The sequence below is a fragment of the Pristiophorus japonicus genome, chromosome 12 (genome assembly GCF_044704955.1).
Source record: "Pristiophorus japonicus isolate sPriJap1 chromosome 12, sPriJap1.hap1, whole genome shotgun sequence".
NCBI classification, from domain to species: domain Eukaryota; kingdom Metazoa; phylum Chordata; class Chondrichthyes; family Pristiophoridae; genus Pristiophorus; species Pristiophorus japonicus.
Window position 1 is genome coordinate 195754070 of NC_091988.1, and position 72089 is coordinate 195826158.

Here is a 72089-nt window from a genome sequence, read left to right on the forward strand (position 1 = left end):
AGGGTGATCCTCCTCACCGTTTGTGGGGCACCAACGTATGGGCTCATGAAGAATCTGCTCACTCCAGCGAAACCCACGGAGACACTGGTCCAAGAGCATTTGAACCCGAAGGAAAGCATTCTGATGGTGAGGTACCAGTTCTACACCTACAAAAGGTCTGAAGGCCAGGAAGTGGCGAAGTATGTCGCCGAGCTAAGATGCCTTGCAGGACATTGAGAATTTGAAGGACATTTGGAGCACATGCTCAGAGACTTTTTCGTACTTGGCATTGGCCACGAAACCATACTTAGCAAACTTTTGACTGTAGAGACCCCAACCTTGAGTAAGGCCATAGCGATAGTCCAGGCGTTCAGTGACAATACGAAGCAAATCTCTTAGCACACAAGTGCTACTACAAGTACTGTGAACAAAGTGATGTTATTTTTGATTCAAAACGTACAGGGCAGGTCACACATACCTGCAGCTGCACATCCGCAGATGTCTCAAAGTACACCATCAAGGGTGATGAATGCAAGGCCATTAACACCTTGTTGGCGCTGCGGGGGTGATCATCGTTTCCATTCCTGCCGATTCAAAGGGTATGTCTGCAAAGGCTGTGGAACAATGGGACTCCTCCAACGAGTGTGCAGGCGAGTAGCAAATCCTGTTAAACCTGCAAACCACCATGTTGCAGAGGAGGACAGATCAACGAAGGATCACGACGAACCAGAGTCTCAGACCGAGGAAGCAGAGGTACATGGGGTGCACATATTCACCATGAATTGTCCCCCGATAATGCTGAATGTTGAACTAAATGGACACCCAGTGTCAAAGGAGCTGGACATGGTTGCGAGCCAGTCCACCATGGGAAAAAAGATTTTCGAAAGGTTGTGGTGCAACAAGGCCTCAAGGCCAATCTTAACTCCAATTCGCACGAAACTAAGAAGTTACACAAAAGAACTGATTCCTGTAATCTGCAGTGCTACCGTAAAGGTCCCCTACAATGGAGCGGTGCACAAGCTACCTCTCTGGGTGGAACCGGGCGATGGTCCCACGCTGCTCGGCAGGAGCTGGCTGGGAAAGATACGCTGGAACTGGGACAACATCCGAGCGCTATCGCCCGCTGATGACACTTCGTGTGCCCGGGTCTTCAACAAATTTCCTTCGCTGTTCGAACCAGGCATCGGGAAATTCCAAGGAACAAAAGTGCAGATCCATTAATTCCGGGGACGCGACCCATCCATCACAAGGCGAGAGCAATACCGTACATGATGAGAGAAAGGGTAGAGATCGAGCCAGACTGGCTGCAAAGAGAGGTCATCATTTCACAGATCGAGTTCAATGAGTGGGCCAGCCCGATCGTCCCAGTCCTCAAGGGAGACGGCACCATCAGAATCTGTGGCGATTACAAAGTAACTATCAATTGTTTCTCCCTGCAAGACCAATACCCACTACCAAAGGCTGACGACCCCTTTGCAACGCTGGCAGGAGGAAAAATGTTCACGAAGCTGGATCTGACTTTAGCCTACATGACGCAGGAACTGGAGGAATCATCTTAGGCCCTCACCTGCATCAACATGCACAAAAACCTTTTTGTTTATAACAGATGCCCGTTTGGAATCCGATCAGCTGCGGCGATATTCTAGAGAAACATGGAAAGCTTACTGAAGTCGGCCCCGCACACTGTGGTCTTTCAGGACGACATCTTGGTCACAGGTCAGAACGCAGTCGAGCATCTGCAGAACCTGGAGGAGGTTCTTAGGTGACTCAACCACGTGGGGCTCAGGTTAAAACGTTCAAAGTGCGTTTTCCTGGCACCTGAAGTGGAGTTCTTGGGAAGGAAGATTGTGGTGGACGGCATCAGGCCCACCAACGCGAAGATGCAGGCTATCAAGAATGCACCGAGGCCACAGAACGTGACGGAGCTGCGGTCGTTTCTGGGACTCCTGAACTACTTTGGTAACTTCTTACCGGGTCTCAGCACACTGTTAGAACCACTGCATGCCTTAATACGTAAACGTGATGAATGGATTTGGGGTAAAAGCCAAGAAAATGCCTTTGTAAAAGCAAGAAAATTGTTATGCTCAAACAAATTGCTTGTGTTGTATGATCCATGTAAGCATTTGGTACTAGCATGTGATGCGTCGCCATATGGCGTCGGGTGTGTATTGCAACAAGCTAATGATTTTGGGAAACTGTAACCGGTTGCTTATGCATCCAGGAGTCTGTCTAAGGCTGAGAGAGCCTACAGCATGATTGAGAAAGAAGCGTTAGCGTGTGTCTATGGAGTAAAGAAAATGCATCAATACCTGTTTGGGCTAACATTCGAATTGGAAACTGACCATAAGCCACTAATATCACTGTTTTCCAAGAGTAAAGGGATAAATACCAATGCATCGGCCCACATCCAGAGATGGCGCTCACGTTGTCCGCATACACCTACGCCATCCGCCACAGGCCAGGCACAGAAAATTGCGCTGATGCTCTCAGTAGGCTGCCATTGCCCACCACGGGGGTGAAAATGGCGCAGCCCGCAGGTCTAGCCATGGTTGTGGAAGCATTTGAGAGTGAGCAATCACCCGTCACTGCCTGGCAGATCAAAACCCGGACAAGCTAGGACCCCTTATTATCTTTAGTCAAAAGCTGTGTGCTTCACGGGAGCTGGTCCACTGTCCCAGTGGAAATGCAGGAAGAGATAAAGCCATTCCAGCGGCGCAAAGATGAAATGTCTATACAAGCAGACTGCCTTCTGTGGGGCAATCGAGTAGTGGTCCCCAAGAAGGGCAGAGACACCTTCATCAATGACCTCCACAGTACCCACCCAAGCATCGTAATGATGAAAGCGATAGCCAGATCCCACGTGTGGTGACCCGGTATCTATGCGGACTTAGAGTCCTGTGTTCACAGATGTAATACATGCTCGCAGTTAAGCAATGTACTCAGGGAGGCACCGCTAAGTTTATGGGTCTTGGCCCTCCAAACCGTGGTTTAGAGTACACGTCGACTATGCAGGCCCGTTCTTGGGTAAAATGTTTCTTGTGGTTGTAGACGCGTACTCCAAGTGGATTGAGTGTGAAATAATGTCAGCTAGCACGTCCGCTGCCACTACTGAAAGCCTGCAGGCCATGTTTGCCACACACGGTTTTCCCGATGTCCTGGCGAGTGACAACAGGCTATGTTTTACCAGTGCTGAGTTCAAAGAATTCATGACCCGAAACAGGATCAAACATGTCACATCTGCCCCGTTTAAACCAGCATCCAATGGTCAGGCAGAGAGAGCAGTGCAAACCATCAAGCAAGGCTTGAAGAGGGTAACTGAAGGCTCACTACAGACTCGCCTATCCCGAGTCCTGCTTAGCTACCGCACGAGACCCCACTCGCTCACTGGGATCCCAACTGCTGAACTGCTCATGAAAAGAACACTTAAGACAAGGCTCTCGTCAGTTCACCCTGATCTACATGAACAGGTAGAGACAGGCGGCTTCAACAAAATGCATACCATGATTGCGCAAATGTGTCACGCGAGATTGAAGTCAATGATCCTGTATTTGTATTAAATTATGGACAAGGTCCCAAGTGGCTTCCCGGCACTGTCGTGGCCAAAGAGGGGAGCAGGGGGTTTCGAATCAAACTTTCAAATGGGCTCATTCACCCGGAAACACTTGGACCAAATCAAACTCAGGTTCACGGACTATCCTGAGCAACCCAACTTGGACCCTACCTTTTTTGATCCCCCAACATACACATCAGTGGCAACCGGCACCACGGTTGACCACGAAGCAGAACCCATCCTCCACAGCAGCCCAGCAGGGCCCAACACACCTGGCAGCCCAGCAAGGCCAGCTGCACAGCAGCCCAGCGAGACCCCAACAAATGATTCAACAATAGTAGCTTTCACACCGAGACGATCAACAGGGCAAGAAGGGCCCCAGATCGACTCACATTGTAAATAGTTACACTATTGACTTTTGGGGGGGTGGTGAGGGAGGGTATTGTTATATATGTAAACTTGTATTTACTCTGTACAGCCACCAGAGGGCGCGTCCCCTGGAGTCCCAAGGGATCTCATAATCCTTTGGGAGCACAGGTATTTAAGGAGGCCTCACAGATTGGAGAGGCACTCTGGAGACCTGCAATAAAAGACTACGGTCACACTTTACTTTGAGCTCACAGTGTTCAGTCTGACTCTTTCTCCATACATAACACATACAAAATTCTTACAGAGCTTGACAGGGTAGATGCAGAGAGGATGTTTCCTCTGGCTGGGGAATCTAGAACCAGGGATCACAGTCTCAGAATAAGGGGTCGGCCATTTAGGACTATGTGGAGAAATTTCTTCAGAGGGTGGTGAATCTTTGGAATTCTCTACCTCTGAGACCTGTGGAGCCTATATTCAAGACAGACATCGATGGTTTTTTGAATATTAAGGGAATCAATGGATACGGGGAAAGGGCAAGGAAATGGAGTTGAGGTAGAAGATCAGCATGATCTTATTGAATGGCGGAGCAGGCTCGAGGCCAACTCATGCTCCTATTTCTTATGTTCTTATGTTCTTATATACCTTCACATTCTTACCTAACTTTTATCTCTTATCATCCTGTGACCAATTATCATTGACAAGCACCATTCCCCATTGGTTGAACAATATATGAAAGAAGCTAGCAACATTAAATAACAGAAATCAGATTTAATAACAAACATGGCATTTCCTCTGGTGGTTCAATGAGTAAATGCCTCATCGATGTCTTTCATTTATTCATTCCAGGATGTGGGCGTCGCTGGCAAGGCCAGCATTTATTGCCCATCCCTAATTGCCCTCGAGAAGGTGGTGGTGAGCCACCTTCTTGAACCGCTGCAGTCCGTGTGGTGAAGGTGCTCCCACAGTGCTGTTAGGGAGGGAGTTCCAGGATTTTGACCCAGCGACAATGAAGGAACGGCCGATATATTTCCAAGTCAGGGTGGTGTGTGACTTGGAGAGGAACTTGCAGGTAATGGTGTTGCCATGTGCCTGCTGCCCTTGTCCTTCTAGATGGTCGAGGTCGCGGGTTTGGGAGGTGCTGCCGAAGAAGCCTTGGGAGTTGCTGCAGTGCATCTTGTAGATGGTACACACTGCAGCCACGATGCGCTGTTGTGAAGAGAGTGAATGTTGAAGGTGGTGGATGGGGTGCCAATCAAACGGGCTGCTTTGTCCTGGATGGTGTCGAGCTTGAGAGTTGTCGGAGCTGCTCACATCCAGGCAAGTGGAGAGTATTCCATCACACTCCTGACTCCTGTCTGTTCCGCCATTGATTTAGAGCATGGCTGATCTGTATCTTAACTCCATTCAGTGTGTCTCACCTCCTGACTCCCCAAAGCCCTTCTAACATGCAGAATACCCAGCCTCTGACCCGCTCTTGATGTGAAATCATGAAGTTCCCAACTTTTGAGCTAGTCTCTGCTGCCCTTGTCCTAACTCTCACCTGGTCCCGGTTACCCCTGACCTACATTGGTTACCAGTCTGGCAACGTCCCAATTTTAAAATTCCCATCCTCATTTTCAAATCAAATTACCTTTCCCTCTTCCCTATCTCTGCAATCTCCTGCAGTGCTACAACCCTCCGAAATTGCTGCGCTCCTCCAATTCTGGCCTCTTACTCATCCCTGATTTTCATTGGCGGCCATACCTTAAGCTGCCTGGGCCTAAAGTCCCTCGCTAAACCTCTCCACCTCTCTCTTCTCCTTTAAGATACTCTTTAAAAACTATCTCTTGACAAAGCTGTTGGCCACCTAATATCTCCTTATGGAACAGAAGGAGACTATTCGGCCCCTCGAGCCTGTTCTGCCATTGATTTAGATCATGGCTGATCTGTATCTTAACTCCATTTACCTGCCTTTGTCCTGTAATCCTTAACATCAGGAGCTAGTGAGGGCAAGCTTGGGTTTTGAAAGGCAAATAGTTGTTGTAGTGTATGGAGTAAGAGTCAGACTGAACACTGTGAACTCAAAGTAAAGTGTGACCTTAGTCTTTTATTGCAGGTCTCCAGAGTGCCTCTCCAACCTGTGAAGCCTCCTTAAATACCTGTGCTCCCAAGGAATTGTGGGATCCCTTGGGACTCCAGGGGATGAGCCCTCTGGTGGTTGTACAGAGTAAATACAAGTTTACATATATAACACACCCCACTCCCCCAAAGTCAATAGTGTAACTATTTACAATGTGAGTCGATCTGGGGCCCTTCTTGCCCTGGTTGATCGTCTCGGTGTGAAAGCTGGTGTTGTTGAATCATTTGTTGGGATCTCGCTGGGCTGCTGTGCAGCTGGCCTTGCTGAGCTGCCTGGTGTGTTGGGCCCTGCTGGGCTGCTGTGGATGATGGGTTCTGCTTCGTGGTCAACCGTGGTGCTGGTTGCCACTGGTGTGTATGTTGGGGCATCAAAAAAGATAGGGTCCAAGGTGGGTTGTTCAGGGTAGTCCGTGAACCTGAGTTTGATTTGGTCCAAGTGTTTCCGGTGAATGAGCCCATTTGAAAGTTTGATTCGAAACCCCCTGCTCCCCTCTTTGTCCACGATAGTGCCGAGAAGCCACTTGGGACCTTGTCCATAATTTAATAGAAATACAGGATCATTGATTTCAATCTCGCCTGACACATTTGTGCTATCATGGTATGCACTTTGTTGAAGCCGCCTTCTCTCTATCTGTTCATGTAGATCAGGGTGAACTGACGAGAGCCTTGTCTTAAGTGCTCTTTTCATGAGCAGTTCAGCAGGTGAGATCCCAGTGAGTGAGTGTGGTCTCATGCGGTAGCTAAGCAGGACTCGGGACAGGCAAGTCTGCAGTGAGCCTTCAGTTACCCTCTTCAAGCCTTGCTTGATGGTTTGCACAGCTCTCTCTGCCTGACCATTGGATGCTGGTTTAAACGGGGCAGATGTGACATGTTTGATCCCGTTACGGGTCATGAATTCTTTGAACTCAGCACTGGTAAAACATGGCCCGTTGTCGCTCACCAGGACATCGGGTAGGCCGTGTGTGGCAAACATGGCCCGTAGCCTTTCAGTAGTGGCAGCAGACGTGCTAGTCGACATTATCTCACACTCAATCCACTTGGAGTACGCGTCTACAACCACAAGAAACATTTTACCCAAGAACGGGCCTGCATAGTCTACGTGTACTCTAAACCAGGGCCAAGACCATAAACTTAGCGGCGCCTCCCTGGGTACATTGCTTAACTGCGAGCATGTATTACATCAGTGAACGCAGGACTCTAAGTCACCACACGTGGGATCTGGCTATCGCTTTCATCATTACGATGCCTGGGTGGGTACTGTGCAGGTTATTGATGAAGGTGTCTCTGCCCTTCTTGGGGACCACTACTCGATTGCCCCACAGAAGGCAGTCTGCCTGTATAGACATTTCATCTTTGCGCTGCTGGAATGGCTTTATCTCTTCCTGCATTTCCACTGGGACACTGGACCAGCTCCTGTGAAGCACACAGCTTTAGACTAGAGATAATAAGGAGTCCTGCCTTGTCCAGGTTTTGATCTGCTGGGCAGTGACGGGTGATTACTCACTCTCAAATGCTACCATAACCATGGCTAGACCTGCGGGCTGCGCCATTTTCAACCCCGTGGTGGGCAATGGCAGCCTACTGAGAGCATCGGCGCAGTTTTCTGTGCCTGGCCTGTGGCGGATGGCGTAGTTGTATGCGGACAACGTGAGTGCCATCTCTGGATGTGGGCCGATGCATTGGTATTTATCCCTTTACTCTTGGAGAACAAGTGGCTTATGGTCAGTTTCCAATTCGAATGTTAGCCCAAACAGGTATTGATGCATTTTCTTTACCCCATGGATACACGCTAACGCTTCTATCTCAATCATGCTGTGGGCTCTCTCAGCCTTAGACAGACTCCTGGACGCATAAGCAACCGGTTGCAGTTTCCCGAAATCATTAGCTTGTTGCAATACACACCCGACACCATATGACGACGCATCACATGCTGGTACCAAACGCTTACATGGATCATACAACACAAGCAATTTATTTGAGCATAACAATTTTCTCGCTTTTACAAAGGCATTTTCTTGGCTTTTGCCCCAAACCCATTCATCCCCTTTTCATAGTAAGACATGCAGTGGTTCTAACAGTGTGCTGAGACCCGGTAAGAAGTTACCAAAGTAGTTCAGGAGTCCCGGAAACGACCGCAGCTCCAACATGTTCTGTGGCCTCGGTGCGTTCTTGATTGCCTCCGTCTTCGCTTTGGTGGGCCTGATGCTGTCCACCACAATCTTCCTTCCCAAGAACTCCACTTCAAGCGCCAGGAAAATGCACTTCGAACGTTTTAACCTGAGCCCCACACAGTTGAATCGCCTAAGAACCTCCTCCAGGTTCTGCAGATGCTCGACTGTGTTCTGACCTGTGACCAAGATGTCGTCCTGAAAGACCACGGTGTGCGGGACCGACTTCAGTAAGCTTTCCATGTTTCTCTAGAATATCGCCGCCGCTAATCGGATTCTAAACGGGCATCTGTTATAAACAAAAAGATCTTTGTGCGTGTTGATGCAGGTGAGGGCCTTCAATGATTCCTCCAGTTCCTGTGTCATGTAGGCTGAAGCCAGATCCAGCTTCATGAACGTTTTTCCTCCTGCCAGCGTTGCAAAGGGGTTGTCGGCCTTTGGTAGTGGGTATTGGTCCTGCAGGGAGAAACGATTGATAGTTACTTTGTAATCGCCATAGATTCTGACGGTGCCGTCTCCCTTGAGGACTGGGACGATCGGGCTGGCCCACTCGTTGAACTCGATCAGGGAAATGATGCCCTCTCTTTGCAGCCGGTCTAGCTCAATCTCTACCCTTTCTCTCATCATATACGGTACTGCTCTTGCCTTGTGATGGATGGATTGTGCCCCCGGAATTATGTGGATCTGCACTTTTGCTCCTTGGAATTTCCCGATGCCTGGTTCAAACAGTGAAGGAAATTTGTTTAAGATCTGGGCACACGAAGTGTTGACAGCTGGCGACAGCACTCGGATGTCGTCCCAGTTCCAGCGTATCTTTCCCAGCCAGCTCCTGCCGAACCGTGTGGGACCATCGTCCGGTACCACCCAGAGTGGCAGCTTGTGCACCGCTCCATCATAGGAGACCTTTACGGTAGCACTGCAGATTACAGGAATCAGTTCTTTTGTGTAACTTCTTAGTTTCGTGCGAACTGGAGTTAAGACTGGCCTTGAGGCCTTGTTGCACCACAACCTTTCGAAAGTCTTTTTGCCCATGATGAACTGGCTCGTGCCTGGTCCAGCTCCATTGACACCGGGAGTCCATTTAGTTCAACATTCAGCATTATTGGGGGACAATTTGTGGTGAATGTGTGCACCCCATGTACCTCTGCCTCCTCGATCTGAGGCTCTGGTTTGTCGTGATCCTCTGTGGATTTGTCCTCCTCTGCAACATGGTCATTTGCAGGTTTAACAGGCTTTGCAGCTCGCCTGCACACTCGTTGGAGGTGTCCCATTATTCCACAGCCCTTGCAAACGTACTCTTTCAATCGGCGTGAATGGAAATGATGATCACCCCTGCAGCGCCAACAAGGTGTTAATGGCCTTGCATTTATTATCCTTGATGTTGGACGTGTAGCTGCAGACATGTGTGACTTGCCCTGTACGTTACGATTAGAAAACAACATTACTTTGTTCACAGTACTTGTAGCAGCACTTGTGTGCTGAGAGATTTGCTTCATATTGTCACTGGGCTATTGCTATGGCCTTACTCAAGTTTGGAGTCTGTACAGTCAAAAGTTTGCGAAGTATGGTTTTGTGGCCAATGCCAAGTATGAAAAATCTCTGAGCATGTGCTCCAAATGTCCTTCAAATTCGCAATATCCTGCAAGGTGCCTTAGCTCGATGACATAACTCGCCACTTCCTGACCTTCAGACGTTTTGTAGGTGTAGAACCGGTACTTCGCCATCAGAACGCTTTCCTTCGGGTTCAAATGCTCTCGGGCCAGTGTGCACAAATCGTCGTATGATTTCACTGTGGGTTTCGCTGGAGTGAGCAGATTCTTCATGAGGCCATACGTTGGTGCCCCACAGACGGTGAGGAGGATTGCCCTTCATTTGGCAGTGCTCTCTTCCCCATCTAGCTCATTGGCCACTAATATTGGCCGAGTTGCTGCACATAAGTTTCCTAATCATCTCCCTCCGAGAATTTCTCCAGGATGCCCACTGTTCTCTGCATCTTTGGGTTCGTTATCTGTATCTCGTCGCCAGTTGCAGTGTATGGAGAAAGAGTCAGACTGAACACTGTGAGCTCAAAGTAAAGTGTGACCGTAGTCTTTTATTGCAGGTCTCCAGAGTGTCTCTCCAACCTGTGAAGCCTCCTTAAATACCTGTACTCCCAAGGGATTACGGGATCCCTTGGGACTCCAGGGGATGAGCCCTCTGGTGGCTGTACAGAGTAAATACAAGTTTACATATATAACAGTTGTAAGACACCATTTTTTTAATATTATGAGCCTCAGCATATCCCGACTATTAGATAGTTTATTCGTGTAGCACTGACATGACAGGATCAATTTGATATCAAGTTCCAGTATTGCCACCTCAGGTTACCAACAATGAGATGGGATACTTTGCTACATTTGTGTCCAGTTATATATGACAAATATTTTGTTTCTGTCTGAACCTATTGCATATAATAGAGCTTCACTGACAAATGTATGTGATAAACTGACAATTTGCTAGTACATGCCCCTTAAATGTCTGTCAGTTTCTATATGTGATTGCTGAAAACGGCGCGTATTTCTGCTGAAAGCAGCATAAGTGGTGTTGGCGATCAGAGCCATTTGTGTCAGCCGTGGTTCAGTGGGCAGCACCCTTGCCTCTGAGTCAGAAGGTTGTGGGTTCAAGACCCACTCCAGAGGCTTGAGCACAAAAAGCTAGGCTGACACTCCAGTGCAGTGCTGAGGGAGTGCTGCACTGTCGGAGGTGCCGTTTTTTGGATGAGACATTAAACCAAGGCCCTGGCTGCCATCTCTGGTGAATGTAAAAGATCCCATGGCACTATTTTGAAGATGAGCAAGGGAGATATCCCTGTTGTCCTCGACCTACATCGTGGGCCACCCTGACCTGTGTGAGACCACCACCGCAGGTCGGAGCTATAGAGCTGGAGCGCCGGGCCCTGGAACATCGTGGGCGGAGGTGCGGCGAATTAGGACATGGGGCCCAGAAGAGCCGAGGGCCCAGGGGCTGCACGGGCCAGCCCACACTGCGATATGTGTGCGCATTAGGTCCGTGCAGCAGAGCAGGTCTCCAGTCATCCTGGTTAACCCTTGCCACTGGATAAAGGCCTAGCTCTGTCAAGCCCGTGTGGTGGCTGATGTGCAACGGCCATCGCACGTTAAGAAAATCCACGCACAGGCATCTTCCACCCCCTCAACTGGAGTTCAGGACTGGAACATCGGGTCCTTCATTGAAACACCTGTGAACTCTCGTGGAACCAAGTCATCCTCATTCAAGGGACCACCTATGATGATGATGAGACCAATATTTATCCCTCAATCAACATTATAAAAACAGATTATCTGGTCATTATCACATTGCTGTTTGTGGGAGCTTGCTGTGCGCAAATTGGCTGCTGCGTTTCCTACATTACAACAGTGACTGCACGTCAAAAGTGCTTCATTGGCTGTAAAGCGTTTTGGGATGTCCAGTGATTGTAAAAGGCGCTATATAAATGCAAGTCTTTCTTTTTTTCCTTTTTTGCTTGTTCTCAATATATCTGGCCTAAGTGTGCAAATACAATGCCGCTTTCTCACATCATGCGCTGCACACACAGTGGTCGCACACTGTAAACTGTACACCAATTGCGTGAATGTTTTTATGAACAATATTATTCTGGACTCCACCTTTCTATCGATCTTCAATCAACCTCGGACACTCTTCATAAACTCCAGCTTGATTGGCGCACTCTTTATTTAATTGACCGAGAATGGGTTGGCACTGATAAGTATCATTGCAACCGCGGCGGGGCTCCAAAAACAGAACTGAACAAAGGCTCAAGTATCTCAGTCTGTGGTTTGTGCAGTCGATCCCTTGCCCCCCTCCCTCCCTCGGGTTTTTCGAGGTTGATTTGACAGATGCATGCGGACAAAGGGAGAACCTGTTGTCTCCAGATATCATCACTGGACCAGGCAGTAATCTACGCCCCTTCTGCAGTATTCACTGGGCTTAGCAGACAGGCTGTCCTTATCGGTCCATGCAGGCTTTCGCTGCCTATTACAATCCCATCTACCAACTCTCCCAGCCAAATGAAATGGCTTTTCTGTGCACATCAATACAAATTTCCCCTTTCTTTTTCTTCTCCCCCCCCCCCTCCCCGCAAGTATTTGAGATTAATTATATTGCTAGCCGACATATGGCTCTGAAAAGAAAAGCCTTTTATGTGGGAAGCCTGCAGTGCTCTGTCGGTAAGAAATCAACTGCGCCAAAGTTAATTTGTTCATTGACTCAATATTTGTCACGCTCTTATAATGAAGTTTATTTAAGAAGGCTAATTTAAAGCATTCCACTCCACTAAAAAGGCACTTCTGATCCTACATGTATCTGAAGGATGCTCCCCGTCTATATTTTCCCTTGCTGCTTTGAAAAAAATAACAATGTCTTAGTTATATCGAGCAGCTACGATCTTCGCACAGCACCGATTGAGATTCTGGGCAGATACGAGAGCTGTAGTCTTATGTCGAGGGCACTTCAGCTCCTTGAGAGGCTGTGGAAGGCTCACAATCACAAAGTAGCATAAACCAGGCACTAAAGTGGGCAGCACTGAGAGCGAAAAGGGTTGAATCGGTGAGTCATCATGAATCGCCAAGTACTCTGGAGATCTCTTCAATGGGCAGCCCATGCGGCGAGCAACACAGTTCTTTAATCCAATTGTTCTCATTCAAGTGAGCACCGCAGTCGGCAATATTTACTGAACTGGAGGAGTATCTCGGGCAAGGGAAGTTTATTTTACAATTGTCCCTCGTCCCCGCAGAGAGGTGTTGATGCTCGCTGGGGTCCAATTCTGCGGGCATCGTGCGTCAGCCTGGATAGTGAGGATGGCTTGGATATTCAACCAAGGGAGGGGATGGGATTCCTTATCTCACCGAGAAGGGTAGATTCTGACTGTGGCTGGTCGTCTAAAGTGGGCGAGGACAGCTCGTTTTGGTAAAATATGCTCACAGGTTTGTACGGCTGTTGTATTGTGAGTGGCTGAGCCAGTCATGTGATGTTCACAAGACAATAAAACCTCAGCCAGTTGGAGCGAGGTCATCCACGATGAGGTATGCAGTTGTGAGCCTGGTGGATGAACTGGTAATGTGTGGTGTGATTGTTAAACCTTTGTTAATAAACCAACTAGTTCTTAATAGCAATGTGTTGCTATGAATTCTTAAGCAAAGAACCCATGAAGCAAATACATTATCAGATCCCTTTCCCACCCCACAACCTCTTCTCTCCAACCACATAACCTATCTCTCCCCTCCATTCCCTTCTCCCCCTCCCCCCTCCCCACAGCAGGGCAGGGGGGGGGGGGGGCGTGTACATGGAATTTTTATAACACGAGAGGGGGGGGGGGTTGCACCTCAGAAGCAAACAGGTTGCAAATCCATGGTGTGTTCAATCCTCTGACAATGAGAACAACGATTTGCAGTATTGTGTGAGAGCAAAAATACGCCAGAGCAAGAGCTTACACAAGCCAAGGTTTCAGCTCTGCCAAGGTACAAGTGGAGCAGCCAAGTTTATCACTGAAGCACCCAATCCACAAGAGCTGTGCCCAAGTCTCGATTATTCTATATGTTACCTGTTGTATACATGTGAATAACTGGCAAACTGAGCCAGGAGGAAAATAACTTAAACTTAATTGTGCTTTTGTACAACCGAAAATGGAGTCCCCAACTTGGCCATGAACCAGCATGCGTAGAGCAATTGTAAATAGCTCCCGCAGGGTCCTAATCCCCGTCCAGTGAGCTGTAACAAATAAATAGAGTATGAACACAACATATTTCCCCCCTTTTTAAAATCACAGTCTATGTACAGACAAAGTAATTGAGATAGCTAGGTCATGTTCTGAAACGCTGAGACCGGCATGGAGCTTGCGGCGTTTGAGCGAGGTTTTCGGTTGGGAAACAGAACGGTGCTTCTGTTCCATCCTGCTGGTCTGTTGGCCTGTGGGTTGGGATCAGTCTACGAGCATTCCATCGAGTTCCATCATCGAGCTTGTAGGTGTGAGGACTGAATTTTCACCCAATCTGTTTTGGAGGTGAAAGTGAAGATGTGAGCTTATGACTACGGTTTGGGCGCTTAACTCTGACCCAATCTCCATTCTTCAGTTGGGGCTTTTGAGCGCGTCGTTTTGTGTCAGTGTATGACTTTGCTTTTCATTGGCGTTCTGAAATCTTGGATGCGAGTGTGGTTATCTTCACGCTAGGTTTGGCTGGGGGTTTGAGAATGTTCAGTAGTCAGCGAAGATTCCGCCCAATCACGAGCTCAGCGGGTGTCTTCTCCATTAGCGAGTGCTTTGTCAAACGATATATGCGGAGAATGGTTTGAACCTCTTCGTTGAATGTTTGGCTTGTTGCAAGGTTGGCTATCAAACCCTCTTTGATGACACTATTAAAACGCTCAACACGTCCGTTGCTTTGAAGATTGTACCGAGCAGTAAGGCAATGCTCGATAGCATGACGAATGAGAAAATCCGCAAACTGGTCGGACACAAACTGTGGTCCATTGTCAGTGATTATGACTTCTGGGAGGCCCCCCACCTCGTGAACATACTCTGCGGAATAGTGATGATCGTTGATGAGATCACTGAACTTGTTGTAGCAATTTCTGGCCATTTGGAATGCAGGTCATTTACTAGCACAAACTATAAAAACAGATAGCAAGAGTTTCTATAGGTATATAAAAAGGAAATGTGGCTAAAGTAAATGTTGGTCCCTTAGAGGATGAGACCGGGGAATTAGTAATGGGGACCATGGAGATGGCAGAAACTCTGAACAAATATTTTGTATCAGTCTTTACGGTAGAGGACACGAATAATATTCCAACAGCATGTAGTCAAGGGGCTATAGGGAGGGAGAAACTTAACACAATCACAATCACTAAGGAGGTGGTACTCAGTAAGATAATGGGACTAAAGGCAGATAAATCCCTTGGACCTCATGGCTTGCATCCTAGGGTATTAAGAGAAGTAGTGACAGGGATAGTGGATGCACTGGATTTAATTTACCAAAATTCCCTGGATTCTGGGTAGGTCCCAGCAGATTTGAAACCGGCAAATGTAACGCCCCTATTTAAAAAAGGAGGCAGACAAAAAGCAGGAAACTATAGACCAGTTAGTCTAACATCTGTGGTTGGGAAAATGTTGGAGTCCATTATTAAAGAAGCAGTAGCAGGACATTTGGAAAAGCAAAATTAGGTCAGGCAGAGTCAGCATGGATTTATGAAGGGGAAGTCATGTTTGACAAATTTGCTGGAATTCCTTGAGGATGTAATGAACAGGGTGGATAAAGGGGAACCAGTGGATGTGGTGTATTTGGACTTCCAGAAGGCATTTGACAAGGTGCCACATAAAAGGTTAAAGCACAAGATAAAAGTTCACAGGGTTGGGGGTAATATATTAGCATGGATAGAGAATTGGCTAACTAACAGAAAACAAAGAGTCGAGATAAATGGTTCATTCTCTGGTTGGCAACCAGTAACTAGTGGGGTGCCGCATGGATCAGTGCTGGGACCCCAACTATTTACAATCTATATTAACGACTTGGAAGAAGGGACTGAGTGTAACATAGCCAAGTTTGCTGACGATACAAAGATGGGAGGAAAAGCAATGTGTGAGGAGGACACAAAAAATCTGCAAAAGGACATAGACAGGCTAAGTGAGTGGGCAAAAATTTGGCAGATGGAATATAATGTTGGAAAGTGTGAGGTCATGCACTTTGGCAGAAAAAAAATAAAAGAGCAAGTTATTATTTAAATGGGGAAAGATTGCAAAGTGCTGCAGGAGAGCGGGACCTGGGGGTACTTGTGCATGAAACACAAAAGGATAGTATGCAGGTACAGCAAGTGATCAGGAAGGCCAATGGAATCTTGGCCTTTATTGCAAAGGGGATGGAGTATAAAAGCAGGGAAGTCTTGCTACAGCTATTGCTGAGGTCACACCTGGAATACAGTTTTGGTTTCCATATTTACGAAAGGATATACTTGCTTTGGAGGCAGTTCAGAGAAGGTTCACTAGGTTGATTCTGCAGATGATGGGGTTGACTTATGAGGAAAGGTTGAGTAGGTTGGGCCTCTACTCAGAAGATTGAGAGGTGATCTTATCGAAACATATAAGATTATGAGGGGGCTTGACAAAGTAGATGCAGAGGATGTTTGCATTGATGGAGGAGACGAGAACTAGGGGGCATAATCTTAGAATAAGGGGCCGCCCATTTAAAAGAGATGAGGAGAAATTTCTTCTCAGAGGGTTGTAAATCTGTGGAATTCGCTGCCTCAGATAGCTGTGGAAGCTGGGACATTGAATAAGTTTAAGACAGAAATAGACAGTTTCTTAAACGATAAGGGGATAAGGTATTATGGGGAGCGAGCAGGGAAATGGAGCTGAGTCAATGATCAGATCAGCCATGATCTTATTTAATGGCAGAGCAGGCTCGAGGGCCATATGGCCTACTCCTGTTCCTATTTCTTATGTTCGTATGTTCTTAACAAGGAAATGCTGGTGCCGTGGAGCTGCTTCAACTGGACTGAAGATATCCAACTGAAGTTGTTGCCATGGTCTTTGTGGCCATGGAATGGGCTTCATTGGCACTGGTCGGATGTTTGTGGCCTTTTCGCTCAGACTGCATGCTTCACAGTGTGAGACGAACTCCTCGATGCGAGTGTCAATCCCAGGCCACCATACTGAATCGCGACATCTCTGCTTCATGTGGACAATGCCAGGGTGTCCATTGTGTGCCAACGAGAGAACGCGCTGTTGAAGCGACTTGGGAATTATTGCTCAATCATCACGAGCTAGGCAGCCATCATTCCAAATGGAAAATTCATCACGAAGCCTGTGGAATGATTTCAGCTCTTCCGGAATTTGCTTAGGCCACTTAGTCTGGAGGAAGTGGCACACGTGCTGAAGCGTAGCATCACTCTGTGATTCGGTTTTGAGCCGTCGCAGGAAACAAAGTTTCTGATGGACTGAGCGATGATCAACGTGACATATGTGTCGTCATCTGTGAACAAGTCAGCACCAGAGTCCGAAACAGGTGTCGAGTGGCTGAGCATGTCAGCTGCGTGATTGTGACTGCCAGCGATGTACTGTACATCAAAGTTATACTGATGAAGGCGATCTGACCATCAGCTGATTCGTAGTGGTCTGTGCCCAGATCCAGTTGTAGCGAGTAGTGTAGATAGCGCTTGGTGATCCGTACGGAGGCTAAATTTCCTGCCATAGAGGTAGATGTGCCAACCTTCACGTGCTTAGATGCAAGGAATGCTTCACGTTCCCCTGTAGAGTATTTACGTTCTGCAGACGAGAGCGTGCGAGAAGCGAAGGCGACTGGGCGTTCCAGGTCATCAATCCATTGCGAGAGCACAGCACCGAAGGCGGTGCCTGATGCATCCGTGGTGACATACGTAGTGGCAGTCAGATCAAAGTGTGCGAGGAGGGAATGTAATTTTCTCCTTAATCTGTCCATTCCCAAGGGATGTCCTTGCGCAGCAACTTGTGAAGTGGTTCAGCAATGTGCGTGTAGCGTGGGACGAACTTCAGTTAGAAGTTGCAAGTGCCAAGGAATGATGAAAATTCTTTGACGTTGATAGCCTCCTGCATTCGCTGGATCGCGTCAATGTCACCTTGTGCTGTGTCTACAGCTCAGAAAGTTTATTTCTCCAGCAGCGAATGTACACTTATCGGCATTAAGTGTAATGTTATGTGTAGCAAGTCTAACTGTAACTGCGTGAATTCTCTGGTCATGTTCTCCCATTGTCCGTCCATGGACGACGATATCGTCAAGCAAATTGAGGGCTTCTTCTATGCCTGCTAGCATAGTAGTGACAATCTTCTGAAATGCACTTGGTGCAGACGATAGTCCATAGTGCATGCGTCGATACTGACACAGACCAGCATGCGTCGTGAATGCTGTGAGTGGTTTGCTGTCCTCCGCTAGAGGTATTTGCAGGTAACTGTGGTGTATGTCGAGTTTCGTAAAGACTATTGAGCCGTGGAATTCTGAAGACAGTTCGTCGATGGTAGGAAGAGGGTACTTGTCGGGGATGATGGCCTTATTGACCTCTCAGGTCGATGCATAGGCGGATCTCTCCATTTTTACGCCAAGCAATGACTAAGTTCGAGATTCAGGGTGAGGAGTCGATGCTCTCAATGATTCCCTCAGATTCGAGTCACGTTAATTCTGCGGATACTTGGTCGTGAACCGTGAATGGGAGATGGTGAAGTCGCTGTGTAACCGGTTTGACGGAAGGGTCAATGCGGGGACGATGGCAGAATTTTGTTGTCACTCCAAACCCTGTGAAGATTGAGGGATAAAGCTTATCAAAGTCCACCCTGTACACAGGTGTGCCGGTTGGGTCATAAACTTTGAACCCAAGCTTGTCAAAAAGGTCAACACCCATGAGGCTTTGTCCCTTCGCGACATGAAAGGAAAAGTTCTCCAATGTTATGGTCCTTGTAGTATATCGGGACAGATATGACCCCAAATACCTCAATTTTGGAGTCGGAGTACGCATGTAGAGTGGAAGTTGCGGGCTGCAGTTGACAGTGTGTGAAGTGGGTTTTGTACACAGCCTCCTCAATATGGAGACTTTGGCTCCAAAGTCAATGAGGAGGCAGCAGGACATGCCATCAATGTTTACCTCACAGTCCTTGAATTTGACCGAACCGATGTGCGAATGTAACGGTGTAAACCATACTGGGTTTATCACTATCGGGGTTGTCCACCTGTGGAATATGCTGCGATGAGCGACAGACACAAGCAAAATGTTTAATTTTACCACATGCAGAGCATTTCTTCCCACGTGCAGGGCAGTTATGATTCTTTGCTGATTGTGATTAGTCCCCACAGTTAAAGCAGTGGAAGTTAGACCCGCGATCTGTAGTGGGTGGCTTATTACTAGCCCTGGGTCTCTGCTGTGATTTCCGCTTTGGACGAATGCCTTGCACATGGGCTGTAGCTGTAGTCTGCTGCTCAGGGGGAGCAGGGGATCTGATCGCTTTTGAATCGGAAAGCGCTGATTCGATTTGGATGGTCAAATTAGTTGGTTTATCCAATGACATTTTGTCATCCTCCATTAGCAAGCGTTCCCGAATGCGGGGGATCGTTGTTTTCTCAATAATTTGATCCCTGATCATTTCCTCTGTGAGTGCTCCAAAGTTACACGTAGCGGCCAGTTCAGTTAATGAAATGATGTACTGTTTGATTGGTTCATCATTCTCTTGGCCCCTTTTATGAAATTGATATCTCTGCATCACAATACTTTTCTTTGGTCCAAAATAGTTCTCTTGGGCGCTTACTGTTTTGTTGTAGGACTCGTGTCTTCAATTTGGCCAAAGATGCGTTGGCCTTCGATGCCGAGGCAGTGGATAAGTATTGCACGGCGGGGAGCTGGTGTTACGTTGTCACCGTCTAACCCACTTACCATGATGTACGTAGAAAAACTTTTTATCCATCTCGGCCACGAAATTGGAGGGTCCCCGGGTGTGGAGACGAAAGGCGTGCGGGGGGTGGCGGGGGGGTGCGGTAGGAAGGTTAATTTGATTCATCCTCGTCGCCAAGTTATGTTGTGTACGCCTGAATAACTAACAAACTGAGCCAGAAGGAAAGTAACTTAAAGAAAACTGTGCTTTTATACAACCCAAAATGGAGTCCCCAAACCGGCATGAACCAGCATGAGTACAGCAATTGTGAATAGATCCCACATAGTCCTAATGCCCGTCCAGTGAGCTGTAACAAACAGAGTATGAACACATTACCCATCAGCCCTCTGAGCTTCAGCCCATCACCAAGGCAACCACTGCACATTCAGAGAATAAGCACATATTAAATGTTTTTTATTGTTTAACCCGTCTATTCACTGCTCACATTCAGGATACTATTCAGTCCTTAATTATGAGCTGGAAAATGCGTTGGTGCACAAGGTATTTATTACTTTAATGGGCAAAAAAGATTAAATATATGTCTTGTAGGTCAAACTTGTCACATCAGTGACAAATCGTGTTACCTGCTATTCTTCTTCTGTGAGCTTGTGAATAAAAGCGGCTGGTGGTTGGTTCTAGTACATGGTCATTATCTGTTCATCCCTGCCAAGAGAGTACTGTTAACACCAAAGCAGCTTTTAATGCCGATTACTAGTAATTGAAGGTGGAGTGGTGCTTTGTGGCTGAATGGAGTAGGAGAAAGAAAAGAGAGAAAGGGTACTTTAATGGAACTTTATCAGGATGTGCGGTTGAAAGAGCTTGGATTATGTTCAAAGATAAGTTAACTTATCTTTCCATCAGCGTATTTTATTTCTTGAATTTCAAGCAATTACAAAAACAGTCAGCAGTAACCTTGACATCCTTTTATTTCATTTGTCTTGCCGTTTTCTCGTGGAATAAATATATTTTGACATTTTGAGGATAGGGAGTGGAGTGGAGTGGCACAGTCTGCTAGCACTGGTTTCCTGCCACTGGGACCTGGCTTCAGATCTGAGCCAGACTATGATGCTAAAAGTCCTCACAGCTAATCTGCACACAGCAAGCTCTCACAAACCAGATAATAGCCAGAACACCTGGGTTTTTTTGTGATGTTGGTTGAGGCACACTGGGAAGAACTCCCCTGGTCTTCTTTGAAATAGTGCCATGGGACCTTTTACATCCACCAGAGAGGGCAGACGGGCCTCGGTTTAACGTCTTGTCCGAAAGACGACACCTCCAACAGTGCAGTACTCCCTCAGCACTGCAGTGGGAGTGTCAGCCTCAATTTTGTGCTCAAGTGTCTGGAATGGGACTTGAACCCACAACCTTCTGACTCAGAGGCGAGCTTGCTACGCACTGAGCCACAACTGACAATGGAAAGTAAAAACGCAACATATCCTTACTTCAGCTCAGTTTTCTCCCCTTCTGATCTAAAGGCACTGACTCTTCAATGTGGTAGACGTCTGTGACTGATGGTCAGCTTCTGGTACCACACCCAGTGGCTACTCATTCAATAGTCCATTTTTAGTGATATTGGTTAAGGGACAATTGTTGGCTAGGAGACCAGGAGAACTTCCCATCTCTTCTTCGAAATAGAGCCATGGGATTGCTCACATACACCTGAGAGGGCAGACGGGGCCTCGGTTTAATGTCTTCTGCCGCCCCACTTTCATCGTTCATTTTGGAGGTCGGGGGTGGAGGTGGCGGGGGGGACCAATTGTTTTTTTATATCATGGCTTCCATTGGCAACCAGGTCAATCTTTGATGGGAAAATATTCTGCAAACCAAGAAAAACTGCTGTTGTGGAATATACCTGTTGCAAATCCCCATTGTAATGTATTTGCTTCATGGGATCTTTGCTTAAGAATTCATAGCAACACATTTCTATTAAGAACTAGTTGTTTATTAGCAAAAGGTTTAACAATCACACTACACATTACTACTTCATCCACCAGGCTCACAACCACCTGCCTCATTGTAGATCCCCTGAACCCAATTGGCTGGGGTTTTATTGAGTCTTGTGAACATCACGTGACTGGCTAAGCCACTCACAATGCAACAGCTCTACAACTATTTTGTTGATATTTAAATCAAATGCCCCCTTTGACAAGGGCACAGAATCCACAAATTAACAATTTAAGACCGTAATGAAAACCTTTAACCAAATTAGAATTTGGTTGCCAGGGGTGATGATGCACTCCAGTCCCTCCGGTGCCCACCTCTCGCGGAAGGCCGCGAGCATACCGGTGAACACCACGTGCCCCATCTCCAGGGACACCCTGGCTCGGGTGTAACCAAGGAAGAGAGGCAAGCAGTCGGGCTGAATGATCCCCCTCGACCGTCCACTGCCAGGATCGGCTGATGGCCACCTTGGTCCATGCCCAGGAGCAGTCCGATGAGGACCGACCTGTCAACAAACCTATGAGCATACTCACAGGTGCATATGTTACGATATCCAACTTAGATATTGACATTTGATTTGCATTGCTACTACCACATGAATGAAGAAGAAGAACAAAGGGCTGTGACTGATGGTGTGAAGACCAGTGTGCCTGTGCCTAATGGCAGTAATGGGAACCGGATGATGGTGAAAGGTAATAGGACAAGTAAAGAAACAAAAGCTGGGCCCAGAGGAACCGTATATGGCCACAGCAGAATCACAACCGCAGTATTTTGCCTTGTATTTTTCCCATGCTCTAAGGCGCTTCTGATTGCTCTCGAGTCGCAGTGATTCCCTTTCCACATGCATGGGCGCTGAACCTCCCCGCCGCCGGTCATTGCTGCCCTGGATGTCCACCTGTATGCACAAGCGGATTAAATGACTCCGAAATATCCACCACTCGCTGTGTGAATCAGTGCCGTTGACAATCTGCCGTTGGTCTAACCACATCGTCAAGCGCCGCCGATTGGCCGAGAGTGGGGAGAGCGGCAAGCACGTTACAACTTTGATCAAATATAAAAGGAATGGCCTGCATGTAAACTTCTGAACACTGTGGATTTGACAAGGGGTGCTGCTCGTTTTCACAGTTTTAAGAACAGATTTAACTGAGAGATTCACTTAAAAGTCACTTAATTGATAGTCCCCAGTCTCAGACCCCAATTATTATTCAGAGTGTTTCTGTAGTTGATTGTGTCAGCAGCTGAGGTCTGGGTTGCAGATCTCCCTCGGGACCCCGACAGACAGGCCTAGAGCAGTGTTGCGGCAATGTGGACAGACGCTTTTGATTGATGACGGGTTAAGCTGAAAAGAAGTAGATGAGAGAGCGAGTCTTTTTTCCATAATGAAGCAAAACTGGATAAAATGTAATTCTGCGGCCTGCAGTGTAATGTTCCATCTCCAGCAACTTTCACTGGGGTGACAGACTGCCAACCCACTCTGGGCAAATGCATCCTGTGAAGTTCATAAGCCAGAAGACTCTTCCTCAAAACAATGGTTTTTCACTTGTATGTTGATTTATTTTCTAACCCTGCGCGTTCTTACTCAAAAAATTCAAACAGGGACCGAGACACTGGATAAACAGTACAGGGGTAGTTTCCTAACTCGCACCCAGTCCCGCTCACCCATCACCCCTGTGCTCGCTGACCTACATTGGCTCCCAGTCCGGCAATGCCTCGATTTTAAAATTCTCATCCTTGTTTTCGAATCCCTCCATGGCCTCGCCCCCTCCCTATCTCTGTCCCCTACTCCAGCCCCACAACCCTCCGAGATCTCTGCACTCCTCTAATTCTGGCTGCTTGCACATCCCTGATTTACCGGCCGTACCTTCAGCTGCTGAGGCCCCTAAGCTCTGGAATTCCCTCCATAAACCTCTCCGCCTCTTCACTTCTCTTTCCTCCTTTAAGACGCTTCTTAAAACCTACCTCTTTGACCAAGCTTTTGCTTATCTGTCCCAATATCTCCTCATATAGCTTGGTGTCAGGTTTTGTTTGCTTCTGTGAAGCACCTTGGGACGTTTTACTACGTTAAAGGTGATATATAAATGCAAGTTTTGTTATTGCAGTGTGGGAGTCTTTTTGAGGTGAGACTGGGGACTTTTAGTTTAACAATGCGCAGAAAGTATAAAATTCTACTCTTTCCAAATGATAATTATACTAACACGAATGATGCATGCATTGTTGATGACTCTAAACAATGGGAAAAAAGTAATTAAATCTCTCTTTGTTCAATTCTTCACTGGAATAATGGCATAACATTGTGTACAATGTACCATAGCAAGATTGTCCTCTGTTGGTGAAATCAAACCCGAGTTTGAAATGTGAAGGTGGCTGATCTCAGTGGCTTCTGAAAGACTGTCTCTGTTTTAGTTCTGATCATTTAAAGGACACCATTGCCACGAAAAAGTGGAGTATTGTGTCCAAGTCCAAGCACCAAACTTTAGGAAAAAATATTTATATGGTGGTCATTTTTGACCCTGAAATGAGCTTTCGACCACATATCCGCAGCATAACTAAGACCGCCTTTTTCCACCTCTGTAACATCGCCCATCTCCGCCCTTGCCTCAGCTCATCCGCTGCTGAAGCCCTCATCCCTGCCTTTGTTACCTCTAGACTTGACTATTCCACCGCACACCTGACTGGCCTTCCATATTCTACCCCACATAAACTAGCGGTGATCTAAAACTCGGCTGCCTGTGTTCAAACCCGCACCAAGTCCCGCTCACCCATCACCCCTGCGCTCACTGACCTACTTTGGCTCCCGGTTAAGCAAAGCCTCGATTTTAAAGTTCTCATCCTTATTTTCAAATCCCTCCATGGCCTCGCCCCTCCCTATCTCTGTAATCTCCCCCAGCCCCACAAACCCCCCAAGACGTCTGCGCTCCTCTAACACTGCCCTCCTGAGCATCTCTGATTATAATCACTCCACCATCGGTGGCCGTGCCTTCTGTTACCTAGGCCCTAAGTTCTGGGATTCCCTCCAAAACCTCGCCGCTTCTCTACCTCTCTTTCCTCCTTCACGACGTTCCTTAAAACCTACCTCTTTGACCAAGCTTTTGGTCACCTGCGCTAATTTCTACTTATTCAGCTCGGTGTCAAAATGTTAAGACCTTGGAGAAGGGTGCAGAGGAGATTTACCAGAATGGTACCAGGGGTGAGCAACTTCAGTTCAGTGGAGAAATTGGAGAAGCTGGGACTGTTCTAGGATTGTAATAGATGTGTTCAAAATCATGAGGAGTTTAGATGAAAGTAAATAGGAAGAAATGTTCTCCTGGTCGGGGGAGATAACCAGACAACCGAGATTTAAGATAGTTTAAAAAAGTAACAGAGGCGGAGATGAGGAGAATTTTTGATCTGGAACGCACTGCCAGAAATGACGGTCCAAGCAGATCCAGCAGTAACTTTCAAAAGTGAATTGGATAAATACTTGAAGGGGGAAAAAATTGCAGGGCTGTGCGGAATGAGCTGAATGACCATCTTCTGTGCCGTGTGATACTCTCAGGGGGGGAGGGGGTGGGGAAAGTAACATTTGCAAGACTTTGCGTCAGGCGCAGAAGTCTTGACACTCGCGAGAAATTGGGGTTACCACCCCCGAAAGGAAGTGGCGCGCTAAATAGGGCTCTCAACTTCCTTTCTGGGATGGTGGCGGGGCGGACACGTTGGGAGCGGAGCTGGGCGGGGCGCTACACACTGGGCCGCGTAGCGCCACCGCGTAGGAGGGGCTCGTCCCTGAATTACCGGGGAGGGCCCGTGCTGCATGCTCTGCAGCAGAAAAGGTGTCCTACCCAGACCACCGGGGAACAGGGGGCCGTGCCAACGGCCGAGCACTCCAGCAGAGCACCAGGTGAACCTTTCTTCAAATAGTGCCACGCGATCTTTCAAGTCCTTACATCTTATAAGAACATAAGAACATAAGAAGTAGGAGCAGGAGTAGGCCATACGGCTCCTCGAGCCTGCTCCGCCATTTAATACGATCAATGCTGATCCGATCATGGACTCAGGTCCATTTTCCTGCCCGCTCCCCATAACCCCTTATTTCCTTATCGGTTAAGAAACTATCTATCCCTGTCTTAAATTTATTCAATGTCCCAGCTTCCACGGCTCTCTGAGGCAGCGAATTCCACAGGTCCACAACCCTCTGAGAAAAGAAATTTCTCCTCATCTCAGTTTTAAATGGGCGCCCCCTTATTCTAAGATTATGCCCCCTATTTCTAATCTTCCCCCATCAGGGGAAACATCCTCTCTGCATCTCGCTTGTCAAGCCCCCTCATAATGTTATACGTTTCGATAAGATCACCTCTCATTCTTCTGATTCCAATGAGTAGAGGCCCAACCTACTCAACTTTTCCTCATAAGTCAACTCCCTCATCTCCGGAATCAACCTAGTGAACCTTCTCTGAACAGCCTCCAAAGCAAGTATATCCTTTCGTAAATATGGAAACCAAAACTGCACGCAGTATTCCATCTTATCTGAAAGACGGCACTTCCAGCAATACAGTGCTTCTCTGAAGTGTCAGCCTAGATTATCCTGGAGTGAGGCTTGAACTCATGACCTTCTGACCCAGGGGGAGGAGTGCTACCACTAAATCAAGCTGACACAAACTGGTGGTTGAGCAGAGTAGAACTTGAACCTTCATTTGTCACTGCTGCATGCATTGAGCATTTGTATACTAGTGCCACCTGATATTTATAGCTATACTCTGCAAAGGAGGCAACTGGTAATGCATTGGATTGATGTTTTAAAGAAAGCCTTGTATTTATAACTTCAGGACATTCCGAAGTGCTTACACAGGCAATGAAATACTAGTCACTGTTGTAATGTAGGAAAGTTACTGTTGAATCTGCTTCCACTACCCTTTCAGGCAGTACATTCCAGATCACAGCAAGCTCCCACAAACAGCAAAATGATAACGGCCAGATAACCTGTATTTTTTAGTGATATTGATTTGAGGGATAAATATTTTTGCAGGACACCAGGGAGAATTGCCCTGTTCTTCTTCAAAATAGGGCCATGGCATCTTTTACATCCACCTGAGAAAGCAGACGGGCCCCGGTTTAACGTCTCATGCGAAAGACGGCACCTCCGACAGTGCAGAGCTCCCTCAGCACTGCACTGGGAGTGTCAGCCTGGATTTTGTGCTCAAGTCTCTGCAGTGGGACTTGAACCCACAACCTTCTGACTCAGGGGCAAAAGTGCTTCATTGGCTGTAAAGCGCTTTGGGACGTCCTGAGGTCATGAAAGGCAGGTTCTTTCTTTCACGGAACAAAATCAGGTAGAATTATGTTTTTTTTTAAAGTGATATAGAGGAGAAAATAAATCAAGAATGGAACTGCCTAACAAACGGTAAGCAAAACCCACCAAGATGATAATAGCAAGTTCTGCTGAAGCTCTGCTGAGGAAGCGCATGCTATAGCTTTTGTTTGACAATTGAATCGCTTTGTAACTGTGTGCATGTAGCTTTGTCTAGCAGCTGACAAGACCTACTCTTGTATCTTGTTTGTAATAGATTTAACCTTATCGTCCTGCGCCATGTGTGGCTTTGTCACTGTAACTTATCAGGTTTTGTCTGAACACCCCAGACTTCAAACTGCTCTCCCTGGCAGTACAGCATTGCTTGTGAACATTTAACAGCATATAAATCTCCACTTGATGAGGTACCATATCAATGCAAATATTACTTACTAATTATTTTGCCTATATACAGGTTTAATACACACCTGTGCCATGCCTCAGACAACACACTATCACACATGCAATTTTTTGTGTCACACTTGCCCCTGATTGGTTCACATGTTGTACCAATAAAACAGCAACAAATCACAACTGAATACTTTGGGAACATTTCAATCAAAAGTGAGAAAAGTGGAACAAAAGCTCCCAAGGATTTTGGAAAACTACCAATCAATATTCACTAAACGCCTACCAATAAAACAGGTGGTACGGAGGGGAACAGCAACCAATGAAATTGCTCAAAATAATTTTCTGACCTTGATTATGTTGCAATCCTTGAAAAGTACTTAATTGGCTGTAAAGCACTTTGGGATACCCTGAGGTCATGGAAGGCGCTATATAAATGCAATTCTTTCTTTCTTGGTCTTGCATTCTTAATATTTGAAGTACGCAATACTGGAATGATGTTTGTAACATGATAAACATATAAAAAAGTAGATAATTCACAACAAAATCATTATACTTGTCGTTCTGTTTTGAAATCTGTCTAATAATGTTTGCCTCCCCCACTGTCTCCAGCCCCTCTTTTAGTCAACTGGAAATTGGGTCCCACAGTTATCAGTCTGTCAGCGGAACAAAGAGGTTAAACCAAGTAACAAACTACAACTCAGAGAAGGCACCAGTCGGCAGATTGAAAGTCCCAAAATGAAGGCAGCCTCACTTCTGAGTCAAATATGTTCACCACCTTTTACACATGCCTTCAGTACGGACGACCTCCGTAGCACAAGATAGTGTTGGGGGATCTCTTGGGTTTCTGAAGCAACAAGTGGCTGCTGGTGTCAGGTAGTGAGAATAAGCGAGGAGGATCGAAGGGGAATTTTGAGGAAAAGGAAAGAGGGAAATGGGAGAACGAAGGAAAGAGGCTTGTCAGAAAAGTTCAGGCATATGGTATAAGACGAAATGTAGCAGAACAGATGGAAAGTTGTCCAATAGCCAGGAATTAGATTTAGGGTAAATGGGTGTTGCTCAGAGTGAAGAAAGGTTGGTAATTGGGTAACCTGAGGGGGGGGGGAGGGAGGGGTCAATGCTAGGTCCTCTTTTGTTGGTGTATATAGGCTTGGACTTGGATATCAGAAACACAATCTTGGATGTGGGCATACAGAGCACGATTTCAAAATTTGCAGATGACACAAAACTTGGAAGTATAGTGAACAGTGAGGGGGAGAGTAATAGACTTCAGGAGACATAGACAGGCTGGTGGAATGGACGGACACGTGGCAGATGAAATTTAATGCAGAAAAGTTGTGAAGTGATGCATTTTGGTAGAAAGAATGAGGAGAGGACATATAAACTAAAGGGTACAATCCTAAAGGGGGAGCACGAACAGAGAGACCTGGGGGTATGTGTGCACAAATCATTGAAGATGGCAGGGCAAGTCGAGAAAGTGGTAAAAAGGCTTACGGGATCCTGGGCTTCATAAATAGAGGTATAGAGTACAAAAGTGTGGAAATTATGATGAACCTGCATAAAACACTGGTTCGGCCCCAACTGGAGCATTGTGTCCAATTCTGGGCACCGCACTTTCGGAAGGATGTGAAGGCCTTTAGAGAAGGTGCAGAAAATATTTACGAGAATGGTTTCAGGAATGAGGGACTTCAGTTACGCGGATAGACTGGGGAAGCTGGGGTTGTTCTCCTTGGAGCAGAGAAGGTTGAGAGGAGATTTGATCGAGGTGTTCAAAATCATGAGGGGTCTGTTTAGAGTAGATAGACAGAAACTGTTCCCATTGGCAGAATGTTCACGAAGCAGAGGTCACAGATTTAAGGTGATTGGCAAAAGAACCAAAGACGTAAGAAAAATCTTTTTTGTGCAGCGAGTGGTTTGGATCTGGAATGCGTTGTCGGAGAGGGTGGTGGAGGCAGACTCAATCGTGGCTTTCAAAAGTAAGTTCGATAAGTATCAGAAGGAAAAGAAATTCAGGGCTACGGGAAAAGGGCAGGGAAGTGGGACTGGCAGAGAGTCGGGATGGGCTCGACGGGCCGAATGGCCTCATTCCGTGCTGTAACCATTCTATAATTCTATGTTAATAGACTTCAGGCTAGTGAAATTGGCAGACAGTTGCAACTTAGGTGGATAAGCATGAGATTAGATATTTTGGGCCCAAGTTTCGAGCCGCGCCTAGAACGGCGCAGTCCCGACCTGGACGCCTGTTTTTCGCGCCACAAAGTGCGCCTAAAAAAAATCTCCGTATTCTCCACCTCCCTGCAGGTCCTCTGGCCCTCGGCGCAGTGCAGCAGGAGCTGTAGGGGGCGGAGCTAGGTCCCTGCGCTGAAAACAGTGCCGGGACCTCTGCACATGCGCGCGACAGTGGGCACGCAAGTGCAGTAGCTCCAGGCGCCCGAAACTGTGTGGGAGGGGCCCGAAGCACGCAGCCCCTAGCCCTGGCCAAATGGCCTCACTGGGGCTGCGTGAATAATGCTCCTCCCATGGCCAGCTCCTGCTTCCTCCCGACCCGACTCGACTCCCGCTTCCCCACCCCCCGCCCCCGGACCGGACCCGACACCCGCTCCCCCCCCCGCCCCCGGACTGGATCCGACCTGACCTCCCTCCCCCCAACCTGACCTCCCTCTCCCTCCCTCCCTCCCTCCCCCCGACCCGAACCGAACCGACCTCCCTCCCACCACCCCCCCGACCCGACCCAACGCCCCCTACCTGTAAATCTGGTGCTGGGGACGGGCCCTGCCCGAAGTCTCGGGCCCGGCCCGTTCAGCCTGCCTCCCCCTTCTCCTTCCCCTCCACCCCCCCCAATCTCCTTCACCCCCCCTCAATCTCCTTCCCCCCCAATCTCCTTCCCCCCCAATCTCCTTCCCCCCCAATCTCCTCCCCCCCCATCTCCTTCCCCCCCCAATCTCCTTCCCCTCCCCCAATCTCCTTCCCCCCCCAATCTCCTCCCCCCCCAATCTCCTTCTCCCCACCAATCTCCTTCTCCCCCCCAATCTCCTTCCCCCCCAATCTCCTTCCCCCTCCCATCTCCTTTCCCCCCATCTCCTTTCTCCCCTTCTCCCCTTTATCCCCTTCTCCCCCCTTACCCCTTCTCCCCCTCCCCTTCTCCCCCTTCTCCCCATCCCTCCCCCTTCTCCCCCTTCCCTCCCTCTGCTCCCCCCCTCTCTCCCTCTACCCCCCTCCTCCCCCTCCCCTCGCTGTCAGAAACACAGACACTGACAGACAGAGAATGAGAGACACACAGATAGAGACACTGACAGAGACACACTGAGGGGGGCATCCCAGCACGCTGTTGGAGGGCTCCCGGTGCTGCAGTCGGTAAGTAGAAAATGTTTTATTTATTGATTTAAAAAAAAAATTATTTCTTATTAATTTTTTTTGATTGGTTTATTGGTTGATTTATTGATGTATTTATCATTTATTATTGATGATGGCTCTTTATTTGTAAAACTGAAGTGTTTAATGTTTGTAAACTTCCCTTTAAACACCCCCCCCCCCGCCCCCACCATTCCCTACGCCTGATTTGTAACCTACGCCTGATTTTCTAAAGTGTAGACAAGGTTTTTTCGAGTGTACAAAAATCTTCACTTACTCCATTCTAAGTTAGTTTGGAGTAAGTTTTCACTTACGAAACTTTGAAATCAGGCGTAAGTGGCCGGACACGCCCCCTTTTGAAAAAAAAATTATGTTCCAAAGTGAAACTGTTCTAACTGACTAGAACTGGAGCAAACTAAATGACGAGAATTCCGATTTCTAAGATACTCCGTTCTACACCAATTGCTCCTAAAAATCAGGAGCAAATCATGTGGAAACTTGGGGCCATTATGAGGGACTAAAAAGGAATAGGAAAAAAGAACTCTTAATGGGAGACACTGAAGGGTGTGCATGTGCAGAGAGGCATTGGAGTTCAAATGCATAATTCCTTGAAAGTACAAGCGTAGTGAGATAAAGCTGTCAAAAGGCCAATAGGATTTGAGGATTTATAAATTGGGGCATAGAGCACTGAGTAAAGAGGTAATGATGAATTGGGTAGATCACAATTTGAGTACTATCGGCAGTTTTGGGCTACTCTATATATAGTATATTGATCCACCAAGATGTTGTCAGGGATGGGGGAACTGTCATTATGAAGACTGACTTCAGATACTGGGACTATTTCCACTGGGATAGTCAAGACTAAGAAGAGATTTAATTAGAGGTTGAAAATCAAGTCAGGTCAGCATGGATTTTTCCTCACTTAAAATAAAATAATTTCGCCGTTTGGAACAACGAAACGGAACTGAAGACGTGTTCGGCTTTGTCTGACCAGTACTGGTGCAGAACAATTCAGCCATTTACAGGACGAGATTGGCAATAACACCATTGCCCCCTCCCCCTCCCCCCAGATTAAGCTTTGCGATTAGGGGACCGCAATTTAATAAGAACTGGAGCTTGAACAGGATGAGAATCCGAACAAGAATTTACTCGACCAGATCCAAGTTTGCAAGAGGTAAAATTTTGACCTGATACAAAGAAGTGTTCCAAGTATAACACCATGAGAATTATGCGGGGCACGTTAAATAAATGGCCTGTGTCGTTACCCTGGTCATTACCACAGCATATGCTGGTGCATCCTGTAATGGGGCTGTTTGTGTAGCTTGCCCAGAGGTCCCTTGAATACAGGTGCTGTATTAAACCAAACTCGATCGCGCTGCAGATGTGCAAAGCTCCACAAAGAAGTTGCTCAATTAGTGGGGAAAGGCAAAGCCTCATTGAGCCTCCCCCCTGACAAAAAGGGAGACGGCTACAATTTATCACCCACACCGGTGGCATCTTGCGCATCTGGGTGTAAGGACTGACCATTAAACATAACTGCACAGGTCCCAAATTCCACATGTGACCACAGGCCTCAGTCTAAGCCGATCTGTCACTCTGCACCGGAGGGGGCTTGATCGATGGCCATTTATTTAAACTATTTGGAATTAATCTTTCATTATCCAACCGGGCACCGCTCTCTTAAACATTTTTTTCTTAACCACACAGGGCTCAAACTGTTCGTGGCATCAGACGAGAAGCAGGTGCTGTGCTGATGCAACTGTGAGTGAGGCACATTAATTTCACGCACATTAATAGATAAAGAACAGACTTCAATAAAGTCATTTGTAATTGTGTGCTCTGTCGTTGATTTTATATGTTCATCCCCAGCTCTCAAACCCTTTCTTTAACCCCTTCAAGGACGGTGGTAACAAGGCTTTGTGATCGCAGGAATTAAGGCAGTGAGAACTTGTACACAGACTGATCCCTAATCTTTCTCTGGATCCCATTTATTCTCTTTCTTTACACTAGCTGCTGTTTCGTTCCCTGGCCTCACCCTTCCCCCTCTCTATCACTGTCAGCTCCTCCAGCTCGACAACACTCCGAAATCTCTGCGCTCCTCCAATTCTGGCCTCTCGCGCATCCCCCGATTTCCATCGCTCCACCATTGGCGGCCATGCCTTCGGCTGCCTGGGCCCTAAGCCTCTGGAATTCCCTCCCTAAAGCTCTCCACCTCGCTACCTCTCACTCCTCCTTAAGACCAAGCTTTTGGCCATCTGCCCTAACACCTATTTTCTATGTTTCTATGTTTCTATATCTGGTGTCAAATGTTGTTTGATAATCGCTCCTGTGAAGCACCTTGGAACGTTGTATTATGTTAAAGGCGCTATATAAATGCAAGTTGTTGTTGTCTTGGGAGAGTGACCTCTGTACAGCACTGCCCTCCGTTACATGGGCATTGGGAGTTAGTCGCCACAGGTGTGTTGGCCAATCCAAAGACCCAGACTCCAAACAGTAGGTTTGTAGACCCATATTTATCTTCGCAGAAAGACAGGTTATTTATAGAGTGCAGCTGATAGAACAAGAGCTGTTCGCCTGGCGGAGGCTGTACTCTTCTTTTGTGTCTTTGCAATAACAACAAACAACAACGGCTGCAATTATTCTGGGTCTTTATCATAGGAATCATCCCAAAGGTGCTTTTCAGAGAACAGACAGCAAGCCGTGAAGGGAAAGATTAGGGGGGGAGAAATTGTGTTGTTTAGCACCACCTGGGCGCCAGAGAGGGGCACTAAGGGGCCGTTAAGCACCTCCCGCCCGAGCGCCGTGCTGTCAGCGCCTGCCGCGAACTTCAGTGAAGGTTTAGCTTTGGCACTGACAGCTTGCGCTGCGTTCGCTAGCCCCGCCCACTGAGTGACATCACCGAGTGCGCAACGCCCCTGTAGCCCCGCATTTGCAACATTCACTCTTTCACCTGCGGTAGCGCCTGGCGCTGAGACCAGCGGGGGGAGGGGGAAAGCAGTCGGTCCAGTGACGATCCCGGGGAGATATCGTCCGCAGTGTTGAAATGTTACTTTTTAAACTTCTATTTATTTGCTGCGGTCGTGGGGAAGTGTGGGTGTAGTTGATTAAAATTTTCACCAGGATTTTGTTTTTCATCTTCAGGCGCTAGGATGCCGGCATCCCAGTGCCAAAAAATTGAGTCGGCCTCCTGCGCTATTGCTCCGTTAGCTCTCTAAGACAAGAGTGGAAAGCTTCCCTGAGCGTTCCACTCTTCTCTTGGGGTGAAACAAATATCCCACTGTGAGGCAGTAGACATCGCCCGGCGCTAAAGGTAACGTCCCGGCACCGTCACCACCTCAATGCGGGCCGCACCGAATTTCTAGCCCTAGGAGCGGTGGCGAAAAACCACTTCGAAGAAAAAAAGATTTTTAAAAGTGAAGAGAGAATTGGAAAGGTGGAGCGGTGGGAGGGAATTGCAGAGAGTGGGGCAAAAGTGGCAGAAGGCTGGGGCAAAGGGAAGGCAGGGTACACAGGACAGAGCCGGAGGGTGCAGGTTGTGGGAGGGCATAAGGCTGGAGAAAGTTGCAGAGATAGTATGGGGCGAGGGTGTAGAGGGACTCAAAGATAACAATGAGAATATGAACCTTAATGTGCGAGGGGACAGGTAATGTAAGCTAGTGAGGGCGAGGGAGATGGGCGAGCAAGACTAGTGTGCAGTAGGATGTGGGCAACTGAGATTGGACACGTTGGAGTTTATGGAGGGGGATGATGGGAGGTCAGCCAGGAGGATGTTGGAGATGATGAAAGTGTGGATAAGGGTTTCAGCAATGGAGGGGTTGAGATGAGCCAGAGATAGACAATGTTGTGGTGATGTAAGTAAGCAGTTTTGGTGATGGGGCATAAGTGGGATTCAAATCAAATGCTACGTAATTATCAGACTGGAGTTTATTCGGGCATAAGGGGAGACTTTTATCCCACGAGCTATTAAGTTGGGACTGGATTGTGTCATTATAAGATTATTTGTGGGTTTGTTTGTGACAGATTCTCTTAATACCTTACACTGTAAAAAAAAAAATTTCTCTTCACAACTTTCTCCTCTCCTGAAGGCCAGACTCTTGCTGGGATGTAGTTCCATAAATTCTGACCAACCATGTCCAAGTGGTCATCCTTCATGTCTGGGCTAGACTATTCCATCATGGAAAGCATCACAACTGAACCCAATCCTGTCCTCAAACTGATCCCCACACAAGCGAACTTTACAGCAGGATAGTGATCTGGAGCGGGAGTATTATTATCCCCCTAGTTAACCGAGTGGGACTGAGGCCCATTGTAGATAATCCTATAACTGTCCCTGCTAAGATCAGCAACTGGGAATTTTCCTGGCTGATATTAATCCCTCAATCAACATAACAAAAAAAACAGATTATCTGGTCAGTATCACATTACTGTTTGTGGGAGCTTTCTGTGCATAAGTTGGCTGCCACATTTCCCGCATTACAACAGTGACTGCACTCCAAATGTACTTCATTGGCTGCAAAGCTCTTTGAGACGTTCGAGGGTCATGCAAGGCGCTATAGAAATGCAAGTCTTTCTTTCAACCTGGTCAATCTGGCATAGAAACATAGAAACATAGAAAATAGGTGCAGGAGTAGGCCATTCGGCCCTTCTAGCCTGCACCGCCATTCAATGAGTTCATGGCATGCTTGGTGGGACTCAGTTTCGTATGGGACAGTGCATTCACCGGGTAATTTTATATCATTTCTAGTTAGACAGAGAGCTGTGCACAGGTCACAAAATATAAGCAGTGTTATAATGGACATGAGAGAGTGTCTTTTATATAGTTCTGTGCTAGTGAGGAAGTCCAATACACTGTGTCACAGTTCATGGTATGTTAACTGCAAAAAAAAAAGGATTGCCCATACAAAGGGAGCTTTAGAGAGGGAGTGTGCAATGTGCATTGGAGGTTGTGGTATATCAGAGAGCGTTGCAGCTAGGGACTGGCTGTTCTACCTCACAGCTGTGAGCACCAGACACTATTCTCAAAATCTGCAAGTCATTAAGGCTGCCATGCATTGGGCTGCACCTTGGGAACGTGCAAGATTTGCATTTTTATTGAAAACATAAGTTTTGCTTTGTTACCGAGGGCTGGCAAAGGCAGCGTCACCTGTTCAACGATTCACTCGAGCGAGTGCTGCGTCTGTAGCGGGATAGACAGTGCGAGGAGGGACCGGGCCTCAGGACGACAGTGGGCTCATACACAAACACACACCTACACTGGCACGCACTCCTTCCACTGCTTCCCATGTTATGTCTCGAAACCACCCTGTCGCTTCATTTATAAATGAGTCACATGGGTTTGCAGTGTAGAACGTCCCCAGAAGCCGTAACCTCTGTGAGACCCCGTTGTTACAGGCCCATTTCTCTCTCCAGCTTGTGATCTGCCAGCCCAGAGGCTAGAAATAGAATCACTTGCAGTAGTGAAAGTCATTTCAAAATGACTACACTCTATAATCGTTTACTACCTTTGTCCATCGCTGAATAAGAACATAAGACCATAAGAAATCGGAGCAGGAGTCGGCCATTTGGCCTCTCCAGCCTGCTCCTCTAATTCTGCCCTCTTGAGCCTCCCTCATTATAATCACTCCACCATCGGTGGCTGTGCCTTCTGTTGCCTGGGCCCCAAGCTCTGGAACTCCCTGCCTAAACCTCTCCACCTCTCTACCTCTCTCTCCTCCTTCAAGACACTCCTTAAAGTCTACCTGCACTAATTTCTACTTACTCGGCTCGGTGTCAAATTTTTAGCGCATAATACTCCCGTGAAGTGCCTTTGGACGTTTCGCTAAGTTAAAGGCGCTATATAAATACAAGTTGTTGTTGTTGTTGCTCCGCCATTCAATGAGATCACGGCTGATCGTCTACCTCAACTCCAGTTGCCTGGACTATCCACATATCTCTTGATTCCCTGAATACTGTAAAGTTGATTTACAATAGCGCGCAGTGCCTCCATAAAAATTTACGGCACAGGAGGAGGCCCGGATGGGTGGGGAGCTGGGGAAGGCGATCGGAAGGCATCACAAGACTGCACGACACATCAAATGTAGCCCGGGGGGTTGGTTGGGGGGGGGGATTCCCGATCACTGCGCCTGCTCAGACCTGGGTGTGATCCATACAAACCTGTGGGGAGAGAGAACAAAGAACCTTGTCCTGCCTGCCTGCCTGCCGTTTTGAGTTTCTTGCAAAGGTCAAGTTTATGCATGGGGGCAATACTGACTGTCATGTATGTAACCTTCATGTAACAACACTGCAATACTGTACATACTTGAGAAATGCATACCTTGACCACAGGGGGTGAACTTGTGGGAGACACTCCTCATCTGGTCATCCAGGTATATAAAGGGAGGTCCCACGCAGGGTCATCACTTCTTGGTCCTGTGAATAAAAGTGCAGGTCACAGAGTGACCTTGTCCCGAGAATGTGCCTCGTGTGGATTTGTGGTATTGTGTAAGGACTTTACAGTGGCGACGAGAAACGGGAATCAACAGCCCCCGAGAATGGCCACCGGCAGCACAGGAGGAACGGTACTGTGTTGGTGAAGACTGGGAGGATTTCATTGAGAGGCTTCTGCAAAGCTTTGTCACGAAGGACTGGCTGGGAGATGCAGCGGCCGACAAGCGAAGTGCTCATCTACTGACCAGCTGTGAATCTAAGACTTACGCGTTCATGAAAGACCTGCTAGCACCCGAGAAGCTGGCGGACAAAACCTTTGAAGAGCTCAGCAAGCCAATCAGTGAGCACCTCAAACCGGCGAGCAGCATACACATGGCCCGACACACATTTTATACCCACCTACGTCGGGAAGGACACAGCATACCGGACTTTGTTGCGGACCTCTGCCGTTTGGCCAGCCTCTGTAAGTTCACAGACGCCTGCAGGGGGGAGATGCTAAGGGATTTCTTTATTGAGGGCATCGGTCATGCCGGGATTTTCAGAAAGTTAATCGAGACCAAGGACTTGACCTTGGAAGCGGCGGCGTTGCTGGCTCAGACTTTTATGGCGGAGGAGGAGGAAACCAAGATAATATACGCACGCAACCCTGACTCCAACGTGACTCCAATGGATCAGAGGGTCAATATCATAAATGCAACTCAGAGCCCAGCAGGCAGGCAAGGTCAGTTCGACACACCTCAGGCAGCAATAGACACTAGAACAGGTTTTCAACACAGACAATGGCAGGCTGAATGGACATTTACGCCATCCCAGTGGACCATGCATTCTGGGATGGGGCCACTGACACCCACTAACAGGGTGCTCAAGAGCAGTCAAAGGGACAATCAGCGAGGAATGCCTGGTAACAGCTCTTTTGTTCACAACAATGGAAATCTCAGTTCATGCTGGAGGTGTGGGGGCAGACATGCTGCTAGGACTGCAGGTTTCAACAGTTCGCCTGCAGAAATTGTAACCTCACTGGCCATTTAGCCAGAATGTGCAGGAATTCTGTGACCAGGCTAATTTACGAGGTGGATGGACCAGAAGAGGGGTCTGCGAGGCAGGATGACGCGTGGGGCAAATCAAAGGACGCTGAAGTTCAGCGGGTTCATGTGGCAAACATTCACAGCTCATATACCAAAACGCCACCTATGATGATGAAGGTCCTATTAAACAGCATCCTGGTATGCATGGAGTTGGACACGGGGGCCAGCCAGTCACTCATGAGCATTCAACAATTCGAAAAGCGATGGCCACTTAAAGCCAGCAGACCCAAACTAGAATGCATTGAGACTCAATTATGGACGTACACCAAAGAAATCATTCCAGTGCTAGGCAGTGCAACGTTAGCTGTCACACACAATGGATCAGTGAACCGGCTGCCACTCTGGATTGCCCCGGGCAATGGTCCCGCACTGTTGGGGAGAAGCTGGTTAGCTGAGATGAACTGGAAATGGGGGGATGTGCACGCAGTGTCATCTGTCGAACGAAGTTCATGCTCACAGGTCCTACAGCAATTTGAGTCGCTATTCCAACCTGGCGTCGGGACGTTCAGAGGTACCAAAGTAGTGATGCGCATCACCCCGAACGCCAGACCAGTGCACCACAAAGCCAGAGCTGTGCTGTATGTGATGCGGGAGAAAATTGAAAGCGAATTGGACCGTTTGCTGAGAGAGGGCATCATCTCGCCCGTTGAATTCAGTGACTGGGCGAGCCCCATTGTTCCCGTCCTAAAAGCGGATGGCTTGGTCAGGATCTGTGGCGACTACAAGGCCACTATCAATCGGGTGTCCCTACAAGATAAATACCCGCTTCCGAGAGTGGAGGATCTTTTTGCCACCCTGGCAGGTGGCAAGCTGTTCACCAAGTTGGACCTCACATCAGCCTACATGACCCAATAACTGGCTGACGAATCCAAACTACTGACCCCAATCACCACGCACAAGTGACTGTTTGTTTACAACAGGTGCCCGTTTGGCATTCGATCAGCGGCCGCAATCTTTCAAAGAAACATGGAAAGCCTGCTCAAATCCATTCCTGGAACGATCGTATTCCAGGACGATATCCTCATCACGGGTCGGGACACCGAGGAACACCTCCACAACCTGGAAGAGGTGCTACGCCGACTGGACCGAGTAGGCCTGTGACGCAAGAAACCTAAATGTGTGTTTTTGGCTCCCGAAGTCGTGTTTCTGGGCAGGAGGGTTGCTGCAGACGGATTCGGCCTACCTAATCCAAAACAGAGGCGATTCGATGAGCGCTCAGGCCCTGCAACACATCGGAGTTGCGTTCATTCCTGGGACTCTTGAACTATTTCGGGAACTTTCTGCCGAACTTAAGCACATTGTTGGAGCTCCTGCGTAAGGGTTGCGATTGATTTTGGGGGGACTTTCAAGAACGGGCTTTCAATCGGGCACGGAACCTACTCTGTTCAAATAAGTTGTTGACCCTGTACAACCCATGTAAGAAATTGGTTCTGACATGTGATACATCGTCCTATGGGGTTGGGTGCGTGTTGCAGCAGTGCAATGCTGAGGGGCAATTCCAACCTGTGGCTTATGCCTCCAGGTCGCTCTGTCAAGCAGAACATGGATATGGGATGGTTGAGAAGGAAGCACTCGCATGTGTCTATGGGGTGAAAAAGATGCACCAGTACCTTCTTGGCAGGAGGTTCGAATTAGAAACGGACTACAAGCCATTAATGTCCCTGTTGTCCGACAGCAAGGCTGTCAATGCCAATGCGTCAGCCCGCATACAGCGATGGGCTCTCACGCTGGCTGCGTATGACTACACCATCCGGCACCGGCCCGGCACTGAAAATTGCGCTGACGTGCTCAGCAGGCTTCCACTGGCCACCACCAAGGGGGCAGCGGAGCAAAGCGCTGAGATGGTCATGGCCGTTGATGCCTTTGACAGCGCAGGCTCCCCCATCACAGCCCACCAGATCAAAATCTGGACCAACAGAGATCCCTTCCTATCTTTGATTAATAAATGTGTCCTGACTGGGTTTTAGGCGCCCGCACACGGAGCATGCCCTGAGGAGGTCAGACCGTTTCACAGGCGGATGGATGAACTCTCCATCCAAGCTGACTGCCTACTATGGAGCAGCCGGGTCGTCATGCCCCAGAGGGGCAGGGAAGCTTTCATCAGGGAACTCCACAGCAAGCACCCAGGCATCGTGCTAATGAAGGCCATTGCCCGGTCACACGTTTGGTGGCCGGGAATTGACTCAGACCTGAAACACTGTGTTCTCAGGTGCACGACATGTGCTCAGCTGGGAAATGCTCCCAGGGGGGCCCTGCTCAGCCCGTGGCCCTGGCCCACCAGGCCATGGTCACACATTCACGTCGACTACGCAGGTCCGTTCATGGGGAAAATGTTTCTCATCGTGGTTGATGCGTACTCGAAATGGATCGAGTGCATCATTTTGGATTCGTGCACGACATCCACCACTGTGGAGAGTCTACGTGCGGTCTTTGCGACCCATGGTTTGCCGGACATCCTTGTTAGCGATAATGGCCCATGTTTCACTAGCTATGAATTCCAGGAGTTCATGTCGGGTAATGGCATCAACCATGTCAGGACAGCACCGTTCAAGCCGGCCTCCAATGGCCAGGCGGAACGTGCGATCCAAATCATAAAACAGGGCATGCTCAGGATTCAAGGTCTCTCCCTTCAATGCCGCCTATCGCGCCTCCTGCTGGCCTATAGGTCCCAACCGCACTCGCTCACGGGGGTCTCGCCCGCGGAGCTCCTTATGAAACGTACACTCAAAACTCGGCTGTCCCTCATTCACCCAGTCCTGACCGACATAGTTGAAGGCAAGCGCCAGTCCCAAAATGAGTACCATGACCGTAATTCAAGAGGGAGATATATAGAAATTGGTGACCCCATATTTGTTCTCAATCACACTTTGGGGCCCAAATGGCTTGAGAGTACTGTATTAGACAAAGAGGGGAATAGGGTCATCGTGGTTAAACTTAACAATGGGCAGATAAGCCGCAAGCATCTGGACCAAGTAAAAAAAAAGGTTCAGCATGGACTCTGAGAAACCTGAGGAAGATCATGAGATGGTATTCACACCACTGCCAGTGAACGAGAAACAAGAACATTCAGCAGCATGCACAGTCCCTGCGGTCAGCCCGGACAGGCCGGAATCACCACAGAGGACAGACACGCAGGCCAAGGCTCAACAGCCAGAGCCCCAACTGCAGCGTTCCACGAGGGAGAGCAGACCATCCGAAAGACTTAACCTGTGATCCCAATAAGACGTTGGGGGGAGATGATGTCATGTATGTAACCTTCATGTAACAACACTGCAATACTGTATATACTTGAGAAATGTACACATTTACACATTGACCACAAGGGGTGAACTTGTGGGAGACACTCCTCACCTGGTCATCCAGGTATATAAAGGAAGGTCCCAAGCAGGGTCATCACTTCTTGGTCCTATGAATAAAGGTGCAGGTCACAGAGTGACTATGTCCATAGAATGTGCCTCGTGTGGATTTGTGGTATTGTGTAAGGACTTTACATTGCCAATGCCATACCTTGTGCAAGCCTTTTACATGATGGTGATGCGGAGGAGACAATTGATTCGATGTCATTGCATGAGGAACCTCAGAGCCCGTAGGGTGCTGGGCAGGAGGCCTTACCCACGTCGGGTATATCAACACAGGTGTTTGTGCCTGCACCTGAGTGATGCAGACTGTGTCAGCAGGCTGCGTTTCCACAAAGAAGTTGTACCTGAGATCTGTGAGTTTGTAAAAGCAGACCTACAACCTAGAAGCATCAGGAGGACTTCTTTGTCAGTTGAAGTGAAGGTTACAGCTGCACTTTCATTCTATGCCTCCAGATTGTTCCAGGCTACAACTGGGGATGTGTGCGCCATTTCTCAACATGCAATACATGTCTGCATTCAGCAGGTGACTGCTGCACTATATGCCCACAGGAATGACAACACAAAGTTCCCCATGACCGCCCAGGCAATGCGTGAAAGGACTGTGGGTTTCTCCAGGATTGCTGGCTTCCCAAAGGTACAGGGCTGCATTGATTGTACCCACATCGCCTTGCGAGCACCTTTGGAGGATTCCGAGATGTACAGGAATAGAAAAGGCTTCCATTAATGTACAGCTCGTGTGTAACAACATGCATCACATCATGTCAGTTGATGCAAGATACCCTGGGAGCACCCATGATGCATTCATCCTTAACGACAACGTTATATCTGCCATGTTTCAGCAGCAGCCAGAAGGGCAGAGCTGGCTGCTGGGAGACAAAGGTTACAACCTCGCCACCTGGTCCATGATGCCCCTATGCGTAACCTGGACGGAAGCTGATCGGGAGTACAACGTGTCACACATTGCGACACGCAGCATAATAGAGAGGACCATTGGCATTTTGAAACAGCGTTTCGATGCCTGGACCATTCCGAAGGCTACTTGCAGTACTCCCCTGAGATTGTCAGTCAGTTCACTGCTGGGCTTGGATCAAGGGGTATGGAGAGAAAGCAGGAAAGGGGTACTGAGGTGAATGATCAGCCATGATCTTATTGAATGGTGGTGCAGGTTCAAAGGGCCGGATGGCCTACTCCTGCACCTATTTTCTATGTGTCTATGTTTCACTGTTGTGTGTTGCATGCTGCACAACTTAGCCATCATGCGACAGCAGCAGCTGGTAGTAGAAGACCCACCTGCGGTGAGAGTGGCTGATGATGATGATGAAGAAGATGCAGATGATGAGGAGGAGGAGGAGGATGAGGAAGCCATGCAACTACCTGAACCCGGAGCACGACGGCGGAGGAGGGCGGGCTGTCGTGCCCCTTTAACGATTGCTCGAGCCTTGAGCCAGCAGTTCACCCGTGAACACTTTGCTGCCTGAAGGCTCAGTGGCAACTGTTCCACATGGACCGTGTATACTGTTTGGACCTGTTCTATAATGTTGTTTTGTGTTAATGGAACAAATGATGGAAATGATTCTTTTTTACTTCAAAAGTTGTGTTAATAATCGAACAAATAATGGAAATAATTCTTCTTGAGCTCCAAATGTTGTGTTAATAATGGAACAAATAATGCAAATGATTCAGTTATAATTTAAAATATATTTTATTCAAAAGTTTAACAAATATTTGTTTGTACTTAACTTAACTTTAATAAACATATTTCTGTATCAAACTTTAAAGTTTTCACTTAAGATCACTTACTAACTTTTAAACTTGTAAATTTACATAACTTACACAAAACGTTTAATTTGAGAACAGTTACGAACATCTTGGGTAATGCGCACTTCTTGATGTGGGGGAGGCAAGCGGTAATGTGGAAGGCCCGGCTTGGACCTCTTCAGAGGCTGGTCTGGGGATTGGAGTGACAGTTGATTCTGCCAATGGGCGCAGGGTCTGGGCATGTTCCCTTATTGAAGCAGCTAACTCCAAAATTCCCTCCCTCATGTGCCCTGACAGTGTATCAACTACCTCCAACATTCCCTCCCTCATGTTCGCCGACAGTGTCTCAGCTACCTGTGACACTTCCTCCCTCATGTTGATCAACAGCGTGTCAACTACCTGCGACATTCCCTCCCTCATGTTCCCGGACAGCGCATCAGCTAACTGCGACATTCCTGTCCTCATGTGCACCGACATTGTTTCAGCTGACTGAGATATTCCCTCCCTCATGTTCCCAGACAGTCTTCCCATTTCTCCTGAGAGTGTTGTTACTTCTCCCGACAGTCCTGGTACTTCATCACCCACTCCACTGATGGTGTCCAGGAGTGATTGGGTAAGGGCAATGCTCTCTGCACTCGTTGCCATCATCAGAACCACATCTGTTCGATCCTGCACCTCAGGAGGGCGTTGTCAACCTCTCCTTCCCCTCCTCACCCTGGGTGTGCCTCGCTGCATCCCAGTGGGACCCGTAGCCTCGGATGGTGGGGCCCTGGGTGTGCCTCACTGCACCCCACTGGAATCCCGAGGCTCGGACTGTGAGAAACCATGGAATGTCCCACCAACACTCAAACCACTAGTCAGGGAAGGGGTTAGCACCTTAATGGGCGGCACCTGCACCTCTTCCAAAGTGAGTACAACAGTGGGGTCTTCATCCATCCCCTCTCCTCCCCCTCACCCCCATGCTCTTAGTCTGGAAGGTGGGATTGGAAGATGTTCTCCTCCTCAGGCTCATCCTCGTCTAAATCTTCTCCTGCATCGTCAGGGTTGGCCTCAAGTTCTGCAAAATATAACAGAACAGTCAAATGGTTAGCAGCAGAGGAAGGGGCAGGGTGGGTGGTATGAGTAGGCTCACACAGCGCAAGCAGCAGGCTGATTTGAAGGACCACGGTGAATGGTAGCACATTGTATCAATCAAAGAGTTGCTGGGGGAGACATCCCCATGAACCGAAGCATGGCTAGCCCGCGCAGTACTTAATATTTAGGAAAGCCAGACTGTGGAATTTGCAGGAATTACCCTCTCCCTCGATTGTGGGCCCAGCTTGTGCGGTGGTGGTTGCTTTTCTCCAGGCAGGGCCCATCAAAGCAGGATCCATCTCTTCCAAGGGTGTCAGTGGGTGCAGATTTGCCAGGCCTCCTCCTGTTCAAGTTCTTTCTCATTTGTTGTGTGCCACTTTCCTCTGCAAAGATGAAAATATAACTTTTTAGAGAGGGTGTCTTTCTCCTGGGTGGGACATATACAGAAGGTTACATTTACAATTGCAATTCCATTGAAAAATAAAAATATTACTTACACTAACTACTTGACCAAGGTCCTGCCACTTCTTTTTGCACTGGCCTCCAGACCTCGGGATGGTCACCATTGCACAGTAATCTTCTGCAAGTTGGTTCCAGCGTTTCTTCATTTCTTTGGGTGGAACTTTTATGTGACCTCTGCTGGTGTCCAGCTCGTGCCATCTGACCTCAATCACAGTAACTAGTGCCTCCATTTCACCCTGGAAGAAATTCTTGGTCCTTGCACCATGTTGCATCTTGTATTGCAGCTCCAATTTTTCCAATGAGAATTAAAGTTCTCACACACAACTGGCTCTGTAAAAATGGCCAATTGCAGACCGGGAGCTGTATTGCGCATGTGCGCCCATAGGAATCACGTCAAAAACGTCCTTTTTTTTTTCCACGCATGCGCAGAAGGTGCGTCATCGTTTTTTCGGCGCAGACATTAGGCTCCACCCCCCGAGGCTACAGGACAGGCTGCGCGGCGCCAGTTTTGAAAAATAGAGCGGGGAAACTTGGCACATTTATTTTTGGAGTAGTTCTGGCCTAGAAAAACAGGCGTAACTCTGGCAATATGCCAAAAAATGGCTTTGGGCAAAATTGAGCCCATAGAATGGTTATAGCACAGAAGGAGTCCATTCGGCTTGTCGAGCCCGTGCCGGCTCTCGGCAAGAACACTTCAGCTAGTCCCATTGCCCCCCCCCCCCCCCTCCCCAACCGTCCTTTCCCCGTAGCCCTGCAATTTATTTTCCTTCAGGGACTTATCCAACTCCTTTTTGAAATCTGTGATTGAGTCTGCCTTCTCCACCCTCTCAGGCAGCACATTCCAGATCCTAACCACTCGCTGCATAGAAAAGTATTTTCTTATGTCGCCTTTGGTTCATTCGCCAATCATCTTAAACCTGTGTCCTCTGGTTCTCGACCCTTCCGCCAATGGGAACAGTTTCTCTCTATCTACTCTGTCCAGACCCCTCATGATTTTGAACACCTCGATCAAATCTCCTCCCAACCTTCTCGTCCCCAAGGAGAACAACCCCAGCTTCTCCAGTCTATCCACGTAACTGAAGTCCCTCATCCCTGGAATCATTCTAATAAATCTTTTCTACTCCCTCTCTAAGGCCTTCACATCCTTCCTAAAATGCGCTGCCCAGAATTGGACACAATACTCCAGTTGGGGCCAGACCAGTGTTTTATACAGGTTCATCATAACTTCTTTGCTTTTGTACTTTATTTATGAAGCCCAGGATCCCGCTTTCTCAACCTGCCTTGCCACCTTCAACGATTGGTGCACAGATGGACAAGTGACCTGTTGGACCTCTGACCAAATCTTCTTCCATTTCCTACATTACAACAGTGACTACACTTCAAAAGTATGTCATTGGCTGTAAAGCGCTTTGGGACGTCCTGAGGTTGTGAAAGGCGCTATACAAATGCAAGTCCTTTCTTTCTTTCTTTCATCCATACTCGAGCTGCATTTTAATTATTTCTGAGAATCCACCTTCCCTGATCTTAAAAGCTTTTTGGTGAATAATTTAATTGAACCAAATTCAAAAAACAAATAAAAACAGAAAATGCTGACAACACTCAGTGTTAGGTAGCTTCTGTGGAGAGAGAAATAAAGTTAACATTTCAGGTCGATGACTTTTGATCAGAACTGAAAGATGTTAGCTATATAACATTTTTGTTTAGCAAGTACAGAGGCAGGGAAAAGGGGGGAGGAAGGAACAGAAGGGAAGGTCTGTGATAGGGCGAAAGGCAAGAGAGATGAAATGACAAAAGGGATGATGGTGCGAGGTTAAAGGAGATAGCAATGGGACATGTAAAGAAACAAAGGATGGGCCTAGAGAGGTGTAAATGGCTACGAGAGAATCATTACCAGCACCTGCTGTGTGAAAAAATGGGGCAGAGGTTATGACCTGAAATTGTTGAACTCAATTTGAGTCCGGGAGGCTGTAAAGTGCCTAATCGAAAGATGAGGTGCTGTTCCACGAGCTTGCGTTGAGCTTCACTGGAACAGTGTAGGAGGCTGAGGATGGAGAGATCAGAATGGGAGTGGAGTCGGAGAATTAAAGTGACAAGCGACCGGAAGCTCGGGGTCAGGTTTGCAGAGTGAACGGAGGTGCTCCGCAAATCGATCACCCAATTTGCGTTGGTTCCCCCTGTGGTATATGCAAGCACTCTAATAATGACTCCAGGAGGTAAGGGTACTTGAACTGTAGTGACCTTAGTCCTTAGTCCCAAGAGGTGAGCTCCCTTTTATACTTGGTTACATATAAAACATAGAAAATAAGTGCAGGAGTAGGCCATTCGACCCTTTGAGCCTGCACCGTTTTGAGTAAGCCCCATTGAGATCAGGTCTCCAGCAGCAACACCCTCTGGTAGTACAGGTATAGTGTATAGAAACATAGAAACATAGAAAACAGGTGCGGGAGGCCATTTGGCCCTTCGAGCCTGCACCGCCGTTCAATAAGATCATGGCTGATCGCAGACTGAAATTATGTACGAGAGAGGATTAATTAGCAATCTGGTCGTGCGGGGCCCCTTGGGGAAGAATGACCATAATATGGTAGAATTCTTCATTAAGATGGAGAGTGACACAGTTAATTCAGAGACTAGGGTCCTGAATTTAAAGAAAGGAAACTTCGACGGTATGAGATGTGAATTGGTTAGGATAGACTGGAGAATGATACTTAAAGGGTTGATGGTGGATAGGCAATGGCAGACATTTAAATATCACATGGATGAACTACAACAATTGTACATCCCTGTGTGGCGTAAGAATAAAAAAGGGAAAGTGGCTCAACCGTGGCTAACAAGGGAAATTAGGGAAAATGTTAAATCCAAGGAAGAGGCATATAAATTGGCCAGAAAAAGCAACAAACCTGAGGACTGGGAGAAATTTAGAATTCAGCAGAAGAAGACTAAGGGTTAAATTAGGAGGGGGAAAATAGAGTATGAGAGTAAGCTTGCAGGGAACATAAAAACTGACTGCAAAAGCTTCTACATATACGTGAAGAGAAAAAGATTAGTGAAGACTAATGTAGGTCCCTTGCAGTCAGAATCAGGGGAATTCTTAATGAGGAACAAGGAAATGGCAGACCAATTGAACAAATACTTTGGTTCTGTCTTCACTAAGGAAGACACGAATAACCTCCCGAAAATACTAGGGGACCAACGGTCTAGCGAGAAGAGGGAACTGAGGGAAATCCTTATTAGTCAGGAAATGGCGTTCGGGAAATTGAAGGGACTGAAGGCCGATAAATCCCCAGGGCCTGATAGTCTGCGTCTCAGAGTACTTAAGGAAGTGGCCCTAGAAATAGTAGATGCATTGGTGGTCATTTTCCAACATTCCATGGACTCTGGTTGAGTTCCTATGGATTGGAGGGTAGTTAATGTAACCCCACTTTTTAAAAAAGGAGGGAAAGAGAAAGCGGGGAATGATAGACAGGTTAACCTGAGATTGGTGGTGGGGAAAATGCTGGAATCAATTATTAAAGATGTAATAGCAGTGCATTTGGAAAGCAGTGACACAGTCGGTCCAAGTCAGCATGGATTTATGAAAGGGAAATCATGCTTGACAAATCTTCTAGAGTTTTTTGAGGATGTAACTAGTACCGTGCATAAGGGAGAACCAATAGATGTGGTGTATTTGGACTTTCAAAAGGCTTTTGACAAGGTCCCACCCAAGAGATTAGTGTGCAAAATTAAGGCACATGGTATTGGGGGTAATGTATTGATGTGGATAGAGAAATGATTGGCAGACAGGAAGCAAAGAGTGGGAATAAATGGATCCTTTTCAGAATGGCAGGCAGTGACTAGTGGGGTGCCGCAGGGTTCAGTACTGGGACCCCAGCTATTTACAATATACATTAATGATTTAGATGAAGGAATTGAATGTAATATCTCTAAGTTTGCGGATGACACTAAGCTGGGTGGCAGTGCGAGCTGTGAGGAGGCTGCAGGGTGACTTGGACAGGTTAGGTGAATGGGCAAATGCATGGCAGATGCAGTATAATGTGGATAAGTGTGAGTTTATCCACTTTGGTGGCAATAACAGGAAGGCAGATTATTATCTGAATGGTGACAGATTAATAAAAGGGGAGGTGCAAAGAGACCTGGGTGTCATGGTACATCAGTCATTGAAGATAGGCATGCAGGTACAGCAGGCAGTAAAGAAAGCAAATGGCATGCTGGCCTTCATAGCGAGAGGATTTGAGTAAAGGAGCAGGGAGGTCTTACTGCAGTTGTACAGGGCCTTGGTGAGACCACACCTTGAGTATTGTGTGCTGTTTTGGTCTCCTAATCTGAGGAAGGACATTCTTGCTATTGAGGGAGTGCAGCGAAGGTTCACCAGACTGATTCCCGGGATGGCAAGACTGACATATGAAGAAAGACTGGATCGACTAGGCTTATATTTACTAGAATTTAGAAGAATGAGAGGGGATCGCATTGAAACATAAAATTCTGACGGGATTGGACAGGTTAGATGCAGGAAGAATGTTCCTGATGTTGGGGAAATCTAGAACCAGGGGTCACAGTCTAAGGATAAGGGGTAAGCCATTTAGGACCAAGATGAGGAGAAACTTCTTCACTCAGAGAATTGTGAACCTGTGGAATTCTCTACCACAGAAAGTTATTGAGGCCAGTTCATTAGATATATTCAAAAGGGAGTTAGATGTGGCCCTTACAGCTAAAGGGATCAAGGGGTATGGAGAGAAAGCAGGAATGGGGTACTGAAGTTGCATGATCAGCCATGATCATATTGAATGGTGGTGCAGGCTCGAAGGGACGAATGGCCTACTCCTGCACTTACTTTCTATGTTTCTATGTTTCTATGAATGCCTGGCTCACTTTGATTGCCTTCTGCAGGGTGACCGTAGTGTCCGTAGAGAGCAGTTTATGGAAGAGCCCCTCGTGGCCAATTCCAATAACAAAGATATCCCTTAGTGCTTCGGTGAGATGGTCGCCAAAATTACATGATGCAGCCAATCTTCTCAGATCTGCAGCATATTTAGCAATTTCTTGGCCTTCGGGCCGCCGGTGCGTGTAGAACCAGTGTCTGGTTGTGAGGATGCTCTCTTTAGGTTTGCGTTGTTCTTGTATTAAAGTTACAAACTTCACATAGATCTTAGGTGTCGTCTTCGCTGGGGCTAGCAGGTACATGACAAGGCAATGGATAGTGGGCCCACAACTGCTGAGCAGGATGGCTCTGCGCTTGTCCGCCAGCGAGGCCGGTGAGTCCCCAGCCAGGTCGTTCGCGATGAAAAAGTGTTCTCGCCTTTCCACAAAGGCATGCCAATCTTCCCCATCAACGAATTGATGGAAGTTGCTTTGGTTAGACATGTTGTGTGTGAAAATTCGTAACCTCATTGCCAGTTGTGGTATATGCAAGCACTCTAATAACGACTCCACAAGGTAAGGGTACAGCACTTGAACTGTAGTGACCTTAGTCCTTTATTGCAACTCCTAGAGTGAGGATACCAAGAGGTGAGCTCCCTTTTATACTTGGTTACCTGCAGTAGGTCTCCAGCAGTAGCACCCTCTGGTGGTACAGGTATAGTGTATACAGGGTGACGATACATTCAGTGGTCTAGTGTTACAGTATATACATTAACATGCATACATAACACCCCCCAACGTCGAGAGACTGCATTATGAGCTGCGGATACTAATGTTAGAGATTTAACAATTTGTAAGCAAGCACGAAGCCAGGTAAAGGTGGGGTGGGGAAGAAAGTGCAAAGGGTGAAGGTCAGTGATAGGATGGAGGGCAGGAGTGATAAAATGACAAAAGGCAGGATGGCGCAAGGCAAAAGGGCCAAGTAAAGAAACAAACGATGGGTCTAGAAAAGATGTAAATGGTTACAGCAGAATAGCAGAGGATAAGGGAGCAAACCAAACACTATCGTCCAACTCACTAAATACAAGTCAGTGTGAAAGCCTTTCTGTAGTCAGCTGCTCGCATAGTCCTTGAGTTTTCTCCTGTTATCCCATTCAATAAGTCTGACCATTCCTTAATACTTGCTTATTTTGATCTTCCTGGTGCGATAGAATGACTGCTTTACTTCATTGTAAGCCAGTTATAACAAACAATAAACTTCTGCTCTAACATTTCCGAGAGTGACACCCACACAGGGTGTGCAAGGATTGAAACAGCAAGATCCCCCAAACTGTAAACTCTGCTCTAAGAAGGAAGGGTCTGACTGGGTTCAGTGAGGACTCAGATTACAGGTGAGCTTGGCAGGGTGAATGACCCTTTCTGGTTCTTGAGTTTGTACGCGAGAGCGGGTGTGACCAAGTCTGACAATGTGAAGGAGTTGGAATTAGCAAGCACAGTTTGAAGCTGAGGTGCTGCTGAGTTAATGACTGTATCTGTGCTGATGTTAATTCAGCTCCATCACGCTGTCAGACTCAATAATTCCTCCCAGCCACTTTATGTCCTCTTACACCCCATTGAAAACAGAAGCCAAATCGTGCATTAATTTCAGTTCCTGCTTGAGGTTGTAAAAGGTAATACCATTTAAAAAAATGACCTGGAATGAGTCTTTGACATCAGGTTTCTGTCTCCACAAAATGTAGCAGAACACACAAGCACAGGAACGATATTAGTGAATGAACACTTAACAGGTTTGTGTAGCATTCCTATGTCTGGTAGTTTTAATAGAGGTGCTAACCCACTTGAAATAAACAACTTAAAGCCTCAGTTAAAATAGCAGGCAGAGGAAGGATGTGTGAGTGCATTAAGTTTTTATCTATTTAGCTGTCAGCCGTAGCTCAGTGGTAATGCTTTCACCTTTGAGTCCAAAGATTGTGGGTTCAAGTCCCACTCAAGACACATGAGCCTATAATCTATGCTGACACTTCTGTGTAGTACTGAGAGAGTGCAGCCAACTTTTGGATGAGACGTTAAACCGAGGCCCCCTCTGCCCTCTTGGATGCGCTTAAAAGATCCATGGTACTTTTCCGAAGAATAGCGGGGGAGTTCTCCCCCGGTGTCCTGGCCAATATTTATTCCTCAACCAACATCACTGAAAAAATAAACAGATTAACTGGTCATTATCTCATTGCTGTTTGTGGGAGCTTGCTGTGCGCAAATCTGCTGTGTTTCCTACATTGTAACAGTGACTGCACCTTAAAAGTACTGTAAAGTGCATTGGGATGCCCTAAGGTTGTAGAAAAAAAGACTTGCATTTATATAGCGCCTTTCACGACCACCAGACGTCCCAAAGCACTTTACAGCCAATGAAGTACTATTGGAGTGTAGTCACTGTTGTAATGTAGAAAACACACCAGCCAATTTGCACACAGCAAGCTTCATAAACAGCAATGTGATAATGAGCAGATAATCTGTTTTAATGATGTTGATTGTGAGATAAATATTGGCGAGGACACTGGCGATAACTTCCCTGCTCTTCTTCGAAATACTGCCATGGGATCTTTTACCTCTACCTGAGTGGGCAGACAGGGCCTCAGTTTGACATCTCATCCGAAAGACGACACCTCCAACTGTGCAGCACTCCTTTGCACTGCACTGCAAGTGTCAGCCTAGATTTTTGTGCTCAAGTCTCTGGAGTGGGATTTGAAGCCACAACCTTCTGATTCAGAGGTGAGGGAGTTACCAACTGAAGCATGGCTGTATAAGTACAAGCTCTTTTGTTCCATAACTGCTAATATCACCAACTGCCTCCTGCTCGGAGATGCTGCCGGTGACATAGCTCAGTTCTATAATAATACAACAGAAGCAGCAACGACTTATGTCTAATGCTACACCATTCACGTAGAAAAACATTCCCAAGTTGTTTCACGAGGCACGAGGAAAAGGGATTGCTCAGCCAAGGGAACAGCGATTAGGATGGGGTGACCAAAAACTTTGCCAAAGGGGTGGGTTTTACCGGAGACCCTAAACGAGGAGAGGGAGGTGGAGGAACAAGGGGGTTGGAGGCTGGGAATGCCAGCGAGATACAATAAAATGGAAGAAGCGAAAAGTTTGAAAGGGGCATCATCTTCTGTTTGGCAAACTTTTTTCATGCTTAGGAGACCAATATTTGATTTTTTGTCACAGCGATGCCATGTATGTGCAATTTGCTTTTGACATAATTTAGGTTATGTCCTTGGAAACAATCCCCATGAACATTGTTTCATGAAGTTATTAAAACAACGACCTTGAAATGGGTTTGTGCCGGTTGGCACTGCAGTGGAGCTGGGAGGAGCTTTAAGCAGCGTAGGTTAATTGCATGTAGACTATGCTTTCCTGAAAGTCTTTATAGTGCAGCCTAATTTGGCAAAGGGCCTAACATCTATTGCAGGCATGGACTCTGGACGCCTCCTTTTCTGCCTTTAACAATATGGTGGACGGCTCACTTTGGGCACACAATGAGCACCCGCCCGCCGTATCCGATGCTTAGGTGCCCGTGTCACGCCTGAAAGATTGGCGTGGCGTCATCGCGTCTCTCAGCCCAAATCTCAGGGTACATGAGCGTAGAGCAGCTACCCAGCCGTCGACACGCTGCATGGTTTTTCTGACCGCTCGCTGGAAAATGGCCCAGCGAGCACTCACTGGTCAGGGTCTCCACATGAAGAGTAGTCAGTTGGGTGAGGCAGTGCCAGGACCTGTGGGCTTTCAGAGGAGGGGGAGGAACGAAATCCAAAGGGAGGCCACCGCAGCAGTTGGGGAATTTAAGTTAATTAAATAAATGCAGAAAGATTGCAAAGTGCCGCGGTACAGCGGGACCTGGGGATACTTGTACATGAAACACAAAAGGATAGTAAGCAGGTACAGCAAGTGATCAGGAAGGCCAATGGTATCTTGGCCTTTATTGCAAAGGGGATGGATTATAAAAGCAGGGCAATCTTGCTACAGCTATATAAGGTATTGGTGAGGCCACACCTGGAATACTGTGTGCAGTTTTGGTTTCCATATTTACAAAAGGATATACTTGCTTTGGAGGCAGTTCAGAGAAGGTTCACAAGGTTGATTCGGGGATGAAGGGGTTGACTTATGAGGAAAGGTTGAGTAAGTTGGGCCTCTACTCATTGGAATTCAGAAGAATGAGAGGTGATCTTATTGAAACGTATAAGATTATGAGGAGGCTTGACAAGGTGGATGAAGAGAGGATGTTTCCACTGATAGGGGAGACTAGAACTAGGGGGCATAATCTTAGAATAAGGGGCCTCCCATTTAAAACTGAGATGAGGAGAAATTTCTTCTCTCATAGGGTTGTAAATCTGTGGAATTCGCTGCCTCAGAGAGCTGTGGAAGCTGGGACATTGAATAAATTTAAGACAGAAATAGACAGTTTCTTAAACGATAAGGGGATAAGGGGTTATGGGGAGCGGGCGGGGAAGTGGAGCTGAGTCCATGATCAGATCGGCCATGATCTTATTGAATGGCGGAGCAGGCTCGAAGGGCCAGGTGGCCGACTCCTGCTCCTATTTCTTATGTTCTTATGTAAGTTAAGAGGAAAGAAAATGAGGTGTTGAGATTGATAGGGTCATAGGAGCACAGTGGTAATGTTACTTGACTTGTAATCCAAAAGCCTGAACTAATAATCTGGAGACAAGAGTTCAACTCCCACCATGGCAGCTGGGGGATTTAAGTTAATTAAATAAATCTGGATGAAAAGTTAGTATCAGTAATGGTGACCTTGGAACTATTGGATTATTGTTAAAAACCCATCTAGTTCACTAATGTCCTTCCTTTAGAGAAGGAAATGTGCTGTCCTTACCCGGTCTGGCCTACATGTGACTCCAGACCCACAGCAGTGTGGTTGATTCTGAAATGACAGCTTGCCGCCACCTTTTTCAAGGGATGGGCAATAGATGCTGACCTTGCTGGTAACATCCAAATCCCATGAATGAAATTTACTTATTTTTTCAGCAATAAGGAAATAAGGGGCTATGAGGAGTGGGCAGGGAAGTGGAGCTGAGTCCATGATCAGATCAGCCCTGATCTTATTAAATGGTGGAACAGGCTCGAGGGGCCAGGTGGCCGACTCCTGCTTCTATTTCTTATGTTCTTATGTCCTTGTAATATATTTGCATCATGGGTTCTTTGCTTAAGAACTCATAGCAACACATTGCTATTAAGAACTAGTTGATTTATTAACAAAGGTTTAACAATCACACGACACATTACCAGTTCATCCACTAGGCTCACAACTGCATACCTCAACGTGGATGACCTGGACCCAACTGACTGGGGTTTAATTGCGTCTTGTGAACATCAAGTGACTGGCTAAGCCACTCACAATACAACAGCCCCACAAACCTGTGAGTATCACATACGTCACAGTGACCAGAGGGGCTGAACTCCTGCCTCCCCCTTCAGTGCAACCGCTTATTTGGGTTGGACGTATTCCTGGTGGTTTTAACCATGACCTCCGCCTGCAACTTACATAGCCTGTCAAACAACCCTTTCTTTGTCCATCGTCAATATTTTTGGAACTAAGAAAAGATCAATCATGATCTTATTGAATGGCGGAGCAGGCTTGACGGGCTGCATGGGCTTACTCCTGCTCCTAATTATGTTCTTATTAAAATGAACAGAAAAAAATACAATTTTTTAAAAAGCTTACTCCTGCTCCTAATTATGTTCTTATTAAAATGAACAGAAAAAAATACAATTTTTAAAAATCACCCTGTGATTTTTCTCCTGGATCACTCGCAGCAGCGTCCCAGAGATTAATCTTCAACTGCTGGGGATTCCAGGACAATCCTGAACTGTTGGTGACCCGACTGCTTATCCTGATTTCTCTATTACAGTTCTCCGCTGTTGCTTGGTTTAGTTTCCCGCTACACGAATAACTTGCTCGGTGCACAAACATTGCACCCGCAGAAATACATCACAATTGGCAGAAAGGTGCGAGTCCCCTTTCCACTGCAAGAAAAACATTGCAGAGTGCGTCCACGATTTACAGTGAGTCTGGCACCTCCAGAGAAAAAAAAAGGGCTACCATTTTGCCAAGAAAGCGTTTGTCTCGGGCTCCAAAGTGTCGGGACTGGTACGTCCACACCCACTCGGTGAAAAGCCAGAGAAATCTGGCGTGAGCGAGGCAACAAAGGGTGGGGTGTGGGGAATGAAACAGGCAAAGAAGCAAGATTCGTTCATTTCCATACAGCTGGCCAGATAAAAGTGGCAGACGTAGGGAGCGAGATAAAAGGACATTGGGATTTTAAGAAAAGAGCAATCTCCCCTTCTCTTCTTTTTGGCTGAACCGGCAATCATTATTAGCCTTGCGGAGCAAGTGTGATTGCGTGTTATTAACATAAATTATCTCGCCCCCCTGGTCCTGAAAGGAACACATTAGGTTTCTCTTACTTCACACTTAATTACCGTAGTTACTCGGCTGTTGCCAGCGGATAGAATAGGGACAGCAGACGGGCGGGCCTGAGCCAAATAGGGCATAAGTAATGTATAATCTGTTAACGCCAATGAAGAGAGCAACAGTGCATTCGGATGTGGAGCTATCGATAATTGTAATTATAGAGATTCCTGTTTCGAAAAAAAATAGCATCCACTGTACTTTCATTTTAGCCACGCTGGAGGATTGGGAGGAGGAAATCAAGATGGGAGCTCCTGTTAAATTAAAAATAAGTAAAGGGATGGTTGAACAAGCTGGGGCTCTAGTACTGAGGGCTGACCTGATAGGTCATTAAAATTATGAATGGGGTAGATGTAGAGAAGATGTGGTGTATTTGGACTTCCAGAAGACATTTGACAAGGTGCCACATAAAAGGTTACTGCACAAGATAAAAGTTTACGGGGTTGGGGGTAATGGCATGGTAGAGGATTGGCTAACTAACAGAAAACAGAGAGTCGGGATAAGTGGTTCATTCTCTGGTTGGCAACCAGTAACTAGTGGGGTGCCGTAGGGATCAGTGTTGCGACCCCAACTATTTACAATCTATATTAATGACTTGGAAGAAGGGACTGAGAGTAACGTAGCCAAGTTTGCAGATGGGAGGAAAAGCATTATGTGAGGAGGACACAAAAAATCTGCAAAAGGACATAGACAGGCTAAGTGAGTGGGCAAAAATTTGGCAGATGGAGAATAATGTTGGAAAGTGTGAGGTTATGCACTTTGGCAGAAAAAAATCAAAAAGCAAGTTATTATTTAAATGGAGAAAGATTGCAAAGTGCCGCAGTACAGCGGGACCTGGGGGATACTTGTGCATGAAACGCAAAAGGATAGTATGCAGGTACAGCAAGTGATCAGGAAGGCCAATGGTATATTGGCCTTTATTGCAAAGGGGATGGAGTATAAAAGCGGGGAAGTCTTGCTACAGCTGTATAAGGTATTGGTGAGACCACATCTGGAATACTGCGTGCAGTTTTGGTTTCCATATTTACAAAAGGATATACTTGCTTTGGAGGCAATTCAGAGAAGGTTCACTAGGTTGATTCCGGGGATGAGGGGGTTGACATATGAGGAAAGGTTGAGTAGGTTGGTCCTCTACTCATTGGAATTCAGAAGAATGAGAGGTGATCTGTTCGAAACGTATAAGATTATGAGGAGGCTTGACAAGGTGGATGCAGAGAGGATGTTTCCACTAATGGGGGAGACTAAAACTAGAGGGCATGATCTTAGAATAAGAGACCGCCCATTTAAAACTGAGATGAGGAGAAATTTCTTCTCTCAGAGGGTTGTAAATCTGTGGAATTCGATGCCTCAGAGAGCTGTGGAAGCTGGGACTTTGAATAAATTTAAGACAGAAATAGACAGTTTCTTAAACGATAAGGGGATAAGGGGTTATGGGGAGCGGGCAGGGAAGTGGAGCTGAGTCCATGATCAGATCAGCCATGATCTTATTGAATAGCGGAGCAGGCTCAAGGGGCCATATGGCCGACTCCTGTTTCTATTTCTTATGTTCTTATGTTTCCACTTGTGAGGGGAGACCAAAAACTAGGGGCCATTAAAATCAGATAGACATTCATAAATACAATAGGGAATTCAGAGACTTCTTTAAGTGGTTAGAACATGGTACTTGTTACCGGTCAGCTGTGGCTCAGTGGGTAGTTCCTTGCCTCTGAGTCAGAAGGTTGTGGGTTCAATTTCCTCTCCAGGGACTTGAGCACAAAAACTCTAAGCTGATACTCCAGTGCAATGTTAGATTGAGTGCTGCACTGCTGGAGGTGTCGTCTTTTGGATGAGATATTATACCAAGGCCCTGCCTGTCCTCTCAGGTAAAAGATCCCATGGCACTATTCTGAAGAAGAGCAGGGAATTTATCCCTGGTATCCTGGCCAATATTTATCCCCCAATCAACATAACAAAAAAAAACAGATTATCTCGTCATTATCACTTTGCTGTTTGTGGGACCTTGCTGTGCTCAAATTGGCTGCCACGTTCCCTACATTACAACAGTGACTACACTCCAAAAATACTTCATTGACTGTAAAGCACTTTGAGACGTCCGTGATTACGAAAGGCGCTATATAAATGCAAGCCTTTCTTTCACATGGCGTGGCTGAAGCGAGTAGCACAGATGCAGTTAAGGGGGAAGCTAGATGAAAGAGAAAGGAAGAGAAGGAAAAGCTGATAGGGTGAGATGAAGAGGGGTGGGAGGCTAAGTGAGTGGGTAAAATTTGGCAGTTGGAGTATAATGTGGAAAAATGTGAGGTTATCCACTTTGGCAGAAATAATAGAAAGGCAAATTATAATTTAATGGAGAAAAATTGCAAAGTGCTGCAGTACAGAGGGACCTGGGGGTCCTTGTGCAAGAAATACAAAAAGTTAGCATGCAAGTACAGCAAGTAATCAGGAAGGCAAATTGAATGTTGGCCTTTATTGCAAGGGGGATAGAGTATAAAAGCAGAGAAGTCCTGCTACAACTGTACGGGGTATTGGTGAGGCCACACCGAGAGTACTCCGTACAGTTTTGGTTTCCGTATTTCAGGAAGCATATACTTGCACTGGAGGCTGCTCAGAGAAGGGTCACGAGGTTGATTCCGGAGATGAGGGGGTTGACATATGAGGATAGGTTGAGTAGGTTGGGCCTGTACACATTGGAGTTCAGAAGAATGAGAGGTGATCGTATTGAAACTTATAAGATAATGAGGGGGCTCGACAAGCTGGATGCAGAGAGGATATTTCCACTCATTGGGGAAACTAAAAATAGGGAACATAGTCTCAGAATAAGGGGCTGCCCATTTAAAACTGAGATGAGGAGAAATTTATTCCCTCAGAGAGTTATAAATCTATGGAATTCTCTGCTCCAGAGAGCTGTGGAGGCTGGGTCATTGAATATATTTAAGGTGGAGATAAACAGATTTTTGAGCGATAAGGGAGTAAAGGATTATGGGGAGCGGGCAGCGAAGTGGAGCTGAGTACATTATCAGATCAGCCATGATCTTTTTGAATGGTGGAACAGGCTTGAGGGGCCAAATGGCCGACTCCTGCTCCTATTTCTTATGTTCTTATGCTCTTGTTCATGTGGTTTATAAACGCCGACATGGACCAGTTGGGCCAAATGGTCTGTTTCTGTGTTGTAGACTTGATGTAACTTTGCAACCATGTAACATTCAGCATTGTTCCATTATTCCTGATTGTGGGCCAGTGCAGGTTCTAAATTACAAAGTATTACAAAGTAATTACAGCAGAAAAACAGGCTATTCAGTCCCACAGGTCCGTGCCGGTGTTTATGCTCCACACCAGCCTCCTCCCACCCTTCTTCATCTCACCCCATCAACATATCCTTCTATTCTTTTCTCCTTCATCTGCTTATCTTGCTTCCTCTTAAATGCATCCATGCTATTCACCTCAACTAATCCTTGTGCTAGCGAGTTCCACATTCGAACCATTCTCTGAGTAAAGGAGTTTCTCCTGAATTCCCCATTGAATTTATTGCTGACTATCTTTTATTTATGGCCCTTAGTTCTGGTCTTGCCCGCAAGTGGAAACAACTTCTCTGCAATTTGCAATCATTGAACAAAATATATTACACAGTCTTTTCTGGGATGCTACTAATTCCAGACGTCTTTATTGCATCTCAACATTTATAAATGTTATCAATGGCAGCAGCATGTTAATAGCGAGTAAGCCAGTGGTATCCTTTCCTTCTCTCCCCCACCCCTGGCACTTGAACCATTCCCATGTTAACCTTTGTCTCTTACCCTATGCAATGAGGCTAGATCCAGTAGTCAAACACTGCTGTACCTCAATTGCATTGGTAAAAAAATAGGAAGCAATCAGTGTTTCAAAGGAAGGAAATGCACTTTTTTAAAGAATTTCATTCCGATTTTCTTTTTTTAAACAAACCTTTATTTAGGCAGCTAATCCCATGTGCCACTTGTGTGGTTACGACATGTACAGATACGGGAAGGTCCCAGGTACAATGTGTGCTCAGCACTGAGTTAGTAGGTATTTCGGTCAGGGGAGCAGTACTCGTGCTATATTAGAGCTTCGCGCCCTCACGAAAAATCAGCCAGGGCTCCCACTCCTGATTGTTGAGTAGATTGGGCCTGCACTCTCTGGAGTTTAATAGAATGATAGGTGATCTCATTGAAAAATATAAGATTTTGAAGGGGATTGACAGGGTAGATGCTGAGAGGTTGTTTCCCCTGGCTTGGGAGACTAGAACTAGGGGGCATAGTTTCAGGATAAGGGGTAGGCCATTTAAGACTGAGATGAGGAAGAATTCTTTCACTCAGTGGGTTGTAACTCTTTGAATTCTCTACACCAAAGGGCTGTGGATATTCAAGGCTGAGATTGATAGAGTTTTGAACTCTAGGGAAATCAAAGGATATGGGAGATCAAGCAGGAAAGTAGAGTTGAGGTAGAAGATCATCTTATTGAATGGCGGAGCAGGTTCGGGGGGCTGTATGGCCTACTGCTGCTTCTAATTCCTATGCTCTCTTATGTTATCCATTGATGCGAGTTGGAAGGTGTGCTAATGTAAACAATGGACAAGGACAGAGTCAAGCAGAGCTGTGATACCTCTCCCTGCCTCCCCCATCGCCCCATCCCTCAAACCCTTTGGATAAATGGCCTGACCATACTTGCTGTCTAATTTCACACATAGGTGGCAATTCTAATCCCTAAAGATGGATGGGTTTGGGGTCGGATGGAAAGTAAAAATGTTAAAAATTTCAAATCCATCCCCAATCCATCTCCAACCCGCCCACTTCCAGGTTTTATGAGCGAGGAACGGGATCGGGCAACCAAACCGCTCCCAGGAGGCAGATTGGTCATTTAAATATTATAATGAGGCTGCATGCCTCATATTTAATCTCTATTTTGAATTTCACCCTGGCTGGCCGGGTTGTCTCGGGCCTCGGGAAACGTGGCAGCTAAAGGGAGGCGAGGACGGCTGGATCCAGCAGGTAAGTACCTTTCCTGTATCCTACTGGATCCAGCTTACCTTCTTCCCCTCACCCCGCCCTCTGCCCCGAGTCACGATCTCCCACCAACTCGACCCTTCCGCTCTTCCCTCCGGCCTTTCCAATCACTCCTTCCTTCCGGCACCTCAGAAGTGTCTCCAGTTCCCAATGTCTCTGATTCTCCGAAATGTCTCTGACCCCCACCCACCTCCAATATCACCCTCCCTCCTCTCCGCTCCCCGGCTGTGGCCTAGTGTCGCAGGCTTTTCCGCCCAACAGCCGCCCAGCCTCACAATTTGGCTGGCTGCCGCCGGGAACGGAGACTAAAATGTTAATCAGATGCTGCTGTTAAACTTGGCAGGGCCTGAGGGAAACCCGAAACAGTCCCCAATCATTCCTTCCCCACCTCCCCGTATATATCAGGGCCGTAGAATCTCATAGCACTGGAGGAGGCCATTCGGTCCACGTGACTGTGCTGGCTCTTTGAACAACCTATCCAATTATTTTCACTCCCCGCTCTTTCTCCATAGCCTTGCAAATGTTTCCTTTAATGCAGAACATGAAGGCTGCTTAGATGTGGCCCCGTATTAGTCTAATTTACAGTTGGGTCATGTGGTGAGTTGCATGACAACACAAAATTAAACAAATTTAGTATATAGCTTAAAAAAATGCCCAAATGCCTGATAGAGATGTTATCTAGTCCACAGACATTCTCGGGTATAATTGTGTATAATGCACTTTATGGAAACAGATTTAAAGCATCCTTCTTTAACTCAACATTTTAATTGCCATGAAAAAACTTCTGCGATCCTCAACATAAGTCATACGTGCTATGCTGTGATCTGGTTATATTCCTGCCATATTCTACAGTTTAAACATGAGTGTAATTTTTGATCAACCAAGCTGATATATTTCCAGGTGGATTGCCAGAAAGAGAGACAAGTAGATAGATAGACCAGTAGAAATAAATAATCTAATAGATATAGATAGGTGGAGAAACAGGTGCAAGTTCCCCTCGAAGTCACACACCATCATGACTTGTAAATATATCGCCGTTCCTTCATCGTCGTTGGGTCAAAATCCTGGAACTCTCCCTAACAGCACTGTGGGAGCACCTTGACCACACGGACTGCAGCTGTTCAAGAAGGGGGCTCATCACCACCTTCTCAAGGGCAACTAGGGATGGGCAATAAATGCTGGCATTGCCAGCGACGTCCACATCCTGGAAAGACTTAAAAAGAAATACAGGTAGAGGTAGAGATACAGGTGGAGATAGAGATACAGGTTGAATCAGAGATACACGTAGTGACAGAGATACAAGTAGATTCAGAGATACAGGTAGTGTCAGAGATACAGGTCAAGTCAGAGATACAGTTCAAGTCAGAGATACAGGTCGTGTCAGAGATACAGGCAGAGTCAGAGATACAGGTAGATTCAGAGATACAGGTAGTGTCAGAGATACAGATAGTGTCAGAGATACAGGCAGAGTCAGTGATATAGGTTGAGTCAGAGATACAGGTCGAGTCAGAGATACAGGTAGATTCAGAGATACAGGTAGTGTCAGAGATACAGATAGTGTCAGAGATACAGGCAGAGTCAGTGATATAGGTTGAGTCAGAGATACAGGTCGAGTCAGAGATACAGATAGTGACAGAGATACAGGTAGTGACAGAGATACAGGTAGATTCAGAGATACAGGTAGTGACAGAGATACAAGTAGATTCAGAGATACAGGTAGTGTCAGAGATACAGGTCAAGTCAGAGATACAGGTCATGTCAGAGATACAGGCAGAGTCAGAGATACAGGTAGATTCAGAGATACAGGTAGTGTCAGAGATACAGATAGTATCAGAGATACAGGCAGAGTCAGTGATATAGGTTGAGTCAGAGATACAGGTCGAGTCAGAGATACAGGTAGTGACAGAGATACAGGTAGTGACAGAGATACAGGTAGAGTCAGAGATACAGGCAGCAGGTAGTGACAGAGATACAGGTAGTGACAGAGATACAGATAGAGTCAGAGATACAGGTAGAGTCAGAGATACAGGTAGCAGGTAGTGACAGAGATACAGATAGAGTCAGAGATACAGGTAGAGTCAGAGATACAGGTAGCAGGTAGTGACAGAGATACAGGTAGAGTCAGAGATACAGGTAGCAGGTAGTGACAGAGATACAGGTAGAGTCAGAGATACAGGTAGAGTCATAGATACAGGTAGCAGGTAGTGACAGAGATACAGATAGAGTCAGAGATACAGGTAGCAGGTAGTGACAGAGATACAGGTAGAGTCAGAGATACAGGTAGCAGGTAGTGACAGAGATACAGATAGAGCCAGAGATACAGGTAGAGTCAGAGATACAGGTAGCAGGTAGTGACAGAGATACAGGTAGTGACAGAGATACAGATAGAGTCAGAGATACAGGTAGAGTCAGAGATACAGGTAGCAGGTAGTGACAGAGATACAGGTAGTGACAGAGATACAGATAGAGTCAGAAATACAGGTAGAGTCAGAGATACTGGTAGCAGGTAGTGACAGAGATACAGGTAGTGACAGAGATATAGATAGAGTCAGAGATACAGGTAGAGTGAGAGATACAGGTAGCAGGTAGTGACAGAGATACAGGTAGTGACAGAGATACAGGTAGAGTCAGAGATACAGGTAGAGTCAGAGATACAGGTAGCAGGTAGTGACAGAGATACAGGTAGAGTCAGAGATACAGGTAGAGCTATAGATACCGGTAAAGGTAAAGGTGGAAGTAGAGGTAGGGACACAGGTAGAGATACAGATAGAGGTATCATTGCATCCCTTCGGGGAAAAATATAGACCAACAAATGCACTTTTCCCGTCAAGATTTCTCCTGTTGAGTTGGGATGATAAGTGGATTTGAATTTCCCAGGTATCACGGATAGGCACTGGGGGTAGATCCATTCGGCAAACACTTTGCTAAGCCGGGTGAGCTTTTGATTTCTGAAGCCTGCATAATGCATGGCACATGAATATATGATAGAAGTTGCAGTGACAGATGACAGAGGCCTTGTATGATCAAGGGCTCTCCCCAAACCAAATGATGTGACATTCCCCCCTCTCCCCGCCCCCCCCTATCCATGCTCCTCCCTACCCTCCCTGGAGCCTGTTGTGCATCAGAAAACACACAGCAGTGAAGCAGTGCATCATTAAAGCCATATTTGATACGGTGTTGACACAGTTTTTGCTCCCTGACCCGTGCTAACGTCTAGCCTCCTAACAAAAGCACTTCCAACAGCTGAAGGGAGTGGGGTGGGGGGGGAAGCTCCCGATCTGAATGCATAAAGAAGCTGATTATGTTGAGCGTGACACCTTTTGCCTTTGAGAATCAAACCAGTAGTACGGTGTCACACACACATTACTCGAAAGGAATTCTTAAGTGGTACCGTGGAATGCCATTTATACTCGTATTAATATGTCGACACAGAGAGTAATCCACAAGAATTAGATAAAAAAAAGAAACTTGTCCATCGATTGTCAAGAGATACAATAAACCCAGTCACTGAGTTTTATAATCAATGGTTGGGAGCGAAATAACCAAAATTTATCTTATAATTGGGACACGAAGAATCCACCAGCAGGTCAATTGAATCCTTTCATAAGTTCAGATTGAAACAAAACCCTTGTCATCGCCTAGTTGTATCCTACTCTTTATCTGTGCAATTGGTTTTATTAATTATCTGCCTGCATCAAGTTAATAAGTTATTGCTTGACTTTAATGTCTCAAACTATAGGAAAGGGCAGGCACCATATTTGCATTTTATAGCAATCTTGCTTTTCTTGTTTATATCCCCCATCTTCCAATTTTCTCCACTCCCAAATGTCTTGACTTCTTCTTTTTTTCATTATTATTCATTCTCAGGATAATGGTGTCGCTGCCAAGGCCGTCATTTATCGGCCATCCCCAGTTGCCCTCGAGAGGGTGGTGATGGGCCTTCCTCTTGACCTGTTGGGAATCCACGGGGCTGAAATTCAGTCCCGCTGGAAAGTTGATGCACCTACTGTTTTTTAAGTGTTTATACCGCCGTTTCAGAAGAGGTCCCCTCTTTTGTGAAATTCATCTCTTTGTCTTTTTTTTGGAATCGGCCAGGAAGTCGGTCATAAAGGGGGGTGGGGGGCGCGCGAATGTGTGGCGGTAAGTGCTGGTGAGGGGCCGATGTAGAGGCGGGACGGATTCTCCTTGCTGTCACTCAGCAGCGGCGTGGCGGTGACGTCATTGCGCCTCTGCGTCACCGCGTATCTCGCCTCCGTTAAAGGGGAGAGAATCAGCGGTCAGTCGCGATCAGACACTGGACCACCAGGGAGGGTTTCATCCAGGCCAGCGGCCTGGCACCCCCAAGAGGGGTCGACTGGCAAAAAGAATAAAATGGCGGCCACGGCATCGGGCCCTTGCCTTTAATGGATGCCGTGCAGCCAGGGCTTACGGAGGGAATCAAAGGTCACCGACAGAAAATGCTGTTGGGAGCACCGCTCGGCGGCAATAAGATTTTTATGGCTAAATTTCACAGGAGGTGCGCCGGCCATTTGACCAGAAATCGGCGGCCGCTGGTCTCTGCCGCATGGCCACTGCAAACGGGCCTTATTCGGGAGCTGGATCTCAGCCCCCGTGTGGCAGGGTATGGTTTCACAGGCAGTGGCCAGCCTCCCCACCACCACCACCCCAGCCCCCCAGTACCTCGTTTGAGTAGTAGTCCATCATATGTGAGCCACCATGAGGGTTATCGCAGACGAGCCTGATCCTGTCCTTGCTGTACGACGGCACTCAATCCAAGAGGTCAAAAGATAGTTTGCTAACCCAATACACCATCCAGCATTGATAGGACAGATAGCCAATCACAAAGGTGAAAGGGCAATCTCAGAGGTGAAAGGGCAGTGTGCTAAACAACTACACTACAAACATCTGGGAAAAAAGACATGCATTTCTATTGCATCTTTCATGACATCAGGATGTCCCAAGCACTTTTCATCAAATGAAGTAATACAGCAACTGCAGTGAAGTGTCAGCCTAGATATTTGCCCTGAAGTCTCTGGTATTTGAACCCACAACCTTTGGACTCAGAGGTAAACAGTATTACCAACTGAGCCACGGTTGCAAGACAGGTAGAGGGAGAGCAACTGCGAGTTCCGGCTCTTTGCTGGGATCACTGAGTATGAATGGAAGAGCACTGTACATGAGTTATATATGACTTTGGTACATTAGCACTTGGAAAATTGGGTCCAGTGGGGGCCAGACTTTCGGCCTCATTGTGGGCGATTTTCTCGGCGTTACAGCTGTTTTCTTTGCCCGGTGAGAGTTTGCACGCAAGTTTTTTCCTTAGTATCGACCACATCAGAAATCGCCCGCCAGGACCAAACCGCCCACGTGCAACGCCAGGTGTAACCGCCAGGGTGTAAGTTTGGGCTCATCCGCCGGCATCCACATCGCCGAGAGACCCGCCCTGTAAAAGCTGCTTAAACAGGGTGGTAAGGGGGGGGGGGGGGCCTGCAAAGAAAGGGAAGTGAAAGGTCATTTAATTATTTATTTAAAATGTTACCATGGCGATTAGGGTTAAAACTGTCTTGGGAATGCTTTGTATGTGTTTTTTTTTATAATGATAATTTTTCTTTAAGTTTTCCCCCCTCCGTAGGATCAGCCTTGGCCTAAGTTTTTGTACTTACTGTCCATTCCGGTAACGACCGCCCATTTGGCTAGCTTTCCACTTACCTGCCGAGAGACCGCCAAGAATGAGTGTGCAAAGCTGACTTTTTTCATTGGCCGATCAGCTTGCTTTGTTTAAAGCACAAACGGTATTCGTTTCAGTAATTTTGCTGAACCAGATTGAGGGAAAAGAATCCACATTTACACCTTTACCCTCAAAATGGAAATTCTCGCCCGTTTTTTTCACTGAGCGTAAACGATCCTTCTCAGCGGGCAATCGGGCGTTGAGAGCCTTTATGGAAAGTTGGTGAATGATGTCAAGGCTCTGGAGAGAGTACAGGTAAAAGCAACCAGTAGAATAACAAAGTCTAGAGCTCTTAGTTCTGAGGACAGGCTCTGAAAGTTGGAGTTATTTATTTTGGAGAAGCTCAGGCTTGGAGGGGATATGACAGAGGATTTTAAAATTATGAAGGGATTGGACGCAGTTTGGTTTGATAGGTTATTTGAAATGAATAAGGATGGTGGGATTGGGGGTCATACCTATAAAATCACTGGGTGAAGAGCGAGGTTAGACGCAGGGAAGTATTTTTTTCCCCAGCATCATCACTCTCTGGAACAAACTGTCAAGACATGAGATGAGTGTGGGGAGATTAAAGCCCTTTCAAAGGGAACTTGACAAGCTGCTGCGAGAAGAGAACATGATTGGTGATAAAGGGTCGGCAGTTAGCTAGTTTAGATTACGATGTTTCATGGGCCTGCTTGATTGCCTTAGGGAGTCGACGAGGAATGTCCACAGTTTTTCTCGATTTGCCAGCATGTTTTTCACTTTGTTTCTTTTTTCCTTTCCCAGGATACAGTATTAGCAGGCAGTGTGCAAAGTTAATCGCATTATAGGATGGGCTGAGCTAAACGGGCCTGATGGTCTTTTCTTGCCCTTCTAGGCTGACACTCCAGTGCAGTGCTGAGGGAGTGCTGCACTGTCGGAGGTGCTGTCTTTCAAATGAGACGTTGAACTGAGGCCTCGTCTGCTCTCTCAGGTGGACGTAAAAGATCCTACCATTCGAAGACGGGCAAGGGCATTCTCCCTAGTGTCCTGACCAACTTTTATCCCTCAATCAACATCACTAAAAAAAACAGATTATCTGGCCATTATCACATGGCTGTTTGTGGGAGTTTGCTGTGCACAAGTTAGTTGCTGATTTTCTTACATTATAACAGTGACTGCACATTAAAAAAATAAATACAAAGTCTTTTTTTTAATAGGGCACAGCTACTAACCCCAAGACTCGTTACTCTTCCATTTATTTTAACAGGCAGCCCTGCATGGTATAGATATGGTCGGAGTTTTCTCGTCCCATCTGTATGACACTGCAGTTGTCCACATTAATTATATCTGTCACACACGGACCCATTCAGCCAACATATCTGAATCAGCCTGCAACCTATTGATTTTGTCTCTATTACAACTCCTGGCGTACGATTTTCTCTCATCAGCAAATTACCCAGTCCGCTCCTAAAATGTAATTTTTTTTTTAAAGCAATCATCATGAAACTGAGAACACTGACGTCACAACTGGAATGAGCTAAGAAAAAATCTGTGTTTCTTTTCAAAGAGAATTAAACAAAACTTTGAAGTGATCGTGTCACGACACACGAGTTTCCCTTAATTAATGGGCCTCCAGACACTGAACCCCAGGCAAATCTTAGAAGTCATCCTCACTGTAGTAACAGCTCTACTAATCAAATTGGAATGAAAACCACAACATTCTCATTCACCCTTTTGTCTTGAAGGCATTTCAGGTTGAGCAATGCCTTTTGTTCTGCAATCATGTCCCACACACGTACTGAGCCCTACAACTCTCCGAGAACTCTGCGTTCCTCCAATTCTGGCCTCTTGTTCATCTCCGATTTCCTTCGCTCCAGCACTGACGGCCATGCCTTAGGCTGCCAAGGCCCCAAGCTCTGGAATTCCCTCCCTAAACCTCTCTCTCCTCCTTTAAGGTGCTCCTTAAAACCTATCTCTTTGACCAAGCTTTTGGTCAGCCGTCCTAATATCACCTTATGTGGCTCGGATCAAATTTTGTTTGATAACACTCCTGTGAAGCGTCTTGGGACGCTTTACTATGTTAAAGGCACTATATAAATGCAAGTTGTTGTTTTGTAACAGAGGACTCTGTTTCAGCCACTATGTCAGATTCACTTTTGTGTGTGGGAACAGAAAGAAGCCTTGAAAATGGACCGCCTGGTGAACTAATATATTGTCCCGGGAATTGTTCAAAAAGATTTTATTTATTTTTGTTAATTAATCCGAGGCATGTTGGTATCAAGCGCTCCCAGGTCAACTGTAGGACGATCGTCTTTGGCAGCACCTCCTAAACTTGCCACCTCCACCATCTAGAAGAATAAGGGCAACAGATGCATGGGAACGCCATCACCTCCATGTTCCCCTCCTCCAAGGCACATACCATTCTGACTTGGACATATATTGATCAGATGTTGAACTAAGTTTTCTCCACCCTGTCTCAAAAATATACCTTTTAGGTCCAGCTGTCGAGGAGGAAACCCTACCATTCAAATGTGACAATTTGTATTTCACACCCCAGCCATCATCTGGCCTCTCTGAGTGAGATTATCAGTTGCTGTCAAATCTGTGGGCATCTATAAGATACAACACGCATTATTTCAGAGTCTGTGATATATCACTGTGTTAGAATGAGGTATGGTTCTGCTAATAGTTTAGCTGGTTAAGATAATGAAGGTTCTAGGTACCGTCCCTGGTTTGTGCTGAGTAAGCTGACCTCAGTGGAAGGTTCCATTAAATGGCATCGCTGAGGGGGAAGGAAATAAGCTAAGATTCCCAGTCTTGATCACTATCTAGCAAGCCCTGCTGGATGTACACATCTGTGGGCACCAATGAGAATGGAGGGGAGGGGAGAGGAGGGAGGGGAGACAAGGAGAGGGGAGGGGATTGGTGGGGAGGGGAGATGAGGAGAAGGGAAGGAAGAGAAGGGGAGTGATGGGGAGGGGAGAGGAGAGGAGATGAGGAGAGGAGAGGAGAGGGAAGGGAGGGGATTTGGAGAGGAGGGGAAATGAGGAGAGGGGAGGGGACTGGTAGGGAGAGGAGATGATCAGAATGGAAGTGAGGGGAGGGGTGAAGAGGAGGGGAGGGGAGAGGAGGGAGGTTGAGAGGGGGTGAGGTAAAAGGAGGAGCAGAGAGGAGTGGTGGTGAGGGGAGGTTGGGGAGGGGATGGTGAGGAGAGAGGAGGGGTGGGGAGGGGATGGGGATGAGAGAGGAGGGGAGGGGAGGGAATGGTGAGGAGAGAGGAGGGGTGGAGAGGGGATGGTGAGGAGAGAGGAGGGGCAGGGAGGAGATGGGGAGGAGAGAAGAGGGGAGGGGAGGGGATGGTGAGGAGAGAGGAGGGGTGGGGAGGGGATGGGGAGGAGAGAGGAGGGGATGGAGAGGAAAGAGGAGGGGTGGGGAGGGGATGGGGAGGAGAGAGTAGGGGAGGGGAGGGGATGGGGAAGAGAGAGGAGAGGAGGGGAAGGGGGAATATTGACAGGAAGAAAAGAGAGGCTTGTGTTGTGGAAATAATATTGTATATGTACTATTTGATTGTCCCAGGGAGTTGTAAACAATGAGTGTTCTATCACTGGTCACACCAGATGGGATAGTGTGACAATCAGGGAAGTGTCACTTAAAGGTGTTCTTTAATAAACAAATAAACATATTTACCATTGGTTGGCACCCGCGGAAGAATCCTGAGCTGCTGACTGGCCATTAATTTCTCAAAGGGGTCCTTTAACAGGCGTTAAGCACCTAATTTACATATTCAAGTGGATTAATGCCTGATTTAGGTGTCTGCCTATGATGCCTAAAAAGTGGGCCCCACGCCTGTGACAGTGGGGGCAATGCCTGTTCAGATCAGGCGCAGGCCGTCACACTGTTAAATTCGTAAGGCTGGCTCATGTTTTCTGCCTCAAAAATAGGCGCAACGCATACCAATTTCTACCCTATATGTCAATAATCTGTTGCTCAGGCAACATTGCTGCTGCATTGTATGTAGATTCTGTTGTCTCCCCGTGTTATAATCACTTTTCATGCAACCTTTATCTATTCTTTCTGTTTAGTATCTTCAGCAGTTTTGTGTCCAGAAATAGTTTGAATGCAGTTGAATAAACAGCAGGCTGAAAATTCCCCTCATCCCCCCTCCCCCCCACCGCCGGGTCAAAATATCCCATAACCCTGGCTGGCTGACATAGGATTTTAAGAACATACTGTATAGACCCTCTGGGACTGACCATGGCGGCCTTTGTAAACAGGTGGTCTATTGATACAGATTCGAGACTAATTGTCTGGAGTGTCATTAAATGGACAGCGAGACAAGTGATCTTTTAAACTAGTGAATCCTCTATGACCTAATAGGATCTGGTAGGGATAGATTCCATTTTCTTTTGTTTTCCGCCCTCTCGTCCTCTCATGGAAGGTTCGATTCCCTCACTGGAGTGCAGCACTACGGGTGAATTGGCATCCTGCTATGTCTAACCCAGGAGGCCATTATTCATTGATGTGTGAGCCTGTACATTGAACGCTGGCAGGCTGTGTGACTGCGGAGCACGTCATAGCTGACCCCAAACCCATCCTCATCAAACATCCATTGACCCAGACTTCCAGCAGGGGTCAATGTATAGTAATCCGAAGGGGAAACTCGAGCTAATTTTCCCCCTTCTTTGACCTGTGGGCACTGGAGCCAGTCGTAGGAACCCCAGCTGTCCCTGTTGATATCTGCTAACTTAGCACGGACAAGGGACCAAATCTGGGAGTTTTCTCCCAGAGATGCAGATTAATTTATTTAACCTCAGAGCCATCAGGGCAGCAAGTGGTATATCTTATAGGGTTTTTATTAACTAAATTTAGGATCCTCATATGATGAATTTATTTTCCCCTTGTATGGTTCAATGCTTAATCTGATTCTATAGGACAGCTTAAAATCCTGAGGGGTCTATTGTTACCATATCAGACAACATATTAATAATTAATTGTGATTATTAATTAAGTTTACAGCTTTCAAACTACACGTGGGATTTCTTTATCTGCAACATTTCGAAATGTTTCTTGCTCTGCCAATCTAAAATATTGTTGATAAAAACCCTATCTTCAGTTATTAGTCTTTCAGGATTTTTTTGTTGTTGTTAAAAGTGCATTTGATGCATCTGCAAAAAAAACGTGTCAGGTATAAGGCACATGCATTGTAGCATTGGCGTTTATTCCACACAGGGGGAGAGGGAGGGATCTTCAATTCACAATATTTTTTTTCAAAGACACACTTTACAATTTGGGGACCTGGGAT